This window comes from Macrobrachium nipponense, chromosome 34 (genome assembly GCF_015104395.2).
Source record: "Macrobrachium nipponense isolate FS-2020 chromosome 34, ASM1510439v2, whole genome shotgun sequence".
Classification (NCBI taxonomy): domain Eukaryota; kingdom Metazoa; phylum Arthropoda; class Malacostraca; order Decapoda; family Palaemonidae; genus Macrobrachium; species Macrobrachium nipponense.
In genome coordinates this window covers 1,491,136-1,556,135 of record NC_061095.1, presented here as the reverse complement: position 1 = coordinate 1,556,135, position 65,000 = coordinate 1,491,136, and the positions used below count along the sequence as shown (strand labels likewise).

At 37.9% G+C, this 65,000-nt stretch overlaps 3 protein-coding genes and 2 long non-coding RNA genes across 10 annotated transcripts in view; 2 read left to right on the top strand and 3 right to left on the bottom strand.

Moving 5' to 3' along the window:
* LOC135207618 (ras-like protein family member 10B) overlaps positions 1–2,703 on the top strand; it is a 4,623-nt gene extending 1,920 nt beyond the window's left edge. Inside the window, exon 3 of the mRNA XM_064239480.1 lies at positions 1,345–2,703. Coding sequence (XP_064095550.1) covers positions 1,345–1,644 — 300 coding nt within the window. The 3' untranslated portion in view covers positions 1,645–2,703. The remainder of the gene's footprint in view (positions 1–1,344) is intronic.
* A 7,717-nt stretch (positions 2,704–10,420) lies between these two features.
* LOC135207803 (prominin-1-A-like) lies at positions 10,421–39,658 on the bottom strand. Of its 4 annotated transcripts, XM_064239659.1 has the most exons (19): positions 38,746–39,658; positions 30,831–30,886; positions 27,486–27,694; positions 23,499–23,686; positions 23,104–23,199; positions 20,233–20,306; positions 19,776–19,904; positions 19,302–19,437; positions 18,004–18,174; positions 17,359–17,494; positions 16,725–16,958; positions 16,343–16,565; positions 15,916–16,080; positions 15,212–15,346; positions 14,918–15,076; positions 14,020–14,138; positions 13,112–13,234; positions 12,413–12,857; positions 10,421–11,435 (listed from the first exon to the last, which is right to left on the bottom strand). In XM_064239659.1, exons 1-18 carry the CDS (start codon positions 39,518–39,520, stop codon positions 12,479–12,481), a joined length of 3,507 nt encoding a protein of 1,168 aa, XP_064095729.1. In that variant the 5' UTR covers positions 39,521–39,658; the 3' UTR covers positions 10,421–11,435; positions 12,413–12,478. The 4 variants fall into 4 exon arrangements, with proteins under 4 accessions (XP_064095729.1, XP_064095730.1, XP_064095731.1 ...); XM_064239660.1 differs by lacking the exon at positions 13,112–13,234; XM_064239661.1 differs by lacking the exon at positions 12,413–12,857 and having other exon boundaries at positions 38,746–39,655.
* Positions 39,659–42,972: 3,314 nt separating this feature from the next.
* On the bottom strand, positions 42,973–50,564 carry LOC135207804 (uncharacterized protein DDB_G0292642-like). Its single transcript, XM_064239663.1, has 7 exons — positions 49,606–50,564; positions 48,359–48,527; positions 47,182–47,300; positions 46,506–46,778; positions 45,370–45,480; positions 44,875–45,006; positions 42,973–44,667 (listed from the first exon to the last, which is right to left on the bottom strand). Exons 1-7 carry the CDS (start codon positions 50,562–50,564, stop codon positions 44,541–44,543), a joined length of 1,890 nt encoding a protein of 629 aa, XP_064095733.1. The 3' UTR covers positions 42,973–44,540.
* LOC135207807 (uncharacterized) lies at positions 48,902–57,471 on the top strand. 3 transcript variants are annotated; one of them, XR_010313060.1, is made up of 3 exons: positions 48,902–48,976; positions 54,984–55,131; positions 56,127–57,471. It is a non-coding gene; the product is annotated as an uncharacterized LOC135207807 (long non-coding RNA). The 3 variants fall into 3 exon arrangements; XR_010313059.1 differs by lacking the exon at positions 48,902–48,976 and adding an exon at positions 52,137–52,260; XR_010313058.1 differs by lacking the exon at positions 48,902–48,976 and adding an exon at positions 54,274–54,408.
* Positions 57,472–60,854: 3,383 nt separating this feature from the next.
* LOC135207806 (uncharacterized) overlaps positions 60,855–65,000 on the bottom strand; it is a 29,051-nt gene continuing 24,905 nt past the window's right edge. Inside the window, exon 2 of the long non-coding RNA XR_010313057.1 lies at positions 60,855–60,985. This is a non-coding gene — a long non-coding RNA (uncharacterized LOC135207806). The remainder of the gene's footprint in view (positions 60,986–65,000) is intronic.

The following is a 65,000-nucleotide window of genomic DNA, read 5'->3' as shown; positions in this document are numbered from 1 at the left end:
ATTATTATTAGTTATTATTATTATTATAGTTTTTATTATTATTATTATTATTATTATTATTATTATTATTATTATTATTATTATTATTATTATTATTATTATTATTATTATTATTAATGTTGTGATATTACCACCAATAGGATTACTGCTACCTTTGATTATACTTTTATTATTATCATTATCATTGCATTCATTGACATTACTATCATATTGCACTATCATTAACAATGACAGTGTCATCCGTTGGATGAACAATGTTCATGAAAATGGACAGGAATCATGGTTTTAAAATCTGATTAAACCTGATCAAAATATCCTCCAAGGTCAATGAATTAATCTTTATGTTATGATATGGTTCTCTCTTTCCTCAGTTTTTCCATATGTAAAAATTATCATATCTTTCTCATCATTATTTTAGAACTTGACATTCCTGGAACCATAGCAGCTAAGATTGCTATCAATGCTTATGCTTCAAACGCTGTATCTTAATATTGAGACATAATTACAAAATTTATTAAATTAAATAGAAATCTTTTTATGTCAAATAACTAATAGGTAGGACAGTGTGATTATTAGACATTATGATCTTGGCAGGAAAATCGATAGGGATTTTTCAGTTCACCTTCCATTTCAGCTTTGCTAATGTCAAAGAAGAATTATATTTTAAAAAGGGTTAGTGCCTTCAGTGTACCTCAAGTGGTGGACTGAAGGCATTATCACTTTAACGATCTTTGCAGCATGCCTTCAACCCCTAGCCGTTAAACACTTTCTTTCCTTTTGCTGTACCTACTTCCACATTAGTTTTTTTTTTCCATCTTGCCTAATATTTGTTTCAGCATTATTTTCAGCGTTAAATAACCTCATAGACCCCCGCGCTTGCCCCTTGACCTAAATTTCTATATTCCCACTTGATTTGTTTCTCCTTCGTATTGAAAAAACAAAGGATAAGCTTCGTTTTTTCATTTCTCTTGACGTCTTTGATAAACATCAGTGAATCCATTAAATGCTCTGTTTGTCCCTTCCTGTAGAAGTAAGACTCGTTTAAGTGTACTCTTTTCCTCGTCCCTTCCCTTCCCCTTGGCGCCACAACCACCAATTACTACTACTGTGTCTTCCAAGTAGTACTCTTTTTCCTCGTCCCTTCCCCTTGGCGCCACAACCACCAATTACTACTACTGTGTCTTCCAAGTAGTACTCTTTTTCCTCGTCCCTTCCCCTTGGCGCCACAACCACCAATTACTACTACTGTGTCTTCCAAGTAGTACTCTTTTTCCTCGTCCCTTCCCTTTGGCGCCACAGCCACCAACTACTACTACTACTACATCCCTCTCCTCCCCCCTGCAGATGTACGAATCCCGCGACATGCGTAACGTGGGCGTTGTGGTCGTGGGCAACAAGCGCGACCTGCTGGAGGGCGGCGACGCCCGGGAGAAGCGCGAGATGCGCGACGTGGCCAGCCTCATCCGGAAGCAGTGGAAAGTGGCCTACGTCGAAGTGTCGGCGAAGTGCAACTGGCACGTGGTGGCGGCCTTCCGCGAGCTCCTGCTGGCCGTGGAGGAGTCCCACGAGCACTCGAGCGCCCTCCCGCACAACCTGCATGAGCTGCACGAGGTCATAGAACACTCCAAGTGCACGATCTTGTGAGATAAAGCACGCAACCGTAGGTACCAGTTTACTTATAGCAACGCCTCCTCCGCCGCAGCGGAAGTTACCGGGAAAAGAACCGCGATTCCCCGCCGAGCTGCTGCTGCTGCTGCCGCTGCTACTGCTACTCATGCTCATTCTGCCGCTGCTGCTGCCACCACCACTACGGCTATTATCACTACCGCTGCTGCTGCCATTAGATTCAAGTTGAACAAATTAGTGAAGCAATATATCATTAAAAAGTGATGTGTCTCTGTCTGTCTTCTCTCTGTCTGTCTGTTCGCCAGCCAGGCGCCAGAGTGAATCGGGGAAATATAGATTTTGTACTCTGCGGATGATACGACAATCCTCCACAAGTCTCTCCTCAAGTCTCAGCTCTGCTCGCTTCTTCCGCGTCTCCTCCTCCTCCTCCAGAGGAGGAGACCTCGCAGTGTCATCGCCACACCAGCATTCTCACATTCATCGCCATCACTGCTGCTGCAGCCCTGCCGCCTTCGCCATCATTCGCCACCACAAGCTCCAGCGCTCCCCCTCGCCGCCGTACCTCGAGAGGAGGGACTCCGCTGCGACTCTGCATGACGTGTTTGTTATTCGAATCATTTGTTGCAAACTCCTGAAAACGCACAAGTTTGCCCCTGCCTCCTCCTAGGGGGACTCGACCCCTCCCCTCCCCCCCTCCCCCTGCCCTCCAAGTTGGTCTAGACCTTCTAGTTGGGGTAGATCTCTTGGTTCGTCTCAACCTTCCAAATGGCCTTCAGCTTCATGATCCCGACCATCTGAGTGGTTACAACTCTCCAAGTTGATCTGAACCTCTTAGTTGGTCCGGGCCTGCTAGTTGGTCCCACCCTCCTATAGTAGATTCACATCAACCGTGCATTTGATGTCTAGGCCAGTCCCTTACGACGCTCCTGATTGGCTGTTGATAAGCCGATCACAGGGCTGGAAACTCTCCTCAGTCTCTCGAGGGAGTTCACTTGGGTAGGATCTATGTTCCACCTCTCCTGAAAAACGTATCACTGGGAGAAGAGGAACATAGATCTTACCCATGTGAACTCTCGAGAGAGAGACCGGGAGTTTCCAGCCCTGTGATTGGCTTATCAACAGCCAATCAGGAGCGTCGAAAGGGACTGGCCTAGACCTCAAATGCACAGTTGATGTAAATCTACTATAGTTAGTTCCACACTGAACTTCCTAGTTGGTCTGAGCCTCTGGTTGGTATAGGTCTTCCAGTTGGTCTAGGCTTCAATTTTTTTCCCATACCCTCAACTTGGTCTAGACCTCCTAACTTGAGGCACACGGGGCAAAGTGATGTACAGAAACCATGTACACTTACCCCTACCCACACCTTTCCCGCTGTCTTTCTTCGTTCTGATGATGTACATGTATAAGTGATCTGTTGATACTTGTTGTTTCATAAAAATGATTCGGGGAAAAAATATATATATATAGATATATAAACTTTAAAGATTAGGTAGACTGCTACCACGGTTACGGCTTTTTCGTCTAAGCAGAGGGATTTAGACAAGTTGCTAAAATGATGCTATAACACTTATTCCTTCCTGTATCTTCTTCTTCTTCTTCTTCTTCTTCTTCTTCTTCTTCTTCTTCTTCTTCTTCTTCTTCTGTGTCTCCGTCATTGTCTTCTCCTTCTTCATCTTCTTCTTCTTCTTCTTCGTCTTCTTCTTCCTCTAATGATGCACTAGACTAATGTTAAAAGTTAAAACCATTTCGTATGTGAAATTATATAAGGTAACCCACAGGAGGCTGTAATATATTGCACTTGATTCATTAACACAAGAAAACTGATGATGATTATGATATTGCACAGGATAGTTTTAACCAAACAACATTTTTGTACACAAAGTTGTTTATATTGTATAAAAAAGATAAGACTGTACAAATTATAGCTGGCTTTTTAGCACGCGTTTTGCACATAATACGTCTCAACATCGAAATTCCCATATCTGAAACTTCTAAGAGTAAAGATCCGACGAGTAGTTCCGCCGTCGCTTTTAAGATCTGACGAGTAGTTCTGCCGTCGCTTTTAAGATCTGATGAGTAGTTCTGCCGTCGCTTTTAAGATCTGACAGGTAGTTCTGCCATCGCTTTTAAGATCTGACGAGTAGTTCTGCCGTCGCTTTTAAAATCCGACGATAGTTCGGCGTCGCTTTAATTCTACGAGTATTCTGCCGTCGCTTTTAAAGTCCGACGAGTAGTTCTGCCGTCGCTTTTAAAATCTGACGAGTAGTCCTGTTGTTGCTTTTAAAATCTGATGAGTAGTACTGCCGTCGCTTTTAAAATCTGACGAGTAGTTCTGCCGTCGCTTTTAAGATCTGACGAGTAGTTCTGCCGTCGCTTTTAAAATCCGACGAGTAGTTCTGCCGTCGCTTTTAAAATCTGACGAGTAGTTCTGCCGTCGCTTTTAAAATCTGACGAGTAGTTCTGTCGTTGCTTTTAAAATCTGACGAGTAGTACTGCCGTCGTTTTTAAAATCTGACGAGTAGTTCTGCCGTCGCTTTTAAAATCTGACAAGCAGTTCTGTCGTTGCTTTTAAAATCTGATGAGTAGTTCTGTGTCGTTGCTTTTAAAATCTGACGAGTAGTTCTGCCGTCACTTTTAAAATCTGACAAGTAGTTCTGTCGTTGCTTTTAAAATCTGACGAGTAGTTCTGTGTCGTCACTTTTACAATCTGACGAGTAGCTCTGTCGTCGTTTTTAAAATCTGACAAGTAATTCTGCCGTCGTTTTGAAAATCTGACGAGTAGTTCTGCCGTCGCTTTTAAAATCGTACGAGTAGTTGTGTCGTCACTTTTAAAATCTGACGAGTAGTTCTGCCGTCGTTTTTAAAATCTGATGAGTAGTTCTGCCGTCGTTTTTAAAATCTGACGAGTAGTTCTGCCGTCGCTTTTAAAATCTGACGAGTAGTTGTGTCGTCACTTTTAAAATCTGACGAGTAGTTCCCTCGTCACTTTTAGAATCTGACGAGCAGTTCTGTGTCGTCACTTTAAGATCCGACGAGCAGTTCTGTCGCCACTTCTGAAACCTGACAAGCAATTCTGTCGCCACTCTTCATACGCAATTACGTTTATGAGTCTGTCGTATTTGCTGTGTGAAATCCAATGCTGACGCTTGACTGGTATACAAGCCCCGACTTCGTGGTATGTGACTGACCACTGACTCTTCGAGAAATGTATAACGTCTTTCGTGATGAACTCCAGAATTGCTGGTAAGGATGCTGTTAAATCTGCAATGAGATTAGCACTCGAGGTATTCATGAGCAAATGGGTTTCGTGGCTACGAATTTGTATATTACTGAACGAATAGTTAGTGTTATTGGGTCAATACTTTTTTCTGTACGTTTTGGAATCTTTCGTATTGGTCTATTCCGTCGTCTTTTCCATTTTGACAGAAAAATTGTTCAACCCCATCACTAACCTATTCGGGCCACTCTACGAAATGCAGATGATTTGGAATCGTTTAAATTAACGGAATAAGGAGCTCATCTCGATCAAAACATTTACTGAACTACCAGGCGTTAGATACCTGACGCCTCTCTTGAGGGGGGCGTTCCCTAAGAAGAGTTTGCGTCGTGTTGGCTTCCTTTAACATTTTACCATTCACGGACAGATTTCTAGTTAAAAAAAAACAGGTCTCGCCAAATTAAAACTAGAAGAATTATATGATACAGCTAATATAAAACAATTCAAAATTCATGGACAGAACGCTACCACGTCAATACTTCGTCAGCAATCAGGGACTATTATACAGCGGAGAGACGAGCACAGACATTTAGACGTAAAACCCGAGAAATACATATTCAAAAATCAAACAAAAACTAAAAAAAGATATCGTCGCAATGAACGAGCCGAGATAAACAAAGACTAAAAGCCGATGTTGTCTTCAGCGACTAGATTAGAGGTCCCCCTTCCAAAAAAAATAAACAAAAACATCAATAAAAAGTAATTCATTTCATTACATCCTCACTCAGGAACATTACGTTGGAATGCACAAAGTAATCTTAACTCGAATGACTGATGTACCATGTTAGTATGCTAAGCACCTGTAACTAAATGAATATTAATAATATGCAGTTTTAACACAGATTTACCACACATAGGTTGGTTTGAATAGTGTCGATTATTTTTTCCCGGTTATCAGTAGCAAGTGTTTGTAGCCTAATCTAGGTATATAAAAAAAAAGAATGATAATAATAAATAAATAAACTTGGTCTTTTATATGTACACATGACTCAACACATATATAGGTGACTGGGAATTAAATGAACGACGGGAAAGTTGAATAAAGTTGAATAAAAAGTCCCGTAGCAACACTTTGTAACTTAGTAACTTATAATTATTTTTTTTTGCACTTAAGATGTATTTCTCTTTTTCTCTCAGACAATTAGATCCATTTCTTCTCTTGTCAGTACAATTTGGGTAAAACTGGACAAGTTATATTATGTTCACCATGCTTTAAAAGAAATGCCCCAAAAACAATGAATTTTAATCGAGAGAAAATTACATTTATCTAAGATAAAAAAAATATACTTTGCCTGATATTTTCAATTATGCGTCGTTTCCCTGAGATAAGTTTTAAAAACTGACTCAATAATCTTATACCTTTTCGATTATGCTTCGTTTTCCTAACTGAGATAAGTTTTAAAAACTGAGTCTATAATCTTATACCTTTTTGATAATGCTTTGTTTTCCTGACTGAGATAAGTTTTCAAGTTTTAAAAACTGAGTCAAAACCCTATGAGATATTTGGTGTTCCTTTCGTGCGGCCAAAATTAATTATAACTTAAGCTAACTTCTTAATGGTTCTCGTTCGTTTCATCAACGATAATAGAAATAATAAATGGGTTTATCAAAATGACAAGAGAAGAAATGGGTCCGTCCGCCCCTTGTTATCGGGTGGAGTGTCCTCATGAGAGTATATTTATCTCACGGGCTGATCTGATCTCCTTCTTGAATCCACGTCTCGATTTCTCGTCTGCTTCTTCTTCTTCAGAAGGCTCAGAAGACCTCTAAAAAGGTCTCTCTCTCTCTCTCTCTCTCTCTCTCTCTCTCTCTCTCTCTCTCTCTCTCTCTCTCTCTCTCTCTCTCTCTCTCTCTCTCTCTCTTTCTCGTGTGTGAGATATTTATACTCGAGAGGTCTTGAGTCCCGGATGTAAATAAAATAAAAAAAAGTGTATCGTAGTAAGAAATCCTCTTGTGCTCTTCAAATCTCACATTGCAAGAAATTTTTCTGTAAAAAAAAAAAGTTTTTTTTTTATTCAAGTCGCGTCAACATTGCAAAGTGGAACAGTGTTTCAATTTTTTTTTCATCTCTCCCATCCCACCAACACAAACACACAAACACAAAAAAAAAATATATTGTTATGAATCAGTCAGCTCCGAATCATGTACTATAGGTTTTTTAGACATGTTGTATAGATGCCTCTTTAGATAAAAAAAAAGAAAATATCAACACAGTTACTGGTTATTTCATCATATGCAATTGTTTAGGAGAAAGAAAGAAGAGATAAATTGATGAGACGAGTGGACTTATTTTTTTTTCTTTTTTTTTGGAGCTATTAGGTAAATGCAATAATGTCCATAGAGTAGTTATTGCTGGTTCCTACAATTCGGAAGGAATTTAACGATCCTCTCAGAGCCCAAATTGATAAAAAAAAAAAAAGATAAAACTGACCTCGAATCAGTCGTGAAATCCTGTATGTTTAATGCTAAGAAGAAACTAATAATAACAAAGCAAAATAAATAGATTTTGACAAAATTGAATCATAGTTTCAATTCGAAGATATTGACAGCAACGACGCAAAATTGCACTTAAAAACCTGTTGTGGGAACCAGCCGATGTATAGTTGTTTATTTCCTGTCTCAATGTTCCTCCTCGATCCTTGAATAAACTACCAACCGTTAGGTCAGGTCATGTGGGTCACCCAGAAAAAGGGTCACCAGGGAAGTCATTCCAGCTTCCGTAACTGATTACAAAGATTACAAACGATGATTGTGATGCTGTGAGATACCACATGTCATTGTGAAATGCCTTTTTTTAAATTAATAGCCATGTTTGATGAGTTTTTTTTAATTAATAGCCATGTATGATGAGTTTTTTTTAATTAATAGCCATGTACGATGAGTTTTTCATTTTGTTTTTTAAATATATCAAGATTGTAAAACTGATGAAAATTGTCAATTTGCTATTGGTTTTTGTTGTAGTTTGTCACTATAGAAATGTGATATAGTTTCTGAATCACAGTCACCTATAGTGATTTCACCGTCACTGTAGGAGATTGTGACACAGTTTCAGAATCACAGTCACTGTAGGAGATTGTGAAACAGTTTCTGAATCACAGTCACCTGTAGTGATTTCACAATCACTGTAGGAGATTGTGGATAACTTTATGACTATACTCAAGAGAATTCCAAAAGATAGTGAACACGTGTTTGTCACCATAACTTAAAATTATAAACGGGTTTATAGTGCCACGTTGAAATTCCATTAGAGCCACAAAATTCCATTTATAGTGCCACATTCAAATTCCATTTATAGTGCCACATTGAAATTCCATTTATAGTGTCACATTCAAATTCCATTTAGTGCCACATTGAAATTCCATTAGTGCCACATTCAAATTCCATTTATAGTGCCACATTAAAATACCACTTAATAGATTAAAAAGAAAAAAACTTCCTGACACAGCACTGAATGTTGTTAGAATCTATAACTTCTTTGAAGATGACAAGAGACAAAAACACGAAATAGTTTTGGATAGTAAATATATTAAATTAAATTAAAGCTATTTTCTATGTAATAGCAACATACTTGTGTAATTTGCAATGTTTGCCATTTCATTTGTGACAAGATGTGTGTGGAACTGAGTTTTTATATATGTTTTCATTATATCTTGTTGAACATAAATTTTGCTTTGTACAAAAACATTATGTAACAGTTGAGTGTTGAAGGGTAATGTAAATAATATTTGGTCCCTGATACTAGATTAATTTTCATGTTAAAGTTTATGTTATTATTTATATTATTATTAAGATATTATTAATATTATTATTATTATTATATTATTATTATTTATTAATTTTATTTAATTATTATTACCAGAAGTTTGGTATCACTAAACTACAGCAATTCTTCTCTCAACTGACCCTGTAAAGATACTATTATAATTATTATTATTATTAAATTAATATTAATTATTATATTATTATTATATTAATTATTATTAATTATTAATTATTATTAATTCCAATCTCTGCCATTCCCAACACCATTATTATTATTATTATTATTATTATCATTATTATTATTCCAATCTCTGCCATTCCCAACACCATTAAAATGATTATAAATCACTCTTGCTGTCGTCATCATACATGTTGTTGTTGTTGTTGTTGTTGTTATTGTTGTTGTAGCCACAACCGTTGTTCGTTCCTCCAGCACTTAGAGAGGAACGCTCAAAAAGATTTTTTGCATAGAGAGGCTTCGTCAAAATTCGTCTCCAACAACCTTCTTTCGCATTGCAGACATTAAAAAGGCTCATTTTGTTGGTACGTACATCTTCAGGTAACTCCACACTGACCAAAAATGACCTGTCGTGACCTCGTGACCCCATAAATCTTCAGGTAACTCCATACTGACCAAAAATGACCTGTCGTGACCCTGTATATCTTTAGGTAACTCCACACTGACCAAGAATGACCTGTTGTGACCCTGTACACCTTCAGGTAACTCCACACTGACCAAAAATGACTTGATGTGACCCCATATATCTTCAGGTAACTAGACACTGACCAAAAATGACCTGTCATGACCCCGTACACCTTCAGGTAACTCCATACTGACCATAAATGACCTGTCGTGACCCCCCGTTGTTGACCTGACAGCGGGCTCTACAAAAAAACCAAGAAGTGGGTGTTCCACATCACCTGACCTATATAAACTAACGAATCTACCCTTTGTTTTGTTATGGTGGGCGCGTTCGCAGCTGCCACCGGCCCAGAATTCGTTATACCTCGGGAGGAAGACGCACGAACGAGGAAGCCAACGGAAAAGAGACAAAATATATATACATATATATAAATATATCCTTGACAATGAACTTTTTACCTGTGATCGTTTTCTCAGTGGGTGTTCTAAGTGCGAACTTCGTCTTAATAAAGACCTCATCCTTGTTTTTTATCGGTTAAATGCAATATCTAATGTTAAGAAATGGTGTAAGTTTTGTTTTCATGTTTTATGGTGTACGTGCAGAGACATGACGCGTGTCTTTCTTTTTTTTATTTGACGTGTGACAGACACTGAGGAAAAGTGTCAGGCACCAACAGAAGCAACAAACAGGTTGATGAGGATGATGATGATGATGATCCAAGTGGCTGATTTAAAAAATAAAGTACAACGATGTATTTTAGTAAGAGCTCGCCTTGATCCTCATTTCCAGCTTTCGAGTGATGTGCACGAACCGTTGTTATATATGAAAGAAGTGATGATAAGAAGTGATTCGTTTAGAGAAAGGAAACAATACGAGACATAGAGAGAGAGAGAAAGTGAAAAACCTGTAAAGCTTGAGCTGTGTCACTGAAAGACTTCTTCAATTCCTCACGGGATCAATGAAGAAGAAGAAGAAGAAGAAGAAGAACATTCCCATGAAAACGTAAACAAAGACAGGATCACTTTCCGTGGCTTCCTCTTCTGCCGCCTTCCTCTGCGAAATGAACAAGTACTTGATTAGAAAAAAAAAGGGAATTTAAAAAAAAGAAGAATTCACGACGGAGAGTTTTATTTCATCCCTTAAGTTTATTAAAAATGGGTATACATACCTAAAGTACAAAAGAGGCTGTCTCTGTCAGCCACCTTGCTAAAAGGTGGCCCGCTTATCACAATGTTTAACAACAAGTCCAATTTAAAAAAAGAAAAAAAAACATCAAACATTAACTACGGAATCTATCCACAATGTTTGTATGAAAAGCTTCAGGAAATATATTTACAAATTACAACCACTGCATTTTACTGGATGTAAAAGTAAGGCAAGGCTCTTATTTTTTTTTTTATTTTTTTTTTTTCGTTTGATGTTCAGATCCTGGCAAATGAAAATATTTTACACATCATTTCACCCATTGAAGGCTTATACGCATAGATGCACTCTGTTGTTATATATTATATATATATAAGCTGGCACTCTTTCAGGTGCATAAATCAAGTATCACAATCATTATATATTGTAAATGCCATCTTTATATTTTTTCTATTACTTGTGCAAGTGAAAAATAAATCGTGATATTCCCAAATTGTCATTAAACGTAGATTTCTATAGGATTTTTTTTATATATCAAAACCGAAATATCTGTGACCTCCGAGCAGGAGTGCCAACTTGACACGAAAATCAATTTAAACAACAGATATGCAATTTATCCTTCGTTGCAGGGCATGCTTTTGTCAATTGATAATTGTTTAATGTTTCATATGGTTCCCTTTATATTTCATTCGTGATAACAAACTAATGAGTGCTCTCTTGCTCTTCCCAAAGAAGAGCAGAAACGTGTACATTTACATGCAAATAACTTAAAAGTGTACAGAAATGCCATTGTCTTCTTCCCCCCATCTATAAACAAAAGAATGTCGTCGGCCAATGGACCCTGAAGAAGAAGAAGAAGGACAACGTGGCAGAACTTCCAAGGATTCTAAAACAGTGACGCATGTATCACAGAGTTCCTTTGCCAGGAACCTGGCCAGTCACCTCCTCTGTAGACTCTTGCTGCTGATCACCAGTGCGCGTTCCTGAGGATGTAAAATCACTTTAGAGTGCAAAGGATTAGTCTTTGAAAAAGTCTTACTTCACTACCTGTGCGCGGCAGTTGCCTATAGAAAGGATCTACTCTCTACTGGGGAGAGCTCTGTCTAGGCTACCTTCTAGATGTTGGCAATTTCTGTCCTCTAAGCTGTATAGCACAATGGAAGCTGAAAGCAGTATGCTCTACTGAAGTGTTTCCAAGTCAGCCTGATAACTTCTAAGTGTTTAACTTAAGTAACCATAATAATATTAATAGTAGAAAATAATGCTGATGTCCATGCAACTTGCGTAGCTATTGTAAACTCCTGAAGAACAACTCGATGTCTGAGAATGTTTATAATTTCAAAGACTAGTAATAAGGAAGGATTTTTCTTGGTCTTCATTAAAGCTAAAAGACTTTATCATTTTGCACTTTTACAGAGGATTGGTCTCAGGAAACTTCAAACTGAATAACAGTGAGAACCCATTTCCTGTCGGCTAGGTATTGTCAAGATTCTCTTGACTGCAATTATAGAACAATCCAAGGTGTAACTAAATAGGTCCAGTGCACTTAACATCACTTAAAGCTAAACAAACTATTTTGCATGGTGGACACCTGTGTAAGACGCCGCAGTGTTGGTCAGATGACTTGAAATCCTTACACTATCCTAGATAAATGCCAAGCAAAATATCGCACAAAGCAAAATCTGTGTAAAAGAACTATTGATACTTTTGTGAATCACCAAGCACATGAGTCTTTTATAGCCGTCTAACAGTATTTACATATCTTAACAGTTTTGTCAAACCTTTGCCAATCTATATCACAAGTGATACAACAAAGAGACACATTCATACAACGTTAGTCTCCCCGTGACGTCTACACGTGAAAGGGTGGAACGCTACGTCGTACGATCTAGTATCAATCAAGAAACAGATCTATAACAGCAACGGGCGTGGGCATACTGTGGGCCTAAATAAGTTCTACCTTGTGCAGAAGAGGAGGCAGATCCTTGGTGTGTCACTGACAGATGCTGGGACACGGACCTGCCGGTCACGTTCCGTCACAACAGTTACCGCACTCAGACTTTTCAGTGGTGTCTGTTGGCGGGCCAGGTTCGTTGTACATGTTTTCCCTCGCCGCTGCAGCAGCCAGCTTTTCAGCGAGTGCCCTCGGGTCATCGTTCCAGTGGTGGTGAACCCAGTCAATGGATCGGTGAACGTGTCGAGACACGAGCTCCATGGTGACAAAGTTGGCACCGGCTTTCCAGGCGTCTCTCCAGGTGGCCACCTGGACGCCGGCGATGAGGTCGCAGACCTCTCGGGAGGGCTGGGTGGAGCCAGACGGCTTCCTGGATCGAGTCTGGCTTTTGGAACGAGACCTCCTCCTTGGTGTTGCATAAAGTTGCTCGGTTCTCTCCTCCTCAGGAGGTCTGGAATCAAGGGAGGAGTCTTTCTTCCCAGTAACCAAAATTTGGAGGGAGGGAGGGAGTGAGGCAGCCACACTAGCTTGTAGCCCACGCCTGGTACTGGTAAGTTGGTACTACAGGGACTAGTTGCTAAGTTATGCTACGTGTTTTCCAAGATGTAATGCATCATTTATATTTTGACATACACAAGTAGCAAATGAACCTTGAAACAGGGACTAAAATCAGGGGACAAAATTTGATCTTGTTCATTTCCTTACCCATTCTGGTGGCGAGTTTGATAACCACGCGCAGGCCTCTTGCCATTATCCTTAGAGGCCCACATAACAGACTCTGTTGTTTGGACGTTAGTCTGTGACCCAGAAGGGGAGCCATTTGATTGCCTGATATTAAGAAAGGCAGATTCTTTATTTTGCTCTCGAAATGAGACACTTGGAAGGCCCTTAAATATAGTACAACTGCTGCTTAAAGGGTACCCACTGTAAAAATTCTAAATTCCCAGAAACCAGAACAATGTTGTCTAATCACAATACAGTGGACCCCCGTATTCGCATTCTCCAGATTCGTGGACTCACACGTTCGTGCATTTCTCTCGGGTACGTTTCCCCGCATTATTCGTGGAAAATTTGCACATTCGCTATATTTTTCTATGAGAAATATCAACAAATTCCTGGGTTTTTTATCAATTTCATCATAAAATGCACTTTTTGTGATAAAACTAATAAAAAACCAAGTATGAAAATTTTTAGTGGGTTTTTCTTGAGTTTTAGCTAACAAAATAGGCTGTTTTTAGCATTTTTATAGGGGTTCCAAACATTTGCGGGTTCTAACTATTCACGGGGGTGGGGGGGGGGGGGGGGGGGGGGGGGGGGGTCTGGTACGCATCCCCCGCGAATACGGGGGACCACTGTATTCTGATGAGATTGATTGACAAGACTTAAAATTGAATGGTAACTCTCAGAATGTATTGGGTGTACTCGATAAATAAGAAAATTGCCAGAGTTTTCATAACTAACTAATAATGTTCAGATAAAATAACCACAGTCGTTTCAGGCATGGAAGAAATCTTTGCATTTGGCTACCCTTCACATTGCATCATGCTGGAGCCCTTGTCTTTGACTTGTAACATACATAAACTATGATTATTCATAATGAATGCCATACTCACAAGGGCAGAGTATCATCATCGTAGTCCATGCGTAGGTAGAAACGCGCCAGGCTCAGACTCACGCATATCGCTGGTAAGAACAGCAGCAGGCACCATCCGGTAGCCAACCAAAGAGCATTCTGAAAAACAGGGATTTCACAGAGGAAAATAAGATCAGTAATCTACCCAAGTTATACATGCAGCAGATTTTGGAGTTGGACTTTCTGAAGTTACATCTCGAGAAAGAAACACAAGGGCTGGAGCTGATGTGTGAGCTAAGGACTAAATGATGCATGGGAAATGATGCAATAAGTTTTTGTTTGTCGCAGTTACGAAAGCTCCCACCGGATGGCATATAAAATGTTTTTGGGGGATGAAATTTATCAAGGTAAATATCTCCATTAAATATAGTTCATTCAACATGGCATATAAGACTACTTGGTTGATGATTTTTGCAAAGGTCTATCAATGTTGACAGAATTGACTGTTCAGTGGTCTGTTATAAATGCTGAATGAAATGAATAACATTGTTGAGCATTCCACATGCGCAATAGTGATCGTAAGGTCTTCTACCTTATGGAACATCTTCAAGAGTTCAAGATAGTCAAACATAAATGACATAATTTTGACAGTTGATATTCTTACCAAATTGTGTTTGAAAGCTCACCAGAGTCAGCTGACTAAGCAGACCAAACTCTTGGCCAAGGGAGGACATGTTGATATTTAGAAACCCCAGTTTGGAAGCAAGGTAGCTTTGCAAGTGTTTCTCAGTTCTTGGGTTCAACTGCCATTAGTTTTTTCAGCTTTTGGGGCTTTTAAAAGTTAACATAAGACTTACATACTAGATCTGGGGTCTTGGTTTTAATGGTAATCAGTTAAATTAATTGAGCACAGAAAATATCTAAACAAGACTATTCACCAGAGGTTCAATTATCCCATTACAGGAGACACCACGAGCCGAATCATACAGGTTCCAGACAGGCGTGCACGGAGCCACGTGGTGAAGGGCCGAGTTCCTCACGTGATCAGCGTACTGGCGTGGGTAGTTCAGAATCCTCTCGACGTAAGACCGGGCTTTCTGGAATGTAAAAGTGTAAAAAAAAAAAAATTTTATCATTGGACAATGAAAAATAACTTGCAGTTACTGAGCTGTAAACACAGAAGGTGCAGGTATGAATTTCACTAAGAGAAGCCCTAACAGGCTAATACTAACAGACGCAGCCAAAGAGGAACCGTGGTTATGGATGAAGTACTGTATCGTCCTGAGGTGGCCAGAACTCTGGTTGATCTGACGCTGCAGAGGCATCACCTCCATGTCCAAAGTTGCCACTTGGTACGTCACGTCTTCCTGTAAGAAGAGAAATAGGAGAATTAATTCTGTATGATCTCCTAAGGGATTGTCTTAAGGTTTGTTGAGCTTGATCAATAAAGATAAATGTCTACATGCCTGACCTTCTGCAAAGTATGCCTACAAAACGTATAAAAGCTTAAAATATGCACTAATTGTTGTGTCCAAGAGACATAATTAGAGTAGTTTCAGCTGCTGACAGTTGGACATAAAAATATTATTTTATATATGGCTTATTCCCAGAAACTGCATTAGAATAAGAATGTATTCTTAGGCAACTTCAAACGCTCTGTCCATAATTTGATTTGATGTTAAAGACACTGCTTTATGTCTTACATCTTCACATAGAGATTTATCTCGTTTATCAGAGGAAAGCCAGTTGTTTGAACTACCAGTAGACTGAAAAATGTTTTATTAAGTGTGATATTGGTCTACTTTGAAGCCTAGTATTTGGAACACCAGATAACTGGGCAATTCTCTATCGAGGGTTATCTTGCTTCTAGGCCTATGGTGATAAACGCATCATCTCAGAGTCTAAAATATATATAACAGGTTCCCTTTTCACCCACCTTGCGTTTCTCCAGCGGGTACAGAGTGTTGCTCACTAGGTTCCGCGTCCGGGCCACCATCCTGAAAAGCTCCGCTGAGGAACTGACCGACCTCAGCTGACCTGCTATGTTCTGCATCTGCTCCGTGAGTGCTGGCAGGCTCTTCCGAACGAGTGGCTTCTCCATCTGGTGAAAAAAATCAAAATCAAAATGATCGTTTGTATAGGCCATTTTCACCCGATGGGTGAAATCAGAATTACAATGTGTACACTACCAAAAGTGGTTTGCCAACTGGTGACAGAATGATGCCCAATTGTTTGAAAATGGAAGTCATCGCTAAGAATTTTGTTCTTTTGATGGAGTTATTTAATAGTCTAGGCTGAAAATAAATTAAGTGCACCACTGAGATTAAGAAGTTAACTCCTTTCTCTTTCTCTCTAGACCTCACCTCCCTCCTATAGGGCTCCATATCAATCCTGATGGAGCGCAGGAAGGAGTCCAGATGGGCCTCTGCCTCGGGAGACAGGAGCTCCACGTGGGACAGGTTGACGTTGAGGCGCCCCAAGGGTTCCCGCAAGTCTAGGGTTGTGTGAGGGTTGATCTCCGCCTCGATGTCGAAGTAGTGGTTCAGTTTGAAGACGTGGTAGGCTGCCTCGCCTTCCTTGCACTGGCTGTTATGGTGACGATGATGATAGTGAATGAACAGATCTACGCAGCTAGATCACTCCAAGAAAATTCATAGCGGAAGAGTGTCTAATGCTCTTTAGTTTAGGCCCAGAGATTGCAGTATTATTTCATATAATATCTGAGAACGTGATATCGTGGCTCACCTGAGAACGTGCCCGATGCTGAGGGGGACGTTCCTGTTTTTGTGGAGGACGTTGCTCAGAAGAGGCCCCCTGGACACCATCCCTGACTCGTCGATGAGGTGAGTCAGCGTCGGGAAGTAAGGTTCCTCGTAGAGCGGGTGGCAGATGAAGGCGTGGGCGTGGGCGCCCACGACGAAGAGGGCCACCACGGCGGTCCACAGGATCGCCGAGAAGAGGAACATGAAGAAGACTGACCTATAAGTAGAGGGTTGAGATGGTCATATATGTAGGCCTATGATGAAGCCATGTTCTGACTGCTTTGGGGTTTTAGGCCTAGTTTTGTCACTAGTTTTTTCGATGCTAATGATGAAAGTTATATGTTAATAATGTTTGATCAAGTCGAAATTTGATATTTGTAATTGTACATAACAAATAAAAAACATTATTTACATCCGAAACTAATTCTCTATTCAAATAACTCGGAAAAAATTGGCAATCAACATCACACTCGTCACGGTTCCGGGCGTTCCTATGTTAAAGCATTTCAACAAAAAACCAAGCATACTACGACAGGGGGTGCCTACCCCTCCCTCCACTCCCCACGCCCTAGCAGCAACCACCCTTTTTTAAATAAGATCCTTGAAAGGAAACTTACGAAATGAGTGTCTGCCCTGCGGAGTTTGAGATGCACGATCTTTCCGTTGGCGCCTGGGAGGACGAGTGCGAGCAACAACCACACATTAGGCCGATGGTCATCAACGTCCACACGAAGGCTAAGCTCAGGGCGATGACTGGAAAAAAAAAGGGCGAATTTTTAATCATTTCCCTTCATTATCTCCTCATTTTATTCGTTATTCTATTTCTTCCCCTTCTTTTCCAATCATTTTTTATCATACAACTCCATAGACCGAATTCTGGTAGAATCGAGAGCACCTACTTAAAACGATAGATTTTTTTTAATCATTTCTCTCTATCCAGTAATCCCATTCTATCAGCTATTCTCTTGTATATCTCTCCTCTTGTGACGCCAGTTTTAATAGCCACAAATCAATCAATCAGTCTCCTTCTCCTCCATCCATTTTATCATAAAATACCATAAACCGAATTCTGCCTACTTAGACCAATATTTTTAATCATTTCTCTTTCATCCACTAATCCCATTCTGTCAGCTATTCCCTTGTATATCTCTCCTCTTGTGACGCCAGTTTTAATAGACATAAATCAATCAATCAGTCGCCTTCTTCTAAATCCATTCCAACACAATAAACTTCAGTGGACTAGCAACCTCGTGAGCGCTCACCTAGACCGATGTACCACCTGTAGATCTCGTGTTCCTGCAGGCTGGCAGCGGCTTCGTCCACCCTCCAGGTCATGTCCCGCGTTCGGACTTCCAGGTCAAAGGCCACGTCGTCCAGACCTCTGACCTTGTTGTACACTCTGGCGCGGAAGTTCCTCACGACTCTCTTGACATCTGTCGGGGTAAAAAATTGGATAAGTTTTCGGTCTATAAACTTTTTCGAATCTGGTAGGTTTATCTGTTATGATCTATGGATGATAATACGAAGTGGGATTAATTGTTATATTGTTTAAATTCGTGAAGGCAATTGACTTACTAACGTCTTTCGTCAGGCAGCTACAAATGACGGTTTTATTTTCCCTGGAAAATAAAACGGTCTATGAGTCTAGTTAACTGTTAAATTAAAATGGTTTTTTTTATCTTTTGGTGAAGTTTTCGGTCTATAAACTGTTTCGAATCTGGTAGGTTTATCTCAGTTATGTTCTATGGATGATATACGACGTGCGATTAATTGTTATATTGTTTAAATTCGTGAAGGAAATTGACATTAAAGTCTTACGTCAGGCAGCGACAAATGACAGCTTTATTTTCCCTGGAAAAAAAGTCTATGAGTCTATAGTTAACTGTTCGACTCGGTGACTTATTTTGCTGTTGTTTGTTCGACTGTGTGTCTTCTGTGTGTGTGTGTGTGTGTGTCTTTCTTTTTCTAATTCATTATATTCTGGTTAATCACTTGGAGAATTGACATCCTGGAAGACTGAAAAATGAGCATAATAATCGTAAGGTTACGAGATGTAGACAAAAGAGCCATGTCTAGTGGAACAAGGAGTAGACCCATTACCTGTGTGTGAGTGAGTACCCGAATATTAACGTTGTTTAGTTATTTTTATTGTATTTCAATTAATAATAATCTTGCTAGCCTGACAGGAACGGTAATTACTGTAATTCGATTAATTTAAATGAACTGGGGAGAGCGCCGTGTAAATGACAATGCACTAGGCCTATGATTTCTGAAAACGTCAGTCAGTATTTGTGTATGTGTATTAGTGTATCTCTCACTGAATGTATTAAGAGGGAGAGAGAGAGAGAGAGAGCGTGTGCCCGTGAGAGAGAAAGATTGAGAGACTGGAGGAAGCAGAGAGAGAAAGAGAGAAATGCGGTGTGTTCGCAATAGTACTGCTATCTGTTACTGAATGTATTAAAGAGAGAGAGAGAGAGAGAGAGAGAGAGAGAGAGAGAGAGAGAGAGAGAGAGAGAGAAACAGGAGGGAAGCGGAGAGAAAGAGAAACATCTCTCCTCACCCTCTCTCGTCTGCCGGGTGACCACCTCCACGTAAGCAGGAATATTCTCGAATTCCAGGCGGGCGTGTCTAGCCGTCTCCGTCAGGTTGTGGTTTTCAACCGCCGATAGAAGACGTAGTTGTTCCGAGAAGGAGAACTGGAAAGACAAAAATTAAACATTTCATATTATTAATATAAAATTAGACGTTTTGTTGTTTCTATATGAGATTTCATTCAAGTTAATGAAAGTTAATAGCTCTTGGGGGAAATATTTAGCAAAATGTATCCGTAGCCGGAACCATTTTAGGCGTAGAGATGCGTTCAATTTAGCGTAACATTTTAGACCTATATGTATGCGTTCAGTTTAACGTTAAGTCAGTCACCTCTGCCACCAAAAAATATTAAAGGTATAACAACTCTTACGAGTTTGTTTGGATTTTTATTCATTTAACGAAGCGATTATTTACGTAAAAAAGGAAATTGCGTCAGGCTTACACTGTCAAATCTGGCCTCCAGTTCGAGCCCTTGGTGGTCTAGAGACTTGCACAATTCGGCGTCCTCCGGCGTGCACCTCTCCACGAACCTCTTGATGTCTTGCGACAGGTCGTACAGACGACCTCGTAACTTTAAAAAAGAAAAACAATTGATATCTATTAAAGTATGTTTTATTGGTTCGTGTCATCTTGTATTCCATCATTTCTCGTTCAGGCTGGATTACTTTCACTTCAACCGTTTAAAAAAAAAGACAAAGTGAGCTGGAAAAATCATTCCAATGACGTTAAGTCTAAGGATGTTTTATTTTGATTAATATCTCCCCTCCATTTATTTATTCCTAGAAATCGTTCATTCCACGTTCTTCCCTATTTCAAATTCAATTATTTCCTTTCTCTCTCTCTCTCTCTCTCTCTCTCTCTCTCTCTCTCTCTCTCTCTCTCTCTCTCTCTCTCCTTACCTCTTCCGCCCTGGCAGCTGCTTGCAACCTCGACTCCTCCAAAGCTCTCATGCGACCGGCTATGTCCCGAAGACCTGAGAGATGAGAATAGAAGGAGAATTTTTACAATTTTCAACAATTTCTTGCCAACTGTGAATCCCCTTACCATTAATAACCCAAATAGTCATGATTCTGTGATGTTTAGGAGACACTAAGAACAGTTTAGATAGGTTTAGCTGAGCTATGTTAGGTATTAAAAGGAAGAATCTTTAGCTTATCTGCTAACACTTTAGCTGTAGGGATTCTCACATGTTTGCAATGTTTTGGGAAGTAAATTTAGTGGGAATACTTTGTTTATTTGTTTATCTATATACTTATCTTTCTGTTTTATCTATCTTGTTTTTTTTTCGACAGGATAGGTTAGGTATATCAAAGGACAGCAGTTCAAAGTTGGCTTCTTATGGTATACTTAGTGATTTCCACGTTAAAACAACTGATAAAACCGGAGATGCAAAATGCCACTAGGCCTACAATTAAATACAGATCTTGTGAGTTACATTTTTTGTTAACTTTACTTTAGGACAGGTTAATTCTGTTGGCGTTGCCAAGTTAGGCTAAGATGTTCAGGTAGCCTATGCCCTTGGGATCGAACTACTATGAGATTCAGGGCTTCTGTAACACGGTTTTTTGGCAATAACTTTTTATCTATGCATTTCATAGATATAACGCTTATTCAGAATACACATTATATCTACACATAAATTTTGACTGTATTCTGCATTACGTAGGTTGAATAAATTTGGTATATAATGTAAAAGTGGCTTTTTTTGAAGACGGGCCAACTTACTCAGAGATACGGTTTCGAACGCACTCATTACGTAACTTATGACAGCATTTCTTCCCTCTTTCTCGATGGATGATTGGCTATACGTAACGAAGGCTATACCTCTGGCAACAATGACAAAAATTTAAATACAAGCAAAGCAGTACACCTTTATGAACTCTGAATCCTCTCCACTGATAACTGTCATAATGAACTAACCAACAAAATATGTTGATAAATACAAAAACACTTTGATTATTAGTCTAACTCCCAAAATAAGTGCCCTAAGAAATTATAATCTACTTTATAGGTCACAATCAGATTGTCAAGATGTATACTCTGTTTTTTTCCATCTGTCCATCCCCCTGTGGTGTTTGCGCATGGTAACACTGCTTCCTGGTCTTTAAATAATATCCTATTTCGAATATTAACGGTGTAATTTGCATACAGTAAATTATTAAAACACTTTTCAGTTGCAAATATACACCCAGATATCCTTTTATTTACCTAAAACTTACAAATAGCGTAACTATCTAAAGCCCGGGACGCAGTATTACCATACAAAAACACCACAGGCGGATGGACAGATGGAAAAAAACAGAGTATAGGGAATAGTTGGTAATTTTCAAAGACATAGTAGACAAGCTTGATTTGATAACTGCTGTATCCAATGTCAAGCAATTTTTATTTATCGGCTATCTACCTATTTATTAAAAAAAAAAAAAAAAATAGACGGTACCGTATTTTGGCTTTAGACCTTCACCAATAATTATCGTCAGAATGATGACTTCATGAGGCTCCACCCACTTTGGCCTCATTATAATTCAGGATAACAATGAAGGCTATCATGGACATTGTTGTATTAGAAAATCTTACTTCTGGCTATATAAACTCATTTCTCGAGTAGTTGTAAGAAGTGCTAAATGATCCTCAGGGATCCCAGCAGTTGGCCTAAACGTTTAATTCATGTATATTTCTGCTATTACTAATTTTGCGGCACTACTGCCACAGTAGTATTACTACGCTAGCACAGATACCCCACCCACATCTATGTGTCGTTCCGCCATTCATAAAGTCTTTATATCCAACATGGTCGTACAGACTAAAGAAGAAGAAAAAAAATTATATCATATCGGATGATCCGTTGGTCTGCTGGAGATTTTAGCACACATAAGCTTGTATTTACTTTGGATAAAAATAAATCTTATTTTAAACAAAATAGTTATATAAAGACTGTTCACATACAATCTCTCTCTTTCTCTCTCTCTCTCTTGGTGGCATAGTGAATAGTTAATGGAAATGTTCCAAATCCTGAATGACATTACAAGTATTATAATCACGTTACGCTAAATACAAATCAGACCATAAACATTGGATTTAAACTAGAAACTGAATAATTACCTATTCAGGCTATAATAAGTATGGCCACGGGCTTTCTCTTGACTGTATAAAGTTGCAAGTCGTAAGACAAATGCAGTTTTGCAACCACGGGGACAATTCCAAATCCTGTTAGCCATTCTTGACTACTATGGGTTTCAGAGCCGATGGAATAAGGTGAATGGGTTTCTGTCTGGTGGATGGGCGGGGCAACATTTCGTAAAACGATGTTTACCTTGCTTACGTAATGAATGTTTTTCGACTCTTGACTCGCAATCATTGGCCATGGCGTCGGCTAGATCATTTTTACTATATAAAAATTAAAACTATCGGGTTTAGGTTATTGATAATTCTGACAAAATTTGTGTGTAGTTGTAAAATATACATATGTCAACTTTCAGCTACATCCGATGCTTTGATAAGGAGCAAAATCCAAAAAACCGTGTTACAGAGGCCCTGAATTTCATAGTAGTAAGTATAGGACTATTTCCCCTTCAGGGTGGATTCAGCTGAAGTTATGAGCCTAGTGGTTGTTCCTCTGACGTACCTTGTACTCAGATTTCAATCATTATATATCCTCTAACGTACCGTGTAGCTACTCAAATTTCAATCATTATATATTAAGATATATCAAGGTATCAACGGAACTAGGACTAGCCCCAAAAAAAATGGCATTTGGAGATAATACTCACTGCTACTGATATGGAGTAAGGAGTCCAGGGCCACTTCGATTTGGGCCTCGCCAGCCAGCTCCCTCTGCAGAGGGCGTCCTAACAGGAACTCTATGTCTGAAGGAGGAGATATTATTATTATGATTATTCAATAATTAAAAACAAGCGAACATTGTTAAATATGATGAATAATTGTGCTACAAATCAACAGAAAATGATAAATTGGCTATGTGTTTGAGCATTAAAAGAGTTCTGTAAGTCTCCATTCATTTTTGGATAACTCGTCAAGCGCGTATTTATTATGTCATGTTTTTTTATGGGATTTTTTTTTTAATTTCTCCTCCTCCTCCTCCTCCTCCTCCTCCTCCTCCTCCTCCTCCTCCTCCTCCTCCTCCTCCTCCTCCTCCTCCACTCACCATCTAGATCCTCGTGGATAGCATCCACAGTCTGCTCCAGGGAGTTGCTGACGAGGTACCTCAGCTGCATCTTGGTGTTCCTAAGGAAAGTGTCGAGGTCCCTCACGTTGTCCTTAACGCTCACGCGCGCTTCATTGACAGCCCAACCCAGCCTCTCGTTGCTGACCAGCACCACAATGATGCCCAGGCTGCAAAGAGGGGGAAAGGAGGGAGGTTACTGATCAGTATAAGTGTCAAAGGTTGAGGTCAGAATATAAGAGAAGTATGGAGTATGAGTTTTTTTGTTGTCTTTTTTTAGCCTCCTTGGAGCATTTGGTTCTGTAGGGAGGATTTCTCTCTCTCTCTCTCGTCTCTCTCTCTCTCTCTCTCTCTCTCTCACACACACACACACACACACGATGTCTCCTCGGATGGACTAATAAGTCTTTGAAATCTTTGAGACATCCTAATCCTTGTAACTCTCTCTCTCTCTCTCTCTCTCTCTCTCTCTCTCTCTCTCTCTCTGTTCCTCACACACACACACACGTAAAGTGTCTCCATCTCCCCCCCCCCCTCTCTCTCCTCTCTCTCTCTCTCTCTCTCTCTCTCTCTCTTCCTCCACACACACACACAGTGTCTCCACTTCCTTCTCTCTCTCTCTCTCTCTCTCTCTCTCTCTCTCTCTCTTTCTATATATATATATATATATATATATATATATATATCTTCTCACACACACACACTGTCTCCACTTCCTTCTCTCTCTCACGATGTCTCCTCGGATGGACTAATAAGTCTTTGAGACATCCTAATCCTTGTAACTCTCTCTCTCTCTCTCTCTCTCTCTCTCTCTCTCTCTCTCTCTCTCTCTATCTCTCTCTCTCTCCTCTTACCCATATTAAATGAAGGAGAAACACGCAAACCATCATAGTGATGAATGCGCAGGGTTTAGTTACGAGTAACTCAAAAAGAAAAATAGAGTACTTAGAAGAACTAACCCAAATTGAAAAGAAAATAGATATAATGAATATAAGTGAAACCTGGTAATCCCAAGAGACTGGGAATGACGATTAAATAAAAGGGTTCCAAACTTATAGATCAGATAGAAAAAATAGGAATCAAGGGGGAACCGCGATATATGGGAAAGACAAAAAACAAGGAAAAATATATGAGAAATATAGTAACTCAGAAAGTGAACTAATAGCGGTAGAATTTGAATCTGAAAAATTAATGAACATAGTAATATATAGACACCCTAATACTAAAGAGTTTGACACAATAATAGAAAAAAATTGGATATGATATATGTAGAAATCACAAGGGACTGGACTATTCTCCTATCCGGAGACTTTAACTTTCCTTTCATAGACTGGAAAGAACGAATAGGAGATTGTGGTTGTATTTATACATATAAAAAAAGAGAGTAATAGTAGGGCAGAAGATAAGAGGCAATTCGAAACGCTATTAGATATGCTACTAGAATACAACATTCAACAAATAAATCACCTGCCAACAAGAAAAGAGAATACTTTAGACCTAGTATTTGTGAACGAGGTGAATTATGTTAAAGAAATAATAGCTTATAATGCGAGTATTTCAGACCATAATGTCATAGAATTAACAGTCCATACCAAAGCAAGTGAAAACAGAGATAAGCAAGAAATGAAAAAGTGGGAAGGATATGAAAAATACAACTTCTACAGTAAAAATATAAAATGGTCAGAAATAAATGAAGAATTAAACAAAGATTGGGATAACATTTTCGTAAGTGATGATATAAAGGTAAATACGGAGATATTATATAAAACATTAGAGAAAATAGTGGATAAATATATACTGAAGAAGAAAAGAAAACATCAGTCATGCATACCAAGAGACAGAAGGATCTTATTCCAGAAAATCAGAAAGTGGAAAAAAGGTCTTGCAAAAGGAAAAAATGCATGGAAAGTTATAGAACTAAAAAGTAAGATAGAAATGCAGAACAAAAGATTATACAATCAAAAGAAAATGAAAAAAACGGGCACCCTTGGGAAGAAAAAAAAAAAAAAAACCCTTTTTGAGGTGAAAAAACCCATAAGTTAAATTTTTTTTTTTTTTTTTATCAAGCAAAAAACCCCCCCAAAACTATTATACTCATATGCAAAAAAGAAGAATAGAAATAGCCCTCTAAGAAAAAGAATATTGAAGGGAGATTAACAAATGAAAAAAGGAATATGCAACATATTGGCAGAACGATATAGAGAGAATTCACCCCTACAATAGATAATGAAGATAATGATATAGAAGTAAGGGATGAAAATAGTGAATATTTAGCAGACATAGATATTAGTGAAGCTGATATTGTGCAGGCTATTAATGAAATTAAAAATGGAGCTGCAGCAGGGCCTGATGGTGTCCCTGCTATTTTGTTAAAGAAAGAAGTTCATCCTATTGCAAAGCCACTTGCAATATTATTAAGACAAAGTGTAGATACAGGCAAGATTTATGATGAGCACAAATTATGTAATTATACCCTTACTTTCAAAAGTGGAGCAAGACTAGAGGGCAAGTAATTATAGGCCTGTGTAGTCTAAACATCAAATATTATGAAAGTGTATGAAAGGGTAATGAAGAAAAATATTATGAAACATTTAATAAAAAATAATTTGTTTAATATAGGACAACATGGTTTTGTACCCGGAAAAAGTACACAAACCCAACTGTTAGTCCACCGTGAGAACATATACAAAAATATGAAAAGCGGAAATGAAACAGATGTGGTTTATCTAGACTTTGCAAATGCTTTTGACAAGGTAGATCATAATATATTAGCGAAGAAAATTAGAAAACATAATATAGTGGATAAAGTAGGAAGAATGGTTAAAAGAATTTCTACACAACAGAAAAACAGATAGTTATGCAAATGATGAGAAATTGGTGTGAAGCTAAGGCGGAATATCCGTGTGCCACAAGGTTACGGTGTTAGCTGCAATACTGTTTGTTATTATGATTGCAGACATAGACAGTAATGTTAAGGACTCGATAGTTAGTAGTTTCGCCGATGACACAAGAATAACTAGAGAAATTACTTGTGACGAAGATAGGAACGGGCTATAAAGAGACCTTAACAAAGTATATGAATGGGCAGAGGTAAATAGAATGGTATCTAACTCTGATAAATTTGAATCAATAAATTATGGAGACAGAGAAGGAAAGCTATATGCATATAGGGGACCTAATAATGAGACAATCACATATAAGGAAGCAGTTAAAGACCTTGGTGTGATGATGAATAGGAACATGTTATGCAATGATCAAATAGCAATTCTATTGGCAAAATGTAAAGCAAAAATGGGAATGTTGTTATGGAACTTCAAAACAAGAAAAGCTGAACACATGATTATGCTTTATAAAACATGTTCGTAGTCCACTTGAATATTGCAATATGATATGGTACCCACACTATCAAAAGGATATTGCACAAATAGAGAGTGTACAAAGGTCCTTTACAGCTAGAATAGAAGAAGTTAAGGATCTTGACTACTGGAAAAGACTACAATCCTTAAAATTGTATAGTCTAGAAAGGAGAAGAGAACGCACATGATAATTCAGGCATGGAAACAGATAGAAGAAATAGCCGAAAACATCATGGAGCTAAAAATATCAGAAAGAGCAAGCAGGGGTAGATTGATAGTGCCCAAAACTATACTAGGAAAAATAAGGAAAGCACACAGGACATTAATCCACTACGCACCAGCATCGATAATGCAGCGTCTATTCAATGTGTTGCCAGCTCATCTGAGGAATATATCAGGAGTGAGCGTAGATGTGTTTAAGAATAAGCTCGACAAATATCTAAGCTGCATCCCAGACCATCCAAGATTGGAAGATGCAAAATATACCGTAAGATGTACTAGCAACTCTCTGGTAGACATTAGAGGTGCCTTACACTGAGGGACCCGGGGTAACCCGAACAAGATGTAAGGTCTGTAAGGTAAGGTAAGGTCTCTCTCTCTCTCACCACCATACCTGACCGCCATAGACAAGGACGCCAGAGAGACGGTGAGAGTCCTCCTCTGGAAGTTGAAGCAGGTGGTGTGGTTGTGCTGTTTCCTCTTCCCCCCGCAACGCCCACAGAGGCGGCAGCAGCAGATCAGCAGGCCCAGGATCGGCACGCCTACGGCCAGGGTCAGGCCCACGCCTATGCACGCTATGAAGCCCGGTTCTGCCTGCAGGGACTGTTTTGAGAGAGAGAGAGAGAGAGAGAAGTGGTTATTATTTAAATTTGATGGGGTAGATTGTTATTATTTATTTGATGGTGAGATATGATATATATATATATATATATATATATATATATATAATATATATGATATATATATATATAATATAATAATATCTATATATATATTATATATATATATAGATATATTATGTCTTTTGTCGATGATAATAATAATAATAATAATACTGGCAACAGCAAAAACAACAACAATAATAATAATAATAATAATAATAATAATAATAATAATAATAATAATAATAATAATAATAATAATAATAATGATAATAATAAAATAATAGTTTTTACGATTCCAGTAGTTAAAGAATATATATATATATATATATATATATATATATATATATAAATATACATATATATATATATATATATATATATATATTCTTTAACTACTGAATCGTAAAACTATTATTATTATTATTATCATTATTTATTATTATTATATTATTATTTATTATTATTATTATATTATTATTATTATTATTATTATTATTGTTTTTGCTGTTGCCAGTATTATTATTATTATTATTATCATCCTCCGACACAGACCTATATATATATATATTATCTAATATCTATATATATTATTTTCTTAGTTGCTGAATCGTAAAACTATTATGAATTAATATAATATATTCATATTATCGCTACTAAAGACGTGTATTATTAATTATTATTTTCATTATTATTCGTACTTGCTGTTATTATTATTATTATTATTATTATTAGTTTATTATTATTAATTAATGTTTCTTGTTGCTAGTATTATTATTATTAGTATCATTATTATTATGATTATCATCGACATTACTATCATCCTTAATCCAAGGATTCTATATCACCATAGTAGGAAGTGGCTTTACCCGCCCCTTCCCCTTCCCCCCTCCCCCCACCACAGCCATGTTGAACATTTTATTGGATTTGTTCTTAATAATTTCGATCCAGTTGTGAATTCAAAAATATATATCCCTCACTTGTACGGGGTCTTTTTTCGTGCTCCAGATTAAGGCAGGAGACGTGTTTGTGGATGTTTGTTTTCACATTGAGTGTATTTGTGTATGCTTGTCCACGGGCGTGCACACACACACACACGCATGGAATACACTAGTGAAAACGTAACCGTGAAGCAGCAGGGTTGCCAAAATAACTTGACATCCAAACGCGGTGCAAAGCCTCAAAAGTCGCGGCAGTGGCTTCAAAAGTAGCCCAATTATAGCAACTTAGCCATCATTAAATTGGTACTAAAAACTATTGATATGATATTCTTTAGAAAACAAATTAGGGGGTTGGGGGAGGGGGCCGGGGATCGAAATCAATCAACTAAGCTTTTGTAGAAGAGTATAATAACGAAAAACTTACATAATTTTTATTCAAAAATACAGAAAATAAAGAAATACTAGTTGAATGGCATTTAACAAAATAAAATGAGCAAAATAAAAAGAAAATAAAGAGATTTGTTGTTCATTCACATGATCATAAAATGAACTAGATTGTAGTGCTTTAATCATAGTTTCATTTGGCTCAAAATTTGGACATTGGCATTTTTTGTCCTCCTCCCCCTCTTGAGTATGCATGGCACTTCTTATATACAAAAATTGCCGTTAGGAGGTCATGTCCCATTCTGTTCCTGAGGTCCGTTTTGATTAAATTGACCTGGCTAAAAACTCTTTCTACATCAGCATTGCTGATAGGAAGACATAACTATCTTCAAGGCAAATTTGATCAATAGAATTGATTGATGTATGACAAGCAATGCATAGTGAAAGTTTCAAATCTGTAACTTTTTTATTGTGATCTGTTTGCTTTGATTTGCTGAGAAGATACTAGCAAAAAAATCTCGTAAAACATTACTTTTTCTCTTGCTTTTATATATGCTTTATGTGTACCAGTATTAGAATGCTTGATTAAATCTGAATGGTGGCTCTTATAACCGTATTACAAAACCAACACCTAGCTTTTGTTTCATCTCCAGGAACACTTCTAATCCAATCTTTCAACAGTTCCTCGCTCTCCCATTTTGGGTTATAATGTTTTTTTATATACACTCCAATTACACTTCTTTGGCATTTTGAACTAAGTCAACCTTCTCACTGAGTGGTAAAGATAATACTGATGTCTAGCAATGAAGTCTTAAAGTCTTAACTGGCAAACGCCATATAGTCTGGTCTATAAGGCGTCAGTCAGGCGTCAGCCTGTCTGGTATACCAACTTAATTAATTACAATTTTTCATCATTATGGTTTAAACTGTCTGTGAACTATTGAAATTTGAAATAGAATAATCGATCTACATTTCTACTTTGAAATTATTATAAAAGAAATTGCATTTTGTAGAGACTACCATTTAAACAATTTATTGGAGCCGCGGTTTATTTCTTCCAGAGTAGCCCAATTTTAGGCAAGTAGCGGTACCCTTTTATAACCCGCGGCAAGGTGTTCAAAAGTAGCCCAATTGGGCGGGTAAAGCGCGGGTTTGGCAACACTGTGAAGCAGACATATTTGATTTGGTGCAACTTAAGACAGGCAAGTTCGTATATTAAGTGTTTTAAGTGTTTGTATACTCAGTGTCTTAAGCTAAACATCTTTAAGATATAATAATAATAATAATTAATAATAATAATAATAATAATAATAATAATAATAATAAGGCTTCACGCTGAAGACACCGAACTTCTCGCCACTCGGGAACATTTTGGCGCCAAAACCACCACCATCCTTCGGGCGCAATTCGTCATTCCCCTGTATCCGATTGCGTGCTTAACGTTCGTTCTAATTGCATTACGCGGGGAGAGGTGACTCGAAGAACGGTAATCTTATACTTTTTAGGGGTGGTGGGGGCGGGGGCGTTTTAACGTCCTTAAGTAGATTATCTTTGTTCCTAAAGAGCTGGAAGGGAGAAGTCTAAGATCTTTTTTAAATTGTATTTTCGACGCTTCGGACGCGTCTATCGGCTGCCAGATGTACAACCAATCAACCGCTCTACTACTACTATACATTTTAAACCCCAAAAACGGATATAATTCAATATATAATCACTTGGTGTATCGTTGCCCTATTGACCTTAAAAACTGACCTCGGTTATTAATTCCTCCGCTGTAATGCGTCGCTCCAGGGCTTCCATGACCAGATCTGGAATGAAGAAAAGTCCAGGAATTAATTTAAAAGTCATTATAATCGTGTTAGCTCCAGTTTTCCTGGATTCAATTTAAGCTTGTGTTACCAGGTCGCTGATATGGGGCGTTTGTTTAGGGAATATGATTTGTTTGCGGACGTTGGGGACTGTTAGGTTGATATGCCATGCATGATGTAATTATGTATTATTATTAATATTATTATATTATTGATAATGATATATATGATATTTGAGGTTGCATTACCCAGCAGAATGGAAAGTTTGTATAACGGTGTGTGTCCACAAAAAGTCTGTTTACAAGACTACTACTACACATGGTTGTGTAAGTCCTTAAAAGTGTTTGTTAAAGGCTGTATACGTGTTCTACAGGTAGGTATAGCCGTATAGGTTGCCACGTCAGTCTTCAAAATAACGTTTGTGAGAGAAGGTTGCATGTATGTTGGTAATGCTGGAATGTTTGTGAGACTGAGCAATTCATGAAAAGAAAGTATGTGTGTTGCTATGTGGGAATACGTAATGCTTTGAAATTGAGCAGGTGTTAGGCTGTCTGATGCTATGTAGTCTGATATAAGGCATTTATTTATATACAACTGTCAACAATAACTACAACTAACAATAAAACACTAAAAATATTCAAAACTGTAAAATAATATCAAGTGTTCCACGAGCAGGTGGAAGTATAATCTTGCCAAGAGTTCACATTTCGAAGAGGTACTACATTTTTCTGCGTGAGACAATACGCCAGGCAGTGCAAATATTTGAGCGCTCTCTCTCTCTCTCTCTCTCTCTCTCTCTCTCTCTCTCTCTCTCTCTCTGAATTCAAGTCTCACAAATGAACTCCCCCCTACTTTCATGATATTCATTTCTCTCTCTCTCTCTCTCTCTCTCTCTCTCTCTCTCTCTCTCTCTCTCTCTCTCTCTCTCTCTCTCATCCCAATTGTCATGTTTTATCAGAGGTTATTATTATTATTATTATTATTATTATATTATTATTATTATTATTATTATTATTATTATTATTATTATTATTATTATTAAGGTAGGTAAAGTAAGAGACGGACAGACGTATGCTGTTCAGGGCAGTGAGAAAGAGAGAGAGTAGCCTCTTCTGGTAAGTAGAAAAAACGAGAGATAGAAGGTAACCCAAAAGTGTGAAACGGTGGCAGAGAGGGACGCTAGTGTAAGGAATTAGAGAGAGAGAGAGAGAGAGAGAGAGAGAGAGAGAGAGAGAGCAAGCCAGAAAAGATACGAGACTCATTATACTGACCGGAAGGCGGGCTGGCTGAACTCAGCAGCGACCTTCGCCAATTATAGAGAAACCCCACGAATATTGTCTTAGGCTCGTCGCGAAAATTAACTAAAGAAGAATAAGAAGGAGAATGAAAACAAAGTCTCTGTTACAGAAAATAGACTCGTTTGAACGCGGAAAAGGTGTAAGATGGGCTTTGTGTGTGTGTGTTTATTGGTTACGAAAACCGTCATTACGAAATTCCTTATTACAAAATCCTCATTATTCTGTAAAAAAAAAAAAAAAAAAAAAAAAAAAAAATCCTCATTAGTCTGTAAGGAAATTACTCATAAAAATTCCTCATTGGTCTGTAAAGAAATTCCTCATTACAAAAATCTTCATTAGTCTGTAAGGAAATTCCTCATCAGTCTGTAAAGAAATTCCTCATTTTAAAAAATTACTCTTTAGTCTGTCAGGAAATTCTTCACTTCCTCACTGGAATCGACGACAGGAATCTCATGCAAAGAGAAAAAAAAAAGTCAAGCAAAAGATTACCAGTTCCAAGGAATTGGTAATCTGCTTTTGAAATGCTTCTTCTTCAGAAAAAATAAACTGGGAATCCTCTGAGGAAACTGTAAATATTAGTCTGAACTGGGATTAAGAAAGAAGTGAAGAGAGCGGAAGGAAACAGTGGTGGTGGAGGGTGGGGACCGGGGGGAGGGGGGAGAGTGAGACAGAGAGAGAAAAAAAGAGAGTGAGGTTGGGGGAAAGAACGAGAGATTAGGCAAATGAGGAAGAAGAGAGTAGAGAGAGAAAACTCCGTGGAAGTTTAAAAACTAAGAGAAAGCTTACGATCGTTTCGAGAGACAAAAACATAAAAACTATTTAAAAAATAACTTTCTAGGTAATGTTACTCGAAGAAAGAAGCTAATAATGATTCTTTTCATATTATATTTCCCTTCACAGAGCCATGACTTCGTGTGGAAGTGTGCTGGTGTATAGGAGTGGTCTGTTTAAAGTCATATTTTCCCTTGCTCTAAGTTTCGTAGCCTCCATGCGCATTGTATGAGGGTAAAAATGGTCTAATGAAACTTGGGACTAATCTTCTAAAAAAGACCATTGAATTAACTTTAAAAGTAAGCGTAACTTTTTTTATAGAGATCACGAAGTTTCCGAGAAATAAGAGAATAATAATACGACGAGACGTTGTGTGTCACATGTGATCTCTACGAAGAAGGCTGGAGACGTTCCTGTGTGTTGTCGCACAGAAGCGCGGGAAATTGTGGGGTTTCTCTCTCTCTCCCTCTATCTCTCTCTCTCTCTCCATCTCTTTATCTCTTCCTAATTACGTCTCTTCCACAATTTTCTCGTTCGTGTGCTTCCTGCATTGCGCCGGAGGTAACATATACATTGTGATGTTCCTTTGATGCTGTTTCATTGGTTTATAGCCTTATAGGCCTAGTGCAACATTACCTCTCTGGACTGGTTGCTTCTGTCACTTCGTTGACCTTCTTCTTCTCCTCCTCCTTCTTCTGCAGACGGCTTTCCACGTTACTGTGGATCATGAATGATGCATTTCTATACATTTCTGTCTCATTTCCCGCCATTTGCCGCTCAGTTCTCAGCCATTTCTGTTGCGTAGACTTAATTATTCTCAACATGAGCTTCTTTTCTTCTATGTTATGTCTAGTTTCTAATCAGGAATATGCTGTCATGGTCTCCTAATACTTCGTAATCCTATTAATTGTCAGGAGATGCGACTTTTGACTTCCTGCGAACCTCTTCCAGCCAAAAGATACCCTCCAGAAGCTCTTCCAGCAAGAGGTTACCTTTCCAGAACTTTTTCCAGCTAAAAAAACACCTTCCAGGTCCTTTTCCAGCCAGTAGTTGTCTTTTTCAGCCGAAAGACTCCTTCCTATAACTTTTCCAGCTAAAGACACCGTTCCAGGTCCGTTTCCAGCCAGAAGTTACGGCCTCCCAACCTCTTCCAGGGCAAAAGTTAGGCCTTCGAGCCTTTCCCGAGAGATAGAGAGAAAAAACACTCCGTGGATTTCCGTGAAAAGTTATATACCATTTTTGTTAGTCGCAAAGACATTTTTTTCCTGGATGCAGTTTAACGTTCTCTCTCTCTCTCTCTCTCTCTCTCTCTCTCTCTCTCTCTCTCTCTCTCTCTCTCTCTCTCTCTCTCTCTCTCTCTCCTTTGTAAAACCATAGTACTATTGAACCACGTTGATCTTCCAGACGGCGTCTGGCACGGGAAAGGATGGGTATTGCTACATTCATCCAGTGGGTATTTGGAACTCATGTGGTGTTAGTCATACATCTTAACTGATGGGGAGGGTGTGTCTCGCCTCTTCTGGAATGGGCGTGTCTCGTCTTCTGAACTTTTTCCAGCTAAAAAAACACCTTCCAGGTCCTTTTCCAGCCAGTAGTTGTCTTTTTCAGCCGAAAGACTCCTTCCTGATACTTTTCCAGCTAAAAGACACCTTCCAGGTCCGTTTCCAGCCAGAAGTTACGGCCTCCCAACCTCTTCCAGGCAAAAGTTAGGCCTTCGAGCCTTTTCCCGAGAGAGAGAGAGAGAAAAAAAAACACTCCGTAGATTTCCAGTGAAAAGTTATATACCATTTTGTTAGTCGCACAGACATTTTTTCCTGGATGCAGTTAAACGTTCTCTCTCTCTCTCTCTCTCTCTCTCTCTCTCTCTCTCTCTCTCTCTCTCTCTCTCTCTCTTCTCTCTCTCTCTCTCTCTCCTTTGTAAAATTTGTTAGGTGATTCTGCATTGTGTGGAAACGTACTAATTGTCCCAACGTTGGATCTTTCCATACGGCGGGTCCTGGCACACGGAAAGGAAGGATGGGTATTGCTACATTCATCCAGTGGGTATTTGGAACTCATGTGGTGTTAGTCATACATCTTAACGATGGGGAGGGGTGTGTCTCGTCTTCTGGAATGGGCGTGTCTCGTCTTCTGGAATGGGCGTGGGGTATTTGGTCGGGGGTGGGGAAGTATACTCTTGACCTTCCTGTCGATGTTATACGAGTATATATAGTTCTCTCTGCGCTTACATTTTCATTATTCATCTGCATTTATTTCATTTCTATAGCTTTTCATTTATCCCTAAAGTTACATCTTGTATCAGTCGAACTGAGGAAGCACTCTGTACGACCATTTGAATCCTTGGAACAGAGTAGTAATTTTGATAACTTACAGAATCGGCCTACCTAGATGTTACTGGAGAGTGAACAGTCGACTTCTACCTCATCTCTTTAACCTGTTCGACTGTTGTCTTAAATCGGCAGATTTTTGGAAGCCTTAAAAAAGTGCATGATGCAAAAATAGAATCGTCTGGCTGACTTTCTGCATTTATAAGCAGCTGAAAAGGATCAGAATTGGAAGAGTGGTTCGGAGAACTTCGCTTTTTTAGTCTCATTCCGGCATTTTTTACCTTTTTGGCGCCAAATCATCTTAGCGTGACCTGAGCTCTGTTTTTCTTTTGGCATATACGTATGCATTATGTATGAATTTATGTATGTATAAGTCTACTACCTCCCCTGTAACAGAATAGTGCAAAGCCTTGTAAAGAATCTAGGAGAACAACAACAACAACAACGCAACCTCTCCTGAGCGAACTCGGTCTAGCGTCATGTCCAAGAGGCATATCAGACAGATGATGTTTTCGATACGTAGCGCGAGATGGGTCAACGATTGCGGGCCAAAAATGGGTTATTGGATATCAACGAAGCCTTAGAGGGGTATATTAATTCCCAGACAGAGGCGCCTTATCTCGGCGTTGATGGCAAAGAGACAGCAGCGCTGACAATGATATAGCCAGCTGCCATGTAGTGGAGTTCGTTTGATATAAGCCGATACCGTCCGCGAAAGCAGTCAAAAAGTAATGGTCCTATAGCAGAACTAGAACCGGGGACTTGTTAAGTAAAAAAAAAAAAAGTGGTACTATACATGTAATCGCTTCCCGTACATATTCAGGTGGCTGATATAATCCCTTCATGATCATTTTCACGGTAATTGTATGTACACAGAAACCTGCCAAGTGTGAGAAACCTCTTTCCTGCCCCTTTTTCCTCCTGTTTTCTGAAGCTGTCACGTTTTCTACCTGCTGTTGCTGTTGCTCTGAGACATCATTATTATGTCATTCGTCTGCCTGGCATAATATTTTTTTTCTCTTTATCTAGTTCACCTCCATTCCTTTGGTGATTTTTAAAAATAAGCCTGCCCTCTTTCAGTGTGGGAGGAAAACCCGTTTTCTTTGTTGAATTGGTTCGTTGGTTTTCACGTCCATTCTCCTCAAGATTTAAAAGTAAAAAACAAATGCAACAGGGAAAACTAATTGAAATTTTAATACTTGTTTGACCTGCATAAATAAACAGCTTTATTACTTATAATAATAGATTCTCCACGATTCACCAAAAGCTCGTCATATTACTTTATCTTTGACCGAGCAAGTGGGACTATAGGCCTAGGGATTTGTGGGAAACCTGGTATGCGATTCATCGAGACAACTTTTTCAAAAAAAAAAGTTAAATTCTCAACTTTTTCACACAAAAAATGCTCTTTAAAACAAGGTTCCTTTACGGGGCTTTTCCTCTATTGCATTAGTCTACTTTTGGAAGGGAATTGAGGCCACACGCATATTATGCTCGTAGTTCGTGTTTAGTTAAAGTTACGCGCCTGTGTGTGTGTGTGTGTGTGTGTGTGTGTGTGTGTGTGTGTGTTGTGTGATTTCAATTATAACGAGGATGTCAAAAATTTGTATACCTTCAGTTCTGAGATACTTTTTAATTGATAATCTGAACAATAACACGTCTTTAGCACCGTATACGTCACTCAGTAACGCTACCGAAGTCATTGCAAAAGATCTGACATTTACTCTCTCTCTCTCTCTCTCTCTCTCTCTCTCTCTCTCTCTCTCTCTCTCTCTCTCTCTCTCTCTCTGTAAAAACAATGGTAATACCTATGGTAGTAGTTATAGGGATACATCTTTGCAACAAATTACTACTTCTTAACCCCGCGGAGTCCTCTGTATGTGTGTGCTGAGAGAGAGAGAGAGAGAGAGAGAGAGAGAGAGAGAGAGAGAGAGAGAGAGAAGTCTTACAAAGAAACAGTTTGAGTTTTCGGAAGAGCAAAGTCAAGTATACTAATTACAGTGTGGAAAAAAACTGGCAAGATTAGCCAGTCTCCGAGCAAGCCCGTGTATATAACTCTCTCTCTCTCTCTCTCTCTCTCTCTCTCTCTCTCTCTCTCTCTCTCTCTCTCTCTCTCTCTGGTCTGTGTTCTGTGCATTCTTATCTCTTTCCCTGCTGTTACAGGTATTCTGTCAGAGAAAGACGGTAGAGAGAGAGAGAGAGAGAGAGAGAGAGGAGAGAGAGAGAGAGAGAGAAGGAAAGACTAAGTGGTCATGTTAGACGACGTTTAGCATTGCAAAGGCTTCAGACCCCAAAGTCCCAGACGTGAGTCACCCCAAAAAAAAGAAAATGCTTTAGTACCACTCATGACCTCTCTTTGCGCACCCGCAAGCAAGCGTTCTGAATCCCGTCTACCACCACTATTACTACTAGTAGTACTAATGATAGCGGTGTGTAGTAGTAGTAGGCCTATACTGCGAAAATAATCGCTTTTTGGAGCGAGAATTTAGACCAACTACCGATCGAAAAATGCTTCGGAAATGTCTGAAGTTTCCCCACTTGCTCAAAGAACTTCCTCTTCCTCCTCCTCCTCGTGCTACCTAGTACTACTCTTTGCCTCCTCATGTTTCCTACTCCTACACCCGCCCCCAACCCCTCCTCCTATTATCGATTATTGCAGCCTTCCTCACCGACGATCTCATTACGGAATTTCTTGAATATAAAACCTAAGACCATTTCTTTGTCACCCTTCCCTCATCTTTTCCAATCGTCTTCAGTTACCAGTTGTCAAAACCCTTTTGTTATTATTGGTTCTTCTACTTCTACTTCGTCTTGGTCAAATCTCCGATCAACCATCAAACATGCCAAATTGCAGCCCTCTAGCCTCAGTATTTTTTATTTTATTCAAGATTAAAGTCATCCATAATCGTACTTCTGGCAGCGCTATATGTACCAACAACATAGGCCACCACCAGCAAGAAAACTGTATTGCGCCGAAGAAACCACCCTAATTTCTTTGTTAAATTAATTTTACTTTCTTATTTATCAAAATATTTTCAGCAACTTAATTATTCACGTCTGATATTTAGTGCCTCTTTATTGAACTTTTAAAAACCTTGAATTGGGTCCGTTTCTACAACTGTTCATTTGTGAAAATGGCGTTATTAATGTGCTAGATATTAACACCAGTTAATTCTCACAGTCAATTAATCACTCAGTTGAGTGAATAATATATATATATATATATATATATATATATATATATATATATATAATATATATATATAGATAATCATATATATATAATATATATATACTACCCTGTGCAAATTCCAGTTGGCTGGTCAGACTATTTAGTTAATTTTGAAGATTTGTTAGCTACTGCAAATCTGGAAGGGTTAAGTTAAACACCTCTCTCTCTCTCTCTCTCTCTCTCTCTCTCTCTCTCTCTCTCTCTCTCTCTCTCTCTCTCTAATCCTCTTACCATAAGGAAAATGAGACGGCTGAAGGAGAGAGACAAACGCCCCTGCCCACGCCAAGATGGTGGGCTGGGCGTGGGTGGTATCCGTCCCGTAGCGGTCCCCTTCGGGCACGGGCTCGAACTCGATGTTCCTGATCTGAGGATCCCTCGACAGGGGGCTCTTCTCGCCGTCCGATTTCTTCCCCTCATTCCGGTTCCTACCGGGAGACAGGATGCGGCTGGTGACGGTGACGACCGGGAACGGCTTATTCCTGCTGTTGGTCTTGGGCTCCGCCGTCCCGATTCTGGGCAGGTGCGTTGTCACCTCCGAGAATTCTTCCCTCCTGAGAGGGTGGGCGTGGGGTCCCTCCGTCGTAGGGAGTGACCTGGTGCTCCAGGAGTAGTACTTCTTCTTCCTCCAGGCGACGCCGTCGGCGGCGGCGTCTCCGGTTCTGCCTATGGAGAGAACCGCGGCGAAGCCGCCGGTTCTGTTTTCCGTTGGTGATGCCGATGTCTCGTCCAGATTTGGCCTTTGTAGCGTTTCCCGTGGCACTGCTGTTGAAGTTTGGATGCCCCCTTCCTCTCCATCACCGTAGCTTTCGGTGGTAGTTGGGGAACCACTCCCGCCTTCGTCAGAATCTCGACAGGAATCCGTCTCGTGGCAGACGCCCGCCGGAGGAGGAGCCACGTCAGGGGACTGCTGCCACTCCGAGAACGCCCCACCGTAGGAACACAGAGAAGTCACCACCAGCAAAAGCACAATCCGGAATTTCCACGGCAACGTCGCGGAAAGAAACATGATTCCTTTCGCGGAAGCCGGTCAAACGGGAAAGAGGATTGGTTGGTTGGTGGGTGGGTCTAGTACTATGTGTATGTGTGTGTATCTCTCACCGGCGCCAACTACGTACTGATTCTTGACAGTCTTCCAGAGACTGAAAAAGGCGGAGAAGGAGGAGGTCATGTGAGCTGGTTTTAACCTTAGGGGGAGACGGTTGAGGGGGAGGGGGATGAGGGAAGGTTCTAATTTACTCAAGAGTAATTCCCAACTCCACCACGAGTGGATAAACGTAGCTGGGTTACACCACAAGAACGTTGTATATACTAGTACCACCTACATGTTGACAAATAACATTACAGATGATCTTTAAATCGTATTTGCTCTTTATAATCAGAAGAGAAGCCATATTCAGAGTCGATGAGAGCTACTGTGGCCCACATACGACGAAAACATTCGTTAAACATGGAGGCACAATGCAACAATATTACAATGAAAGAATTTAGAAATAATATGCAGCCCCACCAGACCTTACTTTCACAAGGTATAGTGCTACACTCTTCCATGAGGTCTTCCATGGAGTAGTTTCGCTATCAAACACCCTCATATGTTAATTATAAATTGCTGGGAAGGTAGAGGTTAGAAAGTGAGGTCTAAAGGCATAGAATAAGAGGAGAAAAGAGAGTGAAAATATGAGAGAAATAGAGAAGTATAGTAATAAGGAAATGCCTAGGAGAAACTGGAGGAGTAGCTAAAGTAGAGAAGGTAGAACTGGAGAGGAAGGAGAATGTAGGTCGAGTAGAAAGAAAGTAGACGAAAAACATAGGGGTGGGAGGACATGAGTAATGGAGGAAATCACTTGGAAAGATGAAGTAGAGGAAAGGGGAAGTAATTCTTCATCAGTTGACAAGTGGCAAATTCAACTTAGACAATACAGGAACAATCCTTTCTCGAACTGCAACACTTTATTGAGTCTAACTGCTGTATTTGATATGATTTTGTCTATCTAAAAATTGAGTGGTACTCATGAATGCATGTAATTATCTTTGTGGAAGTATTTACTTATATAAGTACACTATACCTTCACTTAAAAACGTCTTGACGTAGACGCTCCGTTAGAAAGGCGAATCAGAGGGATTGCCGTTACATATGATGCGCTCCGCCATTGCTACTACTACTACTACTATTACCACAACTGTCAAATAGCCGGCGATGACGGAACTTTCAAAAGTGATTAGTTTAATTCTTGTGGGGGACCTTTTCGGCCATTTAAGATCACCGTGACTTGTCCTGCGTGAAAAGAAGAGACAGTGATGTGGTCACCTATTAGCAATGGTCAGTTAAACCAGCTAAATGGAAATAAGTTTACCCAAAGTATCCCCATATTGGTTACGGTAAAACAGACAGACCTACTTTTAGTAATCTCCTGGTCTTATTTCGTGTACCTACTATTTATTTTTTGCTTAAATAGAAAAAATCATATTTTTCTGGGTAGCTTTTAGGTTAAAATTGGTCTGCTAAAATGACCACTTCTTAAGTAAGTAGGTATGTTGGTCTGACAGACCTACTTTTGTAGCCTAATCTCCTGGTCTTATTTCGAGTATAATATTTTTTTAAATAATTAAAAAATCCTGTGGTAAATCAAAATAATAACTCCGCGTCGGGTATTTCTTTGGAAATTACAGTTTTCTATAGTATTTGGATTGCTTATTAAGAATTTACCGTTATTTTTGGGCGGTTGACTATAATTAACCCCCAGGGGCCAGTACTAAACAAGGCTAAATATACATTGGACGCCCCAATCCCTACCTAGTGGATGTCATATTGGCGGTTACCATCCTCGCAGTCCATGCAGTTATGCTTTAGAATTACCAAATCCTGTTTTTCTGGGTAGCTTTTTAGGTCAAAGCTGGTCTGCTATAATAAGCAGCTCTTAAGTAGGCCAGGCATAGTAGGCCTGTTGGTTTGGTAAGGTCTACCAAGTTTGTCTTAGCGTCAAGGGTAAAACTGAAGCGTACTACCGCAGACTGGACTAGTACTACCTATTTGCCGGTTTTTTTATCTCATATTTGCCGTCCTTGGTCATATGGGTAATTGTACATATGTTTGTGATAGGTATGTGCCATCTTTTAATTTATGTTTTGATGTTCTTTATGGTAAAACTACAATTTGCCATATTTTGTTTCAAGTTTTTATGTTTTTATGATAAAACTACTGTTTGCCATCTTTTATTTTAAGTTTTTATGGTAAAACTACAATTTGCCATCTTTTATTTTAAGTTTGTTTTTATGGTAAAAATACAATTAAGGTAGCTGCGCGGCCTGATTCCCACCAATCGTCAACCAGGACAGGTTCCTCATACAAAAGACCTAACCGTTCTTCTAATGCTAGGTCTTGATCTATCCAGTTCTTACCCACCAAACTTACCTAAGGGCGATGTGGCTTGACCTGGCCAGCGATGGGGTTGGGGGGCAAAAGGCAGTAACCTGTCCCAGTCAGCGACTGGTGGGAATCTGGCCTTGTAACTACTGTTGGAACGGAGTGCAATATGAAATTTAGGCTTGAAGCCAAGCACTGGAATCCAAGAGACTATTCAGCGGTATGATTCTTACTATTTCTGCGTTCATCTCAAGGGGGTGGTACCATACACAGCGCCTACTTTGCATGTAAACTTGTTTTCCTTATTTTTACAATTTCTTACAATCATTTAACCTCCCTTCAGTCCTATCAGACGTTTGCATCATTTTGCTCATGTTTAACATGAATGTATCAGATCCAATGAATTAGGCCACCTACTAACATGAATGTTGCTATATTACAGTTGTTGTACATGTGTTACACATTACCTACATCTTTTAGGGAAGTTAATGAATGTTGAAAGCAAAACATAGTAAATATCTCTATGAAGTAAATTTGTAGTAGATTTCAAAGTAAAATATTTTTTAATAAGGACAAGGCTTGATGAGCTCTTAATTGGTAAGGGCAAAATTCTTTTAGGATAGTAGAAGGCTCACATACTTTACTTGACATTAATTCACTTCAACATTGCCCTACGTAGTTATCAATGCTTTATAAAAAGTGTGCAAGCTCATTGCTTTCAACTTATTGTTTATTGGGAGGTGATTTCAAAGTTTCAATAGAGATTACTCAATTCCTCATTATGTTTACACCATATATTATTTAATGTCAGATCCTTATGTCCATGTAATCTGTTAATTGATAGTGGCCCATCTTGTGCGAATTAGTTTTTTAATACAGTATTCGTGTTTGTGTATTGGGCTAATATTGAACTGTAGTTTTGAGTGCCAAATTGTGACAGACCTTTGCTTTACTTTTAAAAAAAAATAGACAGACCTTTGCTTTACTTTAAAAAAAAAAATAATAATAATAAAATCAAAATAAAAGTGTATTGTCTGGGGGATACATAAATGGTGTAAAATACTTATTCAATTTGAAGGAAATTAGAAAAATATATATACCTTGTAAATTTTTTTTATTTTATTTCACAAATTCCACCAAAGAGAAACTGTACTTGTAAGTATACAATACCTGTTAGCCTTTGTGCAGTATAAAATTCTATATAAAACAAAGTTTAACTCAATTCATGACATTCAAAATGTACTTATAGAAATAATGTAAAAATAAAAACTGAAATATTGCAGACATTATTATTCAAATTTCACTTAAAGAATACAACCTTTAACAAAAATAGAAGAATAAGGACTACAGTACAACCTTTATCAAAACAGAGTATAATAAATTTTATATACCGCTTCACCTATTTCCCAAAAGCTCTCTGTTTTATTGATTTGATCATCACACCTCTGCTCATGACAAAATTCAAGGACACAACCTGTCTCCCCAACAACAGAAAATTACACTTAGCACATAGTATGCCTACACCCAAAAAAAAATCCTATTTTTCTTCTGTAATAAAGTTCAAGTAATACTGAAATTGCAGTAATCAACCACCATAATTAAAGACGGTTAGTTGCTTAATTGTTTAATCAGACATGGTTCATTACTTATTCAACCGGACAATGTAGCTTAAGTTGTTAACCTCCAATATATAGTTGTTAGGTGGCTACTGCAATTTACCCACTAGAAAATTCAAAACTTATAATTTTTATATACGTATATAGCATTTTTACAACCATTGCCATGCATAAGTCTGTAGCTGCTGCGAGATAATTGTTTGGTACTCATATTTGAAGAAAAGATCTTATTTGTGTGAATTTTGTTCATGCACATTATCCAGTGTTGGTAATACAATCATGGAACATGGTAGCACATGCTGGTATATATCTGTACACATCTGTACAACAGGCACAATATAAAACTTAATATTATCACAGTATCTACATTCTAAAGTAAAATCACAGACTTAAATTAGTTACCAAAATTTGTGTACAGGGTAGTGATATCACAAGATACAATAACACAATTACATTAGCTATTAAAAGGCTTTTATTTATGTAATCTCCACCCTCTTACTATCGAGACCAACGCTTGAGTTTGAGTACAACTTGGAAAAATTTGCTTTCTAGTCAAAGAAACCATATCATTCATAAATGAATAACACAAGATTCTGAGCATACATAAGTTCATAGAGGGTGTTCAGCAATCCATGAATTTCTTAGCTGCAATCGCCTTCAGAATACATACTTCTAAAATGGAGCACAATATAGTGTAACTTTCAGAAAAAGTATGAATAATGTCCACAAACTGCATTACATTGTGGTTACTGAATAAAGTACTCTATCTCCTTGTGATCTTAGCCAATAATAATGAAAGAGAGATGTAGTATACTAAGAGAAAAAACCATAATTATAAAGCTACTGTAAGGTGTTACGGCATTAAATTCTGTAAAAGCTAATATGAGGAGATATGGCATTAAATTGTTTGAGAGATCACCATAACAAAACATAGCTGTAGATCAAGATACTAATACATTTCAGGACATTAGTATTTTTCTTTCTTACATATTACCGAGTGTATTTTTTTATTAACGTAATCACAGGAACTATTACTATATTCTAAACAGTTACAAAATACCTTGTGTGGGATCGTGAATGAGTTTAATGTTTGGATCTATTTCCAGCTTTCCTTCGTATGCTGCACGCCGAACTTCCTCCTGATGGATTTGGTCCTCGTTAGAATTCTGTTGACAGCTAAACAAAGAAAAAAAAAAAAAAAAATTAGGTAGGAGTTTATATTGGTTTTATCTACTGTTCTATGGTGTATCTTGACATATATAACATAAGGTATCCTGTGTTTGTAGGATAGAGCAAAATGCATGCAAATTAAAAGTGAATTCTGCACAAGAAGTTGTAACCAGATCATTTTCACAATATAATAACCTTAAGACTACTACATACACTTGTGATTTCTTGTGATGATCACTGTTTGTCAGATGTCTACAGTAATAACATACGGTGGCACCACACGAGCACGTCACATTGTTGCAACCCTGTTGCTTGATAAAACGTTTTCTGCATTGTGGACATTCCCTGCAAAATGTAGAAAAGAATTTTATCAATGCTGCTGGTGGTGCTACAGAGAGCATTCTCACCTCTCTAACCTCCAATTGAATTCTACCATGATGCATTAAGTTACCTAGATTATTTCATATTTCTCACTTGGTGTGTCCAACAAATTCATTTAGTTTTGAACTTTTTATAGCGAGATATTTTCTGCCCAAGTGTCTATTTTCCAAAAGATGCATCTCTTCAAGCTCTCCCAACAACCAAATTCTTCATGGCAGTCTGGTCTAGCCTTAGATTTCCAAGGCCAAGCACTTATCCAAAGATTTAATAATAAATCTAAGGTAAAGCAGAACAAACAGACATTATGACCTTCCATAAGATCCGCACCTGATCATGGCCTCAGACATCTTGTTTTCAAGCTTCTTTCGTGCTTCTTTCTGAATGTCCTTTTCAACCTCGTCGCATCGTAGGGGAATGTGGTTTTCTTCTTTGCATAACCTGTTTGGTATAAAGAGTATAACTTATTATTTCAAGGGCAGTTATATCGTTTAAATAGGAGTAAGAGGAAAACCTGACTTAGAAGGAAAAAGGAACCGGGGGGGGGGGATACCATGGAAAAATGACTGGCAAAGTTAATTTTCTATAGGTACTACTGAACGTACTATACAAGATCAAAGAGAAAACTTTAAATGAAGATTCATGATTCAAGAAATTTTGGGAGCTCGGAACAAAGCCCCGCGTTGGACTGTAGTTTTGAATCACCTCTTTATTGACCTTTTTAATGGCAAAACATTCAGCTGTAAGGATTCATACCATTTCTTCATGGCAAAATTACAGTACAGTTTTCATAGCATGTCTCAAAAGATTACACAATTATATAACAATCCTAGTTACATTCCTTCATATTCTTGTATTTCTCACTTAGAGGATTGTTTGCAATTTTCGTGTGTTGCTTTTTTTCCTACAGAAAGTCTTCCATCTTTGGATTCTCCTTTCTTAGCTACTGCATGTCTAATCAATTTTGATAATTTTCAAATACTTTCTCAACTCTCTATAACTTTTGTTATACTATAATCACAAGGTCTGAAGAATCATCTGCTGTGTGTTAAGGCTGCATTGATACTTTACTGTTCATTAGTATTTGGCAAAGCATACTTTCTCCTTAATGGTTCACACGAGCCATAAATATCATTATTTTCTTGGGTACAGTACTTTATTATTTCTCATTCTTATCCACTTTTAATCCAGGTTTTGTAACTGATTAAGGAAAATTTCCAATTGTGCTGAGCACATAAAAAAACTAACTACTAAGAATGAAATGTGACTGATAATATGTATTCCAATAAAATGAATTAATCTTTGTAAACTGAAAATTGCTGGACCATATGGAAAGTCTTATTCAATGAGGTCACCATATCTCACAGGTCAAAAGAGAATCTGAAACTAAAAATGATCAAAATGAAGATGAAGCTACAAACTCAAGAGGAGACTCATGTGTACAAACAAAACAGGTCAAACTGTACCTGCAAGAGTCTTTCATGCATCTAGGATTCATGCATACGAAGACCTTGTCTTCACGATTTGTCATGATGGCTTTGTAGTTGCAAAATGGACAGGACTCCAAGTCCTCTATGTTTGCCGCAGATACCTCTTCGTGCTGCCGCTGTTCGTAGGCCCTGGCTAGAGCTGCTCTGCTCATGATTTTTCTGAGAATTTTCAGGGAAAACTCCCCCTTGCAGCCACTTTCCATACATCTAAAGGTTGCCCGGCCTTGTTCTATTTCTGCTTCTGTATACCTGAGGATAAATTCCTCCAATCAAAGTTTCCTTTTAAGGTGAGAAACTATATACATTAGATATGAAATTAACAGCATTTTTTCACCAAAAGGAAAGACTTTACAAATTAGTTTGCTGTCCCCTGTTGATACTAACACAGATTTTGTACTAAACAAAGAAATTATACTTTTCTGTCTTAGATGTCACAAACTGTAAGAAAAAGTAACAGCCTATAAACATGGATGTTTGCTTTGGCAAAGATTATACAATTCTGTAAACTAACCTCATTTCTAGTATGAATAGGAAACAATTTAAAAATATATTTAAAACTAGCTAATAATAGCATTCTCTGTCCAGCTTAAATAACACCAAAAAGAAACACTTTTATTTTCAAATTAAGACAATTCATGTTTCAGCAACTTACCTTCTGATACACTGCAGACAATAGATGTGTTCGTTATGGATGGAATTGCAGCTTCCCATTTCCCTGTAAATTATGTCTTCCAAGCATATTGAACATTTAATGGCAAAGTTACCCACTGCCTGTAAAAAGAGAGAATGTCCTATAAAAGTCCATTAGGTAAAAGTTTCTTACGTTAGCCTTTAATCAGTCATTTTGGATTCATTTGGGCATGACTTTTTGCCCAACTGCCAAAAGTGGGTAGCTGTATCAAGTGAAAATAAACTACTATCAGTTTTGCTGAACAAAACCTGATTACTAAATGCACAACAAAAGTAATGATTTAGTAATCAGTGGCAAATGGCATCAAGTGCCCAGCTCACTTGAAACGTTTACATTACTCTGTTGCGTAATGTACTTTGTAACAGAGCTAAATAAGTTCATGTTACGTTTAAGAAATATTTTCCCAAACAAGCTAACTTCATCATGTTTGAGAAATATATTAGCCACCAGAAATTCAAGCCATGACTGGTCTAGTTTTAAGGTGTAATATAAAAGTAGAATGAGTCAAAAATCTAAAGAATTAAGGAGAACAACATAAGAAGATTGATGGAATGTTTTAAAATGAGACCTAGAAAATCCATTATTAACTTAGGGTTTCTTTGTTGAATACATTTCACCTGAAGAGAAGGCCAATCAACACCAGTCAGCCTGATGCCTTTTAAAAATACTGTAGATATATTTCATATAACATAACGGGGCAGTGTGCTTTAAATCTAAAACAAGAGTTGTGGTTTGAAATATATAAATTATTTGGATACATGAAAATCAATAATGAGGGCTGTGAATCCCAACGTAACAGACTTTGAGACATTCGTTTTCTAGAACCCTCAGTCAACTTGACCTTCAAGTTTTATAATTCCTTCCAGCACTAATAATATTAACAGAACCCAATATATACTCTCCTCAAGCCTTTTGTGTAAAGACTGTGAGGTATGAAAAGTTAGGATAGAGTGGTCACAATCACCTCTACTGAATAAAACCTCAATTAATACAAAATACCAGGCAGTTGTATTGGATCAAACTTTTTGCAAAAACTTTCATCCTTAGTAAGTTAGATGAACTGAGCTACATTTCATAGGAGCTAGGTGATGATATATAAAATCCAAACAAGAAAATACAACAGAAATTCAATACTCACATAATTACCTTCCTCCTCGTCATCATGTTCTTCAGCATTCTCCTCTGGCATAGATTCCATCCTCTTAATATAGTCTTTCATAGTTGGGTACTTTTTATTTTCCAGGAGTTTTTCGACATATGAGGAAAATGCTTTCTCATCATCCCCTACAGTCAAGCAGCCATTAATTCTGTAATGGCAAAATCAACTACAGATTGCACCTACATAATGTTGCTTTCTCACAAACAAACGCAATATATCTAGCTTGATCCCAAGAGGAAACCCCAACATCATTACACTTACTGTACATCTACAGCATGTCAACCTATTTGATGGAAAATTAAAATTATTTTTAGCAAGAAATGGTTCCTTACTTACTGTATACATAATACAGGCAGTCCCTGGGTTACAACGGGGGTTCCGTTCTTGAGACGCTTTGTAAGCCGAAAATCGTCTTAAGCCAGAACATCATAAAAAATCAAAACTATGTAAACTGCATTCTTATTGCATTTTTCATTTAATAAAACCTTCAAATATTGATTATTTTGCAGTTTTGGTGTCATATTTCTTCTGCCAGATCAGCGTTGTAACCCTGGAAAAGCCGAACCCGCCGTAACCCAGAGACTGCCTGTATATAAGGTATCTGAGATCTAGAAAACAGTTCCTTTCAAGAAAAACTGAAACAAAGCCAATTCTGTTTTGTCCATATAAACTTTCTATAAGTTATAGATTCTTCAAACATATAAAATATCCCCTCCTGTCAAGGAAGGTCCTTGGTGTTACATTTACTGACATACCAAAGAGGTATTAGCTCTCTAAAGAATATTTTTGACATTCATCTTAACTGAAGATACCAATGGGGTCTTGTAGCCTTGCAATATGAAAAAATGACACTCAGTCAACCAACATTTTTATGCTTTCATAACAAACTTACTGGATGTCTGGAACCAGGCATTTTTCCATGGTAACCAGTGTTAGGGCAGTGTCACTTTTTCACTCAGTGACACACAGGAAATCAGAAACTGTCCTGTATACCATTTTCTAAACAATACAGAGCAATTGGAGAATGATATTTTACTCATTCATACTGTAGTATGATTTTTCAGTTGTTTGCTGAAATTAACCTTCAAGGAAAAGCATAAAAACTTAGAAAACAACTTTGATGTGACCTCACAATAGTACGTAAAACTTTGAAAACTCTTAAATTTGCATTGAAAAGAAATCCTCATGAAAAAAAAAAATTGACATTAAAATAAAGAGAAACTTACTTTTCTTGCAAGAAATCTGGGTCAGCGTCACTGAATATGTTGTTGATAACTTCTATCCTGCATGCAAGTATCTTGTCCTTTTCATAATTTTCATGAGCTACAGCCTGATCTATCATACTCACTTCCTTCAATGTCGACTGTCTCGTAGCAACTGGTTGTATTTCCTCAGTAATTACATCATTAACCTCTGTTCTCTCTGGATGATTAGAATGTACTCCTAAAACCATAACCTCTTCATTGAAGTTATTACCAGTTGCATCCAAGCCACCAAAATCACTGTCATCATCATCATCATCGTTGTCACTAGTTTCGACAATAATTTCAATAATCTCAGAACTTCCTTCATCTTCCTGGAAGCTCTCTGTACTTTCATTATCTGATTCTACACTGTCATCAACGCCATTGTTACTCAAATGCAAGCTGCTACCTCCTGAGTCCTCGTTATCCTCTAGGATTTGGAAAATTTCCATGCTTTCTGAGCTGCTTGCATCATCCATCATATCCCAGCTTCTTGAATCAATGTCACTGACATCGTCGTCAAGATTTTCACTTTCACGCTGGATTTCAGCAACTGATAAATCTGACCCTTCTTCACTTTCACTCTGGTTTTCAGCAACTGATACATCTGACCCTTCTTCACTTTCACTCTGGTTTTCAGCAACTGATACATCTGACCTTTCTTCACTTACACTCTGGTTTTCAGCAGCTGAAAAATCTGGTCCTTCTTCATCAGTTGTCACCTCTACGAGGCCTGGGCCATCTGTCCCAGGCATTTGATTATTTAAGGACTGTGAAGCCTCGCTGGATGACAACAAACTTTGAAAAAGTGCTTCCAATTCGTCATCATTTTCACACTGCCTTAGCTCTAGTTTTAAACACTCTTGATCCACACTCGCGATGGTGGAGCATATGAAATCTAGTTTTTCTTGTACCCAGTCCTCACTCCTTAATGTGGCCATTGATGTCTGAAATCAGTGAAAGTCAATAAGTTAACATGATTCAGAAATTGAAGGTGTACATATTGAACGCAGTACATTCGCTTGTTGTAATAGGATTGGTTTAAAAAATATTATGGAAGGTATGTGCCAGTGTATGACAGTAATCAAAGCAAGTCTGAATGACTGTTGAGTGTAAGTGTTGGGAATGAATGTGCAATGCATATTAAGGATTCCATGATATGCTGTTTGCGGAGAATAGTAATACGTACTGCATTGCTATTTTCAATGTACAGTTTATATTTATAGTTAGAAGGTTCTTAGTATGGCTAAACAGTGTATAAGAAAGTTCATCAGTTGTTTCAGTCTTAGTATAAGATTAATTGCATTTGTGGTGATTACCAAGAGTAGGAGAATATGAAGGCTGTATTACACACTGTATAATCATCATCATCACCTCCAATGCCATGTGATCCAAAGATCCCCTGAGAAATTCCACCACTCACATCTTTCCTTTCATTTGTCGCCTTCAAATTCTCTTGGAGCCAACTGACACCTTCATGTAGTAGTAAGTGTCTTCAATTTTAAGACCAAACCTACTCCTTTTCAACCATTTCTATCTGCTCTGTCAGAATAAACACACATTAGCCCCTTCCAACATTCCTTTGCCCAATCCTTGGCACCATGGGCCACAAACAGCTAAACTACCAATTCCATATCTCTAAATACATTGTCCACTTGCCCAAACTTTTCTTATTAGTGACTGACAGCTTAATCAATGTGCCCAACCTTTCCCATTAGTGATTGACAGCCGTATAAACCCAGAACTCGGGCCATTGTCTTAATTAGCTACAGCAGTAATAGCCTGTTGACATTTGCATAAATAATGGTTAGGCTATTACTGTAACACCTGGGCTAGAATAGGAATATAGTTCATCACACACACACACACTACAGATTTTAACCTCGTTTATGGTGATACCTACAACAAGGTAACAAATTATAAGCAAGTTGCTGTGTAAAAATACATTAATGACCACAAAACCATAGTAGACCGTGGGTAAACAGACAGACATATTATAGTGACCTGTTATTTATTAGGGAGAGAGAAAAGGTGCATTTCTTGCTCTGTATTCTGGTGCAAATATGGGTGGGAAAAGATACTACCCAATTGACCCTTTATGGTGGATCTCCTCGGCTGGTCAAACCGGGACTCAAAATCAAGTCACACACGAATATACTTTTCAGTAATCTATACTTTAAAATAATGTCTCTCTTTTTTTTTAAAGTTCAATAATTGTTGTTCTTACCGTCTTACCTTCGTGGTTGCCTGCCAAAAGCCACAGCAGAGCGAGGTTTTAAAACGACTTCAGTCGAAACTCGAAACAATCCCGACTGAATAGAGACACTTTGTTTACAGGAACCACGCGGTCGTGTTTATCCATCATGTGGATCAAGGTCAAATTAATTTTTATTTTTTTATTATTTTTTTAATTAGGTCCTTAAAATTCTAAATCAGGAGATCCTCGGCACATAGAATTGCGGGCATTTCTAGGTATATTGACCCTAACCATTTATGTGGCAAGATCGCCAGAGGATTCATCGGCCAATCCACACTAAAAAGGATAGAGCCAGTTCCTTTCAGCAGGGGTAAGTGGGCCGTGCAGACTCCTGCTTGCTTGTAGCACGCAAATGTAGTTCCTGCCGCTCATACTACTAGGTTTGTTTGTTTGTTTGTTTTTTTTTAACATCCAGGGTCATTTGCATATTTTAAAAAGCAACATGTTATGTAAATGTTTTTACATTTGTTTATTTTTGTTGGATGTATCGTGTAATTCGCGGTATTTCTGTGAGATGTTACGTGAGCTTTTGGAGATGAAGTTTACTAACATCATATGCTTATGTAGGTTGTCGAGATGGTGATATTTAAACAATTATCAATTTAAGTGATAATTTATATATTTACCCAGTTTTCCTGCATAATTTTCAGTCTTCAGATACATACGGTTATGCTGTCAAGCTTAGACACTGGGGCACTTTCGACACGACCAATCACTGCTGAGACGGGGAAAAGAGTGGAGTGTGTTGCATATTTAGCAATTTTTGCATTACTGTATAATAGACTATGTTAGTGTTTTTTTTAACGCTGTTATGTGAAAGAGAAGCAGCAAAGACCTGCTTTTTAATAGGATTACGAAACATCTTTTTTGCGTGGGATTTGATCAATTCCGAGTTCTTTCGTCAGTGTTGCCACTGTAACTAAACCCAAGGCCTCATATTCATTTGAAACCTACCCACGCCTCTTGAACAACTAACAGCCAATCTTTATTAATGTTTGATCGTGTCTGGATTTATAATTGCAAAATTTAATAGCGTGTGTACAATGTTTGTTATGTTTGTTACCATCGCGTCTTACGTAAACGGGTATTTATACAGTAGCTTACCACAATGTTATCAGCTGTAGTAAACAGCTTGTAAGGTTTCCGTATACCCAATGGCGATTGTTAGATAATTAGGATATATACCAATGTACGAGTACAGAGGCCTAAGTGTTGAAATCGATAAGCAGTTGTGTAACAATTTTATAACGTGAATGTGGTCCCCGCTATACCTTGTCAGCTGAGAGCACTTGAACGCCCCTCTAGGCAAAGTTTGATAGTGCAGATCCATTATTAAACAAAGCATACTAAAATTAACTTTAAACCGTTTAAATACTATACCGTCTTACCCGCAGATTAGATTTCTGACGACGAGAATGTCTTAAGAGCCTTTTCTTGACTGTTCAGAAATTCCGAAGAGTAGTAGTATGTCTGCCAATCGCTAATATATATCGATTTGATATACTAGCTTATGAATCCTCATGCGAAGTTCAACACTCGGGTATAAAGTGTCACTTCTGTCATAAGTATCACGCCTTTAATGCACGTCGTAGTAATATATCTCTCACAGTCTTGCACACTAGATGACCAAAATTAACACCTTCTTCACAAACACACAGATATCAAGTTATCACACACCATCAGGCAGACTAAAACTGTGAGAAAACTGACGTTGTCAAGCAGCTTAAAGTAACAACAGTGCTAACCGGACGAACAGGGCGACGACCAGTGCAGGCAGAGACAGGCTGCGTTTATATTAGCAACGCCCAAACGGGAAACGGCCATGAAGGACTTTTTTCTTCGCGTCGCGGACGCGTACGCTTTCTGGCCAAGTTACCTCCTGTACGGGACCTTTCCGTGGTATATAGAGGTCAAATATAAATAGAAGATTATACGTTTATAGCGTTATTAGACCCCCTGAAGGGATAATACGTTTCCAACGGTCTACGTTCCTGATTGAAAACCAGCTACGTACAATTCGTATGCTTCTGCAACGTCCTTATTGCCCCGGCAGATAAAAAAAAACGCGATTAGATAAGAATGTTTTAATATTCTATTGACCGTTAATCCTAACAATGCTATTTTTAAAATCAAATCTCTGCCCGTCGAGATAAATAAAGAGATAAAACAATAAAAACAGAGACTACTAATGCCACAAGAAGAATGTTATATCCTTTCTCTTTTATAAACGGTTCATTGCATGGAATCTATCTGTTAAACCTTTTATATATATATATTTATATATTAATATTTATATATTATATATCTATATATATATATATATATATATATATATATATATATATATATATATATATATATTATATATGTGTGTGTGTGTGTGTGTATCAAAGGCAACGTAAAGAAAAAAAAGAGAGCAGCTTGATAAAGCTTTGGATGACTCAACAGAAAGATCGTGACCTGAAACACTTGTTTGTTGATGAAAGAAGCAAAAAGTGCAGTCGCCGCTCAGCCTAGAGATTCCGTCGGTAAGAGTTGCCGAGTAGTCGTTTTCTTGGTATATGTGTTAAAAACGTTTCTCTCTCTCTGCTTTTTTTTTTTTTTTTTTTTTTTTTTTTTTGACGAGTTGTTATAGAAGATGCAGTCCTGGTTTCTCACAAGTATTTTGTCGGTCTCCATCTTGCACACACACACACCGCCCAAGCTTCTATTAACTGTAAAAACGTTGACCATTATATCACCAACAATTAAATATATGATGACATTAACGATCATAATAACTGTGACGACCGTGACTGTAGTTTTTGGCAGCAGTGATAATGCATGATACTGACAGTCTAGGGAGTGTTTTGGGCAAAGATAGAATTTGGGCGTTCAGGTACGAATGTAAATGTGAACGTGTTTGATTAATTGGAGCCCGGGTGAGCACATATGAATCATAAAGGAGAAAATAAGGACGTGAAGCACGGTAGAACTAAGTCGTAGGCCGTAGAGAGAGGGAATGATGGAATAAATGAAGGAAGTAAAAAAAAAAAATTGACTTTTTTTTCTCCACAAAATATAAAAAATTTTCTTACCTTATTAATTTTCATCTCTATTTCAGATACCTTCAGTGTAGTACTATTAAGTAAAAGAGAATCTCCTCTTTACACAAGGCTTCCTATGTTAACTGCCTAATTGAGAAAGTTTGAAATGAAATACAGGTTCAGAAAAATTATCAAAGGAATAATGCAGTTACCACAACGACCGAGGTTTAGTATAAGCTTACTGTTTTTAGTAGAGTATAATTTAATCCCCAAGTTATGGCAATCTCTCATTCATCTGTTTTGTTTGTTTGTATGGTGTTTGTACTTACGTGTGCATGGTACCAGTGGTTATTCAGCAACGGGACTAACGGCTTTACATGACTTCGGAAACATGTCGAGTGAACATCTGGACTTCCCATAACCAGAATACATTTTTGACAGTAACTTTGTGTGTAAATGTGTACAGTGGTACTTTTCTTGCCTAGCCTAATTGGTAATGTTGAGCATCATACCGACTAATATCTGTACTTTTGGTTATTTTCACATCACCACCCTTACCAATTGGAGATAAACTTTGCAGACTTTAAGGGCATCGAGTGTCACTTTTCTTCTCTTAACCTCGACAACTATGGATTAGACTTGCCTAAACCTAAGTTTTCAGTCGTTTTCATGTCACTCCCTTGGTGTATTTAACTGAGAAATACTGTAATTGGTTCTAACCCACTGACTTTTTCACTTTCAACTCCTGGTATAACTGATTAGGTACCACTCATGGCAATTTATAAGTCGCCTTCTAAGACCACACTGGCCTGTCACAGAACAAAGATTCTAAAAACATATGTATGTACACTCTTGATATCTTGCTGCCATCTTACTTCTTAGCATAGGTAAACTACCAGGCTAGAGTTCTTCTCTATGCAAGCATCTTTTTTTTTATAACAAGGAACAAGAATTAGTGTTTGAATGTAAAATTGTATTAAAGTTTTGCTATATTCATCTGTGGAATTTCATCTCACACAATTTTCATGGGGGGGGGGGTGAGGAAGGTAAAACATGTGCTAACAACTTACATTACAAATTTATTATAACCATTATACAATTTTTACATATTTCTGTAGTTGGCTGATCCTCTCACATTCACGCCTCTGAAACAGAGAAGAGACAATTACAATCAAAATTCAAAGAAAAATAAATTTTATAGTTTATACTATATTTTACAGGTTCTTTCATTGGCCGAACGTGAACTGCAGCACAGTGTGTGATTACCATCAATACAACAAACACTTGTAGTATCACCCCCAAAAACTGTGGAAAGCTACAAGAATGCAAGAAGCCCAGAAACAGGACAGCTGGAACCATTCCTGTATTTGTGGAAAGCTACAAGAATGCAAGAAGCCCAGAAACAGGACAGCTGGAACCATTCCTGTATAATCTTAAAATCCTAGAAGATGCACCTGGTTTCAAAGAGCAGAAACCTTCTATACCACCACGATCAGAAGGAAGCACATAAATGTGTCCCCTGGACTGGAAGAACAAGAATTGCCTGAATGGAACATAAGATCTTGATAAGAGGAAAGTGTAGTATTACAAGTTTACTAATCAATATTGATGTACACTTTTCACAATTTGTACAATACCCACATATTTTCATTAACTAGAGCATTTTTTCTTCTGCTAGGTGCACAGCCTGTAAACAGAAGGAAAATGAAAGGCACCTACATGGATGATCCAAGCAAAAACCACACTTTCAGTCAAGATGCACTCGAAGGAAGTGGAAGCTACAACCTATTCACTACCACCTATCTTATCAGCATAAACACAATGAAAGAAGCTCACCACTCAAACTGGAGACTGAAACTAGCAGCGGCCTTTACAGGGTGTAAGAGAGGGCACTAACTGCTGCAGATAGATGAATCTTACAAATCCAGTACTCACATATGAGAAGTTGAATTGCTATTAGTTCTCAATCCAAAGGAGTATCATCGAAGCCTGTACTGTACTTTCTAAAGGAAACCTATTCCAAGTCTTCAAAGCACCATGCCTGCAGCAAGGAACATGCAACCCAAAAAACATTGTAACATACAACAAGTTAACTCCAGTAGTAGTATTTCCTTCAAATAGAACCTTAGAGATTACTTAACTATATGCCCTAGAGCATGTAGAAAGAGCCAATAATGACAGCAGCATCCTGTAGTAACAGGAAGACTTCTTGATAAATCACAAGCCATGTACAAAGCAGTTGCTCCAAAATTTTGCTATATTAATCTATTCACAGCAAGAAATCGATGGCAGAAGGTGCAAATTTCACATGGAAAAAACTGAGAATGAAGGCCAAATATGACCAAATAAGGAGACCTCCCAATCTTGCTCCCTGAAATACGGCTTTCAGATGTCATCTACATGCGGTGAGGATCACATGTCCAGACGAGACCAGGGACGGATTAAAACTATCCATTAATTGCTAAACCTTCGAAGTACATTATGCCAGCAAAGAAGCAATGTATGAAAAATAATTTTTAACTAAATTCACCAAATATATAACATTAAACACCAAATAAAATTTTATTACCCTGAAGAAAGGAGTCTATCTACTTAATATCCATTCAAAGTAACATCTGCAATAAAGATTTCCATATTGGTCAAGTTCAAGTGAACTTTCAATAGCTTCCATCCTCCAAGATACCTACCTCTAACTCTGGAACCATAAATGGTATTGCACCAATAAACTATTAGTCTAATTCCCCCTTCCAATGGTGTAAGTGGAATTTTAAGGTTTTTGTATATTAGTAGACAACACCTAATCTTGCCACTGGGTAATTTCATTAATACAGCACTGACCTTGAATTTTTTTTTGCAATATCTAGAAAATCTATTCAGCAGTGCAAACATTACAATCAACAGTAATAGTACTACATTAGTAAAAGCACAAACCAAACTTATCGTACTAGTACATAAACTAACAATCAATTGTCTCCACAGAAATGTAAAAAGGTGAAAACCTTATGTGCTGTGTTTTTGTATAAGCACTTGACATTTACACTTAAACTAAAACATATTAATCACTAAACTATCAGCAAACACTACTACCATTAAACATGAATGACTAAAATTAGGAATATATTAAATAAGCTTATGTCAGTCTTAAAATTGCTAGGTCTACTTTCAGCAGTCAATTCCTTACTGTTGTGATATCTTACTGAAGTTACAACTTGACATCTGCAATTCACAAAATATACTATTAGATACCAATGATCTTGCAAGATCAATATAAAACAAATTCTTCGGCAAGCTGAAACAAAATTTTCTTGGTCATTTCTTGGTCACCACATCTGTCATTCATGAAACAAAATAGAAAAAAAATCAATTGCTCAAGAATACAAAAGGTGCAAGCACAGAAAACTTTACACAAACCAGCCTCACTGTGCACATTTCCACACAAACAAAATGGAGGTACACTATAAGAAAGAAGGTAAAATATATGCTAAAAAGTACAGTGGAGCCAAATGGGGAAAATAATGGAAGTCAACAAAACGCAATGTTCTGTAAAGACACATTTAGAAGCTAACCGTGTTATACATAACTTATAAAACCCTTGTGACTATGTTGTATGAAGCAGAAACTAAGTATTGTCACTTTAGATAACGTTTACTGGCATCTTATGACAATATCATGACACATAGGGAGGGCTTGGGAAATATGTTCGACTCAAAGTAATAAATTTCAAATTACCTTCCAAATGGCTTCATAAAACTCGACTAGTTTACAAGATAATAAAAGTGCATACTACTGAAATATAGTCAAGAGTACACAGTTGAAATGGAGATTCCAATAATTAAAACCATCCCAATCAGTTAATTTAAAATTTTACTGTAGTCTGGATGCATCAAATCCCTTAAATATAAATTAAAAAAAAAAATTGAAATGCAAGAGTGAAAACCACCTTCAAACTGGACTCACCAGAGTAAGGATTTTCTCAAGGGGAAATAGAATCAATTCAACTGGCCAAATAAATTCACAAGCAAAAAAATAATGATAAAAGTCAAAATGCAAGGTAACCACAAGTAATCCAACTCTCTGGCTTCACCATTCACTCATAAATTGGACAAAAATAATCATCTTTGAACATGATTGGGGGCAATTCAAGAAATGACAGTTAACAACCAAGGAGCACAAAAATCACATTACACTGAAAGGAACGCATCCAAAATAGCAGCTCAGGTGGATATGAAAGCTTTAAGCAATAAAGGTGGATGTGAAAAGTAAGCAGTTTTGGAGGATATGAAAGATTTAAGCAATAAAGGCAGATATGGAAGCTTAAAAATAAAAGCAAGGAGAAAAGCAACACCTCTCCACGCTTGACAACCTACTACAAGGAAGAAGCCGCAGGTGCTGGTTTTTCTGAAGATATAAATCCATACATTATGATTGGGTAACAAAAAAAAAAAAACATTACTATTAATACTAATAACTATAATTCAGACCAGGGAATACTAATTAAAACAGATTCCAGTGACTGTCTACAGCTGTTCTTACTTGATCATATAACTCAAATTTAAACTCTACAAGCAATTATTCATTTAGATGCAAACCATTGCCTCGTTACTCCAGACTATCTCAAAGTCTACTAGAGCAAAACAATCACACTTAAAAATTCCTTTAGTGCACAAGATAGAAGTGTACTGATTTTCAACATTAAAAAAAATGTATAAAAACTAGTCACATAACTACGTTAAAAAAATATATAAAAACTGGCACCATAACTAAAAATGTTCAAGGCCCACTTTTGCACAGCTCAAATTTGACAAATACAAATTTCCATTCCACAACTGTTCAAACGAAATACAGCATATATTTGAAACTCAGCTAATCAGTAACTAAGGGGAAAAGTGCTGATCCAACTCTGCAACAAATGAAGGACAAAATCTCATCTTCAATAACCATCCACAGACTACCAAGGAAGAAATTATCTGATTAGGTAACACAAGTTTGGCATCTGGTAAATAACAAATATCCAAAGAAAAAACAGACTTGTCATAGTAGTACATAGAGGGAAAGTAGTTAAGAGGAACTAAGCTAAATTAGTTTAACAAGAATGAGTCACACTTATAGACTTTTAAGCATCACCTAATAAATCTGTTCTTAAATCATTTAATAAACATATAACTTTGTTGGGTAAACAAGACTTACAAACTACCCAACACAAACTTGAAATTCATGGCTTTAGGAGTAAGCCAAGATGTTCAGCAGCCATTGGTTTTAATCAATTACCTAATAAACAATTTCCCAACAAAAGAAAGTCCAAACCTATTGTAATGAAGTCTGCATAACAATACCAAAACATAAATGATTTATTCCAATAAGCTGTAATGAAAATCTTCCTTCAAGATTTCTATTGCATATCACTATTATAAAGAATACCAAATTATCAATAAACTGACTCAAATGCTATAGTACTTAATTTATATCCTAAAAGCCTGGGACTTTCAATTTTTTCATATCTTATTTCTCTCTACCCTCACAACCTTAAATTTTCACAAGTTGCACATATATTTTTTCAGCCTTGAATTAAAAGGGATTGTTACCCATTTCTCGACTGAATACATCAACATATTTCTTTGCATCTTCAAAATATCACAAGACAACTAATTTCCCGCAGCAAACCCAAAGACACCAAACTTAAGCAACATGACTAAACACTAAATACAACTAACTTCATTCACAATATATTTCCAACAATTTACATTCAGAAAAGGCAAGTAACCAAAAACAAACAGATTTTCAACATGTCCCAAACCCTCTTAGTAACCCACTCCAGTACCTTAAAGTAATGACAACTAGATCACGTAAAAACTTGGAAGCCTTTCAAGCAAGCCAATCATCTCTAGCCAGTGCATATGAATACTTCCCCTATTGTAACAGTCTTAACAAAAAACTAAATCGTTACTTACTGATTGGCTTTCCATCTTGCCATTTGGTAATTTTGATCTGTGCACCATCCCGTTTTACTGCCTCAGCCCTCAAAGGCTCTTTAAGTGCTTGGCGAAGGGCTCTTGCCGCAATTGTAGAGTACTGAATGTAGCTGCAAAATTAAAAGTATGCTTAAGCATGGAAATTAAATTTTATCAATATTTTCTTAACAGTCCAATTACAGTACCACTTCATCCCAAACAGCTGTGGACTTTAACTAATCTTTCCATCTTTGCTTCCTTACTCAAAAAAGGCTATTATCCTCTAAGAAAACATCAAGCTCGATCAGGACTAATGGCAGCATGAGTAGGCACAATGGAATGAAATAACATAAGATGGAGAATGGACCGAGGTTGAATTTTATATATATCTAGGAACAAGTACATCTCGGTTGGAATTACGTGAAAAGACTAAAAACAAAATCAAACAACAGGCAAGCTCAAAAAGAACCAGATAAGACTGAAATTGCATACACAATACAATTACTATATGTAAATGTGAAATTGAAGCTTTACAAAGTTTATTAGGTGTCAAATGGAAGGCTATTATAAAGGGAATCAAGGAAGTTGTATATCAATACAATAACTAGTTCCTGGATTCCCCTACCCAAAAAACCCAGTTTCCCATATATGTAGTTCCCTATCAAGGGGGCAGGTGATTAGGCCTAGGCTATAATGAATTAATTAACCCTTTGTGTTTAGGCCTAGGCTATAGTGAATTAATTAACCCTTTGGCAGGAATGGGCATTAAAATCAACACACGTTTGCATTTGTACTCAATTCCAGGTTTAAAAGTAACCCATATGCCAAATACAATAATTAACTAGGCCTAAGATAACTGCATATGGGGAGACAGAATTGAACTACTATAGGTTCAATTTGTCAAAAAAATTATCATACTTTAGACCTAAATTTAAAAGTGAAAGTGAAGACAACTACAGCACCCTCTGGTTTGGGGACTAACAGTTTAATTGCAAACCGGGCACCTGCCCCTTGAGAACAAGTGTAAGAAAATAAACACATAACGATAATTATCAAAAGCATAAAATAAAGACGGGAATAAAAGAAAACTGAATTTCAAAAGCATAAAATAAAGATAGGTATAAAGAAAACTAACAGATAGGATTAAATAACTTTATCAGCGACTGACGGGAATTATGCCAGACTTCGGTGGTAGCCTTCAGTGTTACCTGCTGCGACGTGTGTTTTGGATGTTACTGACGTTCGTTCCGTTAGCAAACGACCTGGCCTAACCAACCAAACCTAAACTAAACTGAGTAATTCTAGGAACTCCTCACGGACTGCAAGGAACGTTCCCGCGGATACGACAGCCACTAAGGATTGGGACGTTAAATGTATTTCGCTGTATTTAGTACCGGCCCCTGGGGACCTGCCAATAATAACGTTAAATTCTTGGTAAGTAACCCAAATACTATAGGAAACTAATTTAAAATGAAATACCCAACGCAGTCATTACCTCAATCTACTGAAACTGACCTGACCTAACCTAGGGCAGCAGGTTCCTTGCCTAGGTAGTAGGTAGTAGGCTAGGTCATCTCCCCGAATGATAATTAAGCCTACCAATGGAATTAACGTCATTGTAGTAGGCTTATTCCACTTTTGTGTTCTTCCACCCTGAAAAACAACCCCGACGTCCCCAAACTCTGGCTCTCACCCCTCCCCCCACCCGGGGCTCGATGGATATAGGATAGGGGGGTGGTCCAATAGGTAACCTTGAAAACTGGGTCCGTCGTAACGTATTAAAATATAGGATATTAGGTAGTTGCAATAGTAGACCTAGGTTTATTAAAACACTTAATATATATACTTAAAGTACTTATAGGCTAGACGTCATTTGTGCGTTAACTTGGCAAAACGTTAAAATGTCGGCACAGGATATAGGTACGGCAGACGTATCCCGATCGTGGTATGATATTGGTACGGCAGTGAATTGCGCATGCGTCAATTTCAGACTTCCTGCCGTACAAATAATATAGTGCGGTGAGGGTAAGGCAGATTCTGTCATTGGTGCCGTATTTGCGCTCATTGACTTGCTGTAGATACGGCAGTTAGCTGTATCCGTTTAAACCAGTTTGCTAATCATACTGTATTATGTAAACCAGAGTTCGGCTTTAGGTGGGAGAGTCACGCTTTTGTTTAAACATCTGTCCCCCATTTTTTAGTTAGCAAAAAAATTTCCCTCCCCCCCCCCTTTTTTTTTTTTTTATTTTGTGAATTTTTTCCCCCTTTTTTGTACTACAAAAACAACACTATCCCGATTTTAATGGAATAGTGCTGAAAATTTTGTTTAATTTTGCCATTTCACTACCTGGTAAATTCCATCGTCTTCTCCGACAGCTGCAATATACTCAATGAAGGTGAATTAAAAGAATATTGTAAAGTGTATAAAGGCCCTTGCAACTGCGAAGTCGGGCAGAATAAAGGGCCGAGAAAGTCACCAAAGGTACGATGGTAGTGTATATATATATAATCCTCTTGAATCTCCTCTTCGGAATTCTTTTCAGGGCCGATTCGATCGTTCGTGACCTACGTATATACCACGAATTACCCAATTTTTGAAAGTTTGTCTTCATAGATGTCTATGGCTTTTGTCAGCTCGTTAAAGCCTGGAAACATCTGTTTTTTCGGCGAAAACTAATGTATTATTCCGCGGTTTCATGCTGTTCCGTCACCATTTTTCTTGCTGTCACTGATATGCCGAAAGACTGTGTATAATACTTCAGTATATAGTCTTTGGATATGCGTGAGGCGGTAAACAAGGGTTCGCGCATGCGCAATTCACTGCCGTACCAATATCTACCGAGATCGGGGTACGGCTGCCGTACCAATATCCAGTTCGTAAAAGGCAAGCCTTGCCCAAGGTAGTCATACAGTACAGAGCCTCCTAAGCCACTAAAATAAATTAATTCGCCTGGCTCTCGTAATATATAAATAGAAGACATCTTTTCCGACTAATAAATACTTGTAAATAATAAAAATGGCGAATTAAAATAAGGTAAATGGCTTGATTGTCGTAGCGACTCCAGGGGATCCATCCACCAGTGTCACCAACAGCAGACGACGCCGGAAAATAGGTCAATTTAACAGTAAATCTTTGATAAAACGGCAATCTAATTATTCTGTAATAAAACACAAACCATCTAGTTAACTTACTTAAGACCGGCTGCCCTCCAGAAAGTCATATTGGCCGAATATCGTTAATTTCCTCGACGTGAAATGTTCACTCACACAGCTGACCGGCTTAAGATGGCGAAGAAGTACCAACAGGGTCAATTGAGTTTCTTTCGTTTCTCACGTAAACACCGATCATAAAAAACTTTTCGCAATAATATTATTGCGTCGATGTTTTAAACTGATGCTTCATAAGATTTGTTTTATAAATTCAGAATCGCGGTTCTTTATATATGTTATTTTTTATATGAAATTTGTTTTGAATCTACCATACGGCCTTGCAATGCACCAATGACGAATTTTACTATGCATTTCACTATAATTTTACTAGTCTTCTTTACACTTAAATGGTTATGCTGGTACCACATCTAAATCCATATTATCATAGATATATATGTGATTTCTATATTATTTTTCTTGCAGCATTCTGACATTCGACATTCCCATGACCATAACACAATTACACTAATGGCCAGAAGTCATAAGTATTTGTTAAAGTGAGGGAAAAAAAAAAGATTTCTCAGAAATCTAGACATTCCAACCAGTTGAAATGTTGATATGAGGTATATTGCCTTTAATAATAATCGAGGATCAGTGAGGTTACACAATGGCAGTTTGAAAATATGGATACTTATACTTTGGTATTGTATCCTTCAGGCACTGATCTTCTCATACCTTTTCTTTCTACACAGTTTTATTACTGTACATGAAACCTGCTATATGCTCTAGCTATGGATTAGTTGATTTTTGTTTAATGTCGATTATGGTTAGCAATTATACAAAACACATCGTCACCCGAGAAAACTTATAACTTTCATTTTTTCAGCCGCTCTCTAGCAGACCTTCAAAAGTACATCAAAATCCACTCATCTAATGTTTTCATTCCATAATTTACCTGAAGACGACAAAAATGATAAAATGCACCGGTTGGGATTC

Bases quoted from the DNA above. Each gene is read 5' to 3' on its own strand.
- LOC135207803 (XM_064239659.1), bottom strand. From the start codon at position 39,520: ATGTTTCTTTCCGCGACGTTGCCGTGGAAATTCCGGATTGTGCTTTTG. The intron at 27,695-30,830 runs GTCAGTTTTTAA...CTCTCAAAACAG, and splicing joins CGGAGGAATTAATAACCGAG to TCCCTGCAGGCAGAACCGGG. The intron at 12,858-13,111 runs GTAAGGAAATGA...CCTTGATTCCAG, and splicing joins CAAACTCGCCACCAGAATGG to ACCTCCTGAGGAGGAGAGAA.
- LOC135207804 (XM_064239663.1), bottom strand. From the start codon at position 50,564: ATGGCCACATTAAGGAGTGAGGACTGGGTACAAGAAAAACTAGATTTC. The intron at 48,528-49,605 runs GTAAGTTTCTCT...TTGCCATTACAG, and splicing joins CCAGATTTCTTGCAAGAAAA to AATTAATGGCTGCTTGACTG. The intron at 45,007-45,369 runs GTGCGGATCTTA...TACATTTTGCAG, and splicing joins ATGTCTGAGGCCATGATCAG to GGAATGTCCACAATGCAGAA.